The sequence below is a fragment of the Xiphias gladius genome, chromosome 14 (genome assembly GCF_016859285.1).
Source record: "Xiphias gladius isolate SHS-SW01 ecotype Sanya breed wild chromosome 14, ASM1685928v1, whole genome shotgun sequence".
Taxonomy (NCBI): domain Eukaryota; kingdom Metazoa; phylum Chordata; class Actinopteri; order Istiophoriformes; family Xiphiidae; genus Xiphias; species Xiphias gladius.
The window spans coordinates 22,478,420-22,531,624 of record NC_053413.1 but is presented as its reverse complement, the minus strand read 5'-3'; the positions used below and the strand labels follow the sequence as shown (position 1 = coordinate 22,531,624).

General features: G+C 42.2%; 1 protein-coding gene across 2 annotated transcripts; it reads left to right on the top strand.

The window, feature by feature from the left end:
• Positions 1 to 5,184: 5,184 nt before the first annotated feature.
• On the top strand, positions 5,185 to 52,058 carry st6galnac5a (ST6 (alpha-N-acetyl-neuraminyl-2,3-beta-galactosyl-1,3)-N-acetylgalactosaminide alpha-2,6-sialyltransferase 5a). 2 transcript variants are annotated; one of them, XM_040144128.1, is made up of 5 exons: positions 5,185 to 5,599; positions 6,515 to 6,724; positions 35,023 to 35,435; positions 44,482 to 44,589; positions 50,648 to 52,058. In XM_040144128.1, exons 1-5 carry the CDS (start codon positions 5,585 to 5,587, stop codon positions 50,904 to 50,906), a joined length of 1,005 nt encoding a protein of 334 aa, XP_040000062.1. In that variant the 5' UTR covers positions 5,185 to 5,584; the 3' UTR covers positions 50,907 to 52,058. The 2 variants fall into 2 exon arrangements, with proteins under 2 accessions (XP_040000062.1, XP_040000061.1); XM_040144127.1 differs by lacking the exon at positions 5,185 to 5,599 and adding an exon at positions 5,831 to 6,305.
• Positions 52,059 to 53,205: the final 1,147 nt, after the last annotated feature.

Here is a 53,205-nt window from a genome sequence, read left to right as displayed (position 1 = left end):
TACTCTAAAGGGTAAAAATTCTGCAGCACCAGTGCAAAACAGCCACAGAGTAAATGCATAAATACATGAAGATTTATGCGGTGGCCACCTCTGAGGATGCCCGTTATTGCCTATTTGTCAAATTGCCCACTTTTTCCCTAAAATAAGGCTCGGAGATCCAAATTCCCTTTCATTGCCCTTCACCAAGTGTACACTTCAAAGACTTCCTTTCTTTGAAACTGCTTTCTGAGGTGCTGCTGTTGATGTTTCGATGTTATTGCCGAGCCTTCCATCCTTACGCTGTGTTATGGCGCATTATTCCCCAGTGACTGATGGCCACGGTGATGTGGATTATCATTTCTGGGAAGTCTCTTTTGCTTCTCCCATGGGGACCTGTTCTTTTTTTTTTTTTTTTCATAAGCAGATTATACACAATTACTGGCAAATGGGGGTGAAACATGCAGCAGCTCCACTTCAGATGTCATGCATTGTTATATGTAGTTTAGCTCTCCATTGTGCTGTGGATTGTGAATACAAGCTCTTGTCGTGGGGACCAGAGTTGATACCTGAAAATGATGTCAAACTTGACAAACTCTTTAAAACATAAGTCTGCGGATATTCTATATTTTTCTAAAAGTCAACCAAACCCATGAAAAGAGAAAAACCGTTAGCTGATCCGACTAACAAGTGTTGCCTGTGTAGCCAAAGCCTCATGCTGTAATGTAAATACATTACATATTTACATCAGTCGTTTCAGCAAAATGTTTTTGCTGAAACGACTGATGCAAATATGAAATGTATTTACAGTACCAGCACGGCGTACGTGGGATTGCCTCAATAAAAACTAAAGTGCTAGTCAGAATTCATGGTAATGAAGAGACATGTCTCCCAGAGCAGCAGTGTGGTTGACTGACTTGTATTTAATAGTTTCTGGACAACAGTGGAGGTCAGTGGAGGTCTATGGCCCTTTCAGGTGGGAAGGCCCTCAAATGGCCAAAGGAATTAAAGCTTTGTCCATCGAAAGCAAAAGAGGAGGTGGGTGTGATAATGTGTCAGAGCCACAAAGTCTGCAGAGAGACGAGGTCGGGCCGGTTGAATGGGTTGACAAAACTTTATGACAACAAAGGTCCCCTAACCTTAACATAGCAGTAATTTTAACCCAAGCCACGATGCTTCTCCTAAACCCAACTTGGTCATAAACCCTAGCTTTGATTCAACATAAGACGATTTTGTTGTGGTCTGTAACCGTTTTGGAAGGCAAAGACAAATTGATGTCCTCATGCTGACAGGGGCGTCAGATCAGAAAACGCTGCTACGCCCTGATGGACAAACAACTTATTTTGTAGATCCGTTTAAAAACACACCAAGCTGTTGCACTTAAGTCTTTACAATGAACATGGGCAGGGTAGTTTATTTTGAGTCAGTCCAACATACAGTACAGCGCCATGCTGCTGGAAATACCAGCCCTGTCAGCGAACGGGAACGTAAGAATTGAACAATTCTACAAAACCCTGAATCAGGGTCTGTGTCACCATTTTTAACATTCTCATTGTCCACGATATCTCTGCATGACAACTATGGTATTGTTAAAATTAGGGAAAGATGGTGGTTGTGGCACATAAATTATGATTAGAGTTAGGAAACTGAAACATTTGGTTAAAGTCAGGGAGAGTTTGTGTTTTATTAGATGGTGATGATGATGTGATGAGGATGAAGGAGACGCCGCTGACACCGTCTTGATTGCATATAAAAGGTTTATTACAAAGAAGCACAGCGTCAAGTCGAGCATCTGCAGATCTGCTTGTGAGAGGGTGTGAAGCCGAAGAACCACTCTGAAAATCAGCCTTGACCACCGAGTCTCAAATAAGGCAGTTGTTTTTTTTTCCTGAAAAACGTCGCTAACCTATGGCTTTACGTCCCAAGCATTTCCTCCTATTCAAACTGCAAGGCACCCTCTGAGGACCTTTGACCTATGGCCTCTATGTAAAAACATAAATTCAGTTCTACATATGTAAACATACACCTCAAGATCTTAGGTGGCAAAAAAGGAAATGTTGACTGCGCGTCCGTGATGGGACGCCTCAAATTTATGCATTTGCTTCGAAAGTGGGCAAGTGGGCACTGGTTGCCAATTTAGAGGTGCAGAAGTGTCCAATCTGAACATAATTTGTAGGGATACTGGGCTGGTAAATACTCACTACAGAACCAAATCCGTGTCTGACAACAGTCTCCAACAACTGCAGTGTTTACATTGTTTTAATTATTGGTTGCAAAAAATATGCAGTGTCTGGGAAAATTACTCTGGGAAATTACTGAAACTATATATCTGTATATAATTGTACACTTATGTCTTCAGTAGCAACAAATGGGCCCGGGGCTGAGAGCTACAGATAAAGGTAGGGAGGTTTGAAAGTAATGAGAGACAGACTTGAGACATTGTCGGTTTTCTGGTCTTTTCATGGTTGACAATACAAAAAGAAATTAGAAAATTCCAAGCATTATCCCTTAATTGGGACTTTCATAGTTAACTTTGCCGTGTCAAGCATAGTGACACATGTTTTCCATTTCTGCCGCTCAAATTTGAAGTTCTCATCTCATAATCTTTTCAACGACTGCTGAGCTGGTTTAAGGTGACACATGCTTAAAAAAAAAGCAGTTAAAAACACAGTTCTTTTTAAATCTCTGTACAGAAGAACTGTAACGCTCCATACTTCTGTCCGAGTCAGAATTCCCTCTCTACAGTTAGTACAGACTGCAGCAACAGGAATTCGAGCACAATCTACAGGACGTGACTGTATTATCTTTGATTTACGCCTCACCACACTGGTCAAACGTTGATCACTTGAAAGGTGATCAGCGTTTCATTGATCACCTTTCAAGTCTTGGCCAAGCGTCTAGCAAACATCTCTGAACTGTTAATAATCCACGAGTCAAATCCCTGAAAGAGCGCTTCGGGCAGTACGGTTCGCTTCTAGTTAATCCACAACTGGAGGCAGCTGACTTTCTCTGTGAGGCCACAACACCAGCTGCATGGATGAAAATGCCAGAATAGCTCCGTCACTGCCTCGTCTTAAATCATTCTTTTAAAAAACTTGGTGCTCTTCTTCTTCTCTCCTTTTCCTACTGTTTATTTTTTGTTTATATAATTAGTGCATTTGGCATTATTTCTTATCAACATGGGGATCTTCCTATATGGTTAAAAAGTTATATGTACTGTATATGTTAATGTTTATGTATACTGTATGTGTCTGTGCGTGTTTATGTCCACATACACTCACCAAGCACTTTATTAGGAACGCCATACTAAAACTCGGCAGGGCCTCCCTTTGCTTCAGTTCTTAGTGGCATCGATCCCACAACATGCTGGAAACAGTCCCTCAAGATTCTGGTCCGTTCTGGTCTCATCACGTCCTTTCTTCAGATGCGCCGGCCGCACATCCATGCTGCCAGTCCCCCTGTCCTACCACATCCCCACGGTGTTCTGCCGGATTCAGATCTGAGGACCGGGGAGGCCTCTGAAGTTCACTGAAGCCACTGCCATGTTCAGGAAACCAGTTTCAGACGACTTCCGGTTCAAACGTTATCATGCTGGCAGTAGCCACCAGAAGGTGGTAAATTGAGGTGCATAAAGTGATGCACGTGGTGTCAGCAACAATTACTCAGACAGGCTGCGGTATTCAGACCGTGACTGATTGGTATTAAGGGGCAGAAAGTGTGCCAACAAAACATTCTCCACACCATTACACCACCACCAGCAGCAGCAGCCTGGACGGTTGACGCAAGGCAGGTTGGATGCATGGATTCATGGGCGATGATGCCAAAATCTGACCCCAACCATCTGCTGCCTCCGCAGAAAGCCGGGTTCAATCACACCAAGCCGTGTTTTTCCAGTCTCCAACTGTACAGTTTTCGGTGCAGCCCGTGCCCACGGCGGCCTCAGATTTCTGTTCTTGGCTGACGGGTGCGGAACCCGGCGTGGTCTTCCGCTGTTGCGGTGCATCCGCCCTAAGGTTGGACGTGTTGAGCCTTCTGAGATGCTCTTCTGCTCGCCACAGTTGTACAGAGTGGTTATCGGTTTTAATACACAGACACCATAGGCTACAGCACGCACACCCACACTGTGGCATGGACATACATGTCTAGGAAAACTACCAGGAAGCCGACAGAGAAACAGGTGTGGCAGGGATAGAGCACAAGCTGCATGTTGTTTTAATGCTGAAACCCATAATGTTTGTTCAGTTAGTTTACTGTCTAGTTTCAGATTCAAGCTAATGGGGGGAATTGTTAAAAAAAAAAGAAGAAAAGAAAAAAAAGAAAACATATCAGCAGAGTATATCTCAGTGTTTTTTATGTTGGGTTGGCAAGCGAAACCCTATTTATATAGCACTTTTCAGTATATGAATCAAAAACGAGAAAACTGAATGTACAACCCATTTAAAACGAGAGAAACCCGGACATAATCAAGAGGAAGTGGATCAAAATCAGTCAAACCTGTGCTACACCCGTGCTCTGATGCGGAAACAGCAGCGGCAGAGGAAGCTTTCGAATATTTTACCGAAGTAAAAGCAGGAACCGCGATGTCAATGACTCCATTACAAGTGGAAGAAATACAGGGCAAACGTTACCTCGGTGAAAATACAAATAGAAATGACAAGCATTGGTTCCAGCAAAATGTACTTAAAGTGTGGAAAGTAAAAGTACTGGACACTGTCACATACTTGGACTAATACTACCGGTGCGGTACTGTCGAGCTGTAGAGAGCCGAGGTGGCGCCAATACCAACTGCAGCAAACATCGCGGCCCGTCTCGCTGTGTAGCGTGGTTTGATGCCCAACACTGCATCGCGTCTCGTAGACCCCATCGCGTTTTGCATTGGTACGATTTCAGTTTCCGAAGTAGCTGGTGGCCGCGGCCGCGGTGGGGTGAGAGGTGGAGCGAGGTCTCGCCTCTGAACTTGCGGTGGAGTGGAAGGGCCAAGTGGCCTGAGGTGGACAATACTCCGGCAAATTGCACGGATACCTTTAAATTGGTACTCAAACGGGGGGGGGGGGTTGAGTAAACGTACTTGGTTAACGAGAGGCCCGGTGTTGATGTCGGGTAGTCACACAGGTGACGGTCGCTGCCGTCCAACAGCCCCGCGCCCTCGCGGTCGACCGCACATTTTATGCGGCAGGCGCCAGAGGATGACACGGCGTGGGCCCACCGTCCTCCGGAGTCACCCGGGCGGAGATTTTCCGCCAAATATACAACTCGGCGGGACATTACCATTAAACAAAACGGCCTTATCGCCCTCTTGCAGGTGGTGTCTTTAATTAACGGCGCCGCACCTCCGCTCGTCACACCCCCCCTCCCCCCTCCCCCTCTCAAACTCGGGGGGCTTTAAGACCCAGCAGAGGTCCGATAGTGAACATCTGTCGCCTCGTCTTCCACTGTAATGAATTGCGCCTGGGCTCCGGTCTGAAGACACACAAGCAGCGGCAGGCGGGCCCCGGCACAGTGCGGACGGAGCGGAGTGGACCCGGGACGTGAGCAGAGGACGCCGGACCATGAGAGAAAAGTGGAGTCCGACGCACTGAGCCGCAGCGTTAAGACAGCGCGCCGAAAGATGAAGACACCTATGGTAAAGGTTTCCGCCGCGTAGCCCCGTAGGCAACTGTTTGTGCCCGCTTTGAGAAAATCCGGCATTGTGCCGAGAAGTGCGCTCCAATCGCCGTAACGCCGCCGGATCAAAAGATTAGGATCTGAACAATGGGCGTCCAGCTGTGCGCTCTGCTTGGCACTAAAGCTCCGGCTCGTCTTGTGATAAACACCACAGCATGGACCCCGGCGCGCTGGATGTCAGTTCAGTGGACGGAGATGCGTAGAATTTTTGAAAATGCACGGAATTTGATTGCTTTGATATTACTCGTGTCCCTGCACGTTGCCCAGTTTACGCAGCTGTGAAGTGATGATTTAAAAAAAAAAAAAAATCCACGCATCCAGCAATCCTTGTCAGGCACGGTGCCACGAAACAAATCAAAAGTGTCAGGAGCCGCTTATCTTAAGCATCTGTAATTTAACTCGGATCTCCAGCGTGGAAGCTCAGACCGATACCCCTCTCGACTCACAAGGTCGGGATATCGATCTGAACTTTCACTTCCCGGCTCCCTGCGTCCCTCTGAGGTGTGGCACCCGCTGTAAATTACCCCGCGGACGTGGCCCCATGAACGCACCTGAGCATTGAAGTGCACGCACGCAAACTAAGTGGAGGTGATCGTTAACAGCCCGGCATCTCGTCAATGTCATCAATGTGCCTGCGCCCTGAATCTAGATCGATAAGAGCTGGGGTTTGTTTGTTTTTTTCAAAGTTTTGGTCGCACGCGACATGAATTAGGGGAAGTTCTTGGTGTTTTCCGTGACAAACCCAGCCGAGGAGGCTGATGATGATGATGATGATGCCTCTTCATCTGTTGTCGAGCCTGCAGGTGCAGCCCTGAACTCCGTTCGGTGCAGCCGGACTAATGCGCCGGCGTCTGCTTTGTGTCTTTTGTGACAGCGCCATGGGGTAGCCGTGCTTCTCGTGCTTCTCCTCTGCGCCAGCTTGTTCCTCGTGTACAACGGCAGCTTCCACATCGCTTCCAGGGACGCGAACGACACGCACATCCGACGGCATGAGCAGCTGCGGCGGCCCACCGAAGCCCCCGCCCGCGTGGCCGAGCCTCACCCCCCGGTGCTCCAGGGATACAGCGGCATCATCGACCATAAGGTAAGCAGATGTGGCCGGCTGCCCGCCTCTCCCGCGACGCCGGCGAAGACTTTGAAAGTGAAACTAGTTTTACTTTCTGCCATTAGGAGCCCATTTCCGCACCACCTCTTGGCGTTCTCCACCTGACACGCCACGCGCGCGCTCATGAACGCACACCTGTCCCTCGGCCTGATGACCAGCAGTCCTCTACCTGCACAGCTCTTTCAGAGACACAGTGAGAGAGAGAGAGAGAGAGAGAGAGAGAGAGAGAGCCAGAGAGAGAGAGCGAGCCCCCCTCTGTCATTTATCACAGTTTTCTCCAGTACACACTCAGTGCCCACCTGTCGTTACTAATAACAGCTTAGGCTGGGAATGAAATCCTTAGCTGCATTCCTACCCGCTAATTGATAAGCCCGGGAGACCCGCAGCTGGGTGAAGCCTTGCGTCACCGTAGAGGTGCATTGACTTCCATCCATTTACCAAGCCAGGAGAAAACAATCGATGCGAGTACTGGGGAGCGAAAGCGCTTGCAACTAAAGCAGACCTAATCACCTTGTAAAGGTTTTTTGTTTTCTTCTTCTTCTAGGGCAACATACAACGACACCGTTCTTCTCTGCAAGCAGTCCGGTTGATGGGCTGCTGGGACGGTTTGTGCAGCGGTCCGCACCGCTGACGCGAACAATGGACGCAACAGTTCTCCGACAAATTGGGTTTAAGATGTGTAAAAAATTTTCGAGAGACGGAAATTGCGGAAGAACTCGCGGACGGATTATGAGACAATGCCCCCCCCCCGGGGGCAAAGACAGAGAGACACAGAGTGACTGCAAATAATGCCGCCGCGGTTGCAGTTGTTTTGTGTGCCTCTGTTGTCAATTTGCGACTCTTCGTAATGGTTCTCGTGTCTCTTTGTAGTCATTTTCCATCTCCCCCTCTAGTCGTTTTCCATATCTCTGTAGTTGCTTTGTGTCTCTGGAGTCGCTTTGCACCTCTTTGTAGTTGTTTTGTCTCTCTCTGCGGTCACTTTGCTTCTCTTCGTAGAAGCAGGCACCTCTTTGTAGCCATTTGATTGAATTTTGAACAAGAGAGAAGCCGCTCTTCAAACAGTGCCTCTAGCCCAGCGGCCCCCCCCTGACCCCACTAGCCATGGGTTCTCTTCGAGCCATGCATCCACGGCGGGACTGACGGCACTTTGACTGGCAGGTCCAGTCGATACTGCCATCTCTTTTTCAAGGAAAAGTATCTGTTGGCTGCCGGAAAACATGCTTTAAATCTTCAGATTATGTCGTCGTTTGACAGCTCCCCCTCCTGCTGTTGCTCTGCGGATGAGACAAAATAAGCTGCACCAACATGTATCGGCTGGAAAGATTGGGAAGTCAACGCATTCTTCTCGAACGTCTGAAAAAGTAGCCTGGTTGGTAAATGATCCTTTTCCTAAATGAAACACCAGGGGCTCTGAGGAGTAACTTAATCTTGTGACAAAGTAACGCTGGTTGGCTACAGAAGGTGGAGCCATTATTCATTAAAAGAAATCTCGCGGGTGCAGAAACCAACGAGTGTGGAGGCCTGTAATGTCTTCTGCTGATGACTGTGAAAAGTTCAGCTGGCAGAGTTCTCCCGGGAGAAGTGCTGCTTGTTTGTCCACTTAAGTTTCCCTTTTGAGCCCCTCGGCCCCTAGATGTTGCAATCCACGTTGGTGACCTTTTGTGTGTGTGTGTGTGCAGTGAATTCACATTGCTCTTCACAAACGACATACTATACTTACCTGGTGCACGTAGTCATGGTGACTTCATGTGTATGTGGGCAGAGTGATTCTTTGAACGATTCTTTTTTTTTTCTTGCATTTAATTGGTCTTATTTTCATAGTTTCTGCCCTTATTCGGTATCGTTATAGGTTACAATAGCATGTTACCCACCAGGATAATGTTGAAGCTCAATTTAGGGATTTGGTGATGTCACTAAAACAGAGTGCAGGAGACAATTAAACACATTGTGGCCAAATCCACAGCTTCCCTATGTTATCCAAATGATGATTCATTCATTAGCTTTTGCAGAACTACTTCCTGATTCAATATTTACATATACTGCACCCACTGCTCGTGTTCTTTTATCTAACTCTTTTATCTAAGACTTCGAGCTTGAAGTGAGGACAGTTTTGGATATGGAGGGTTTTTTTTTTTTTGAAATTTGTTTTCAGTATTTTTGGGACATTTTATCCCACACAAAGACAGTAGAGCGGTGTCAGGAAATGAGAGGAGATAAAGGCGACATGCAGCACAAGGCCCCAGCTGGACAAAACCAGGGATTTTTGCAGTTCATGGTGGGCTACCAGGGCGCCCCAGAAAGAGAAGACATTTTGCTCAGTCCTCGGTTCTGCAAAGTGCTGTTGGAAGGTTAAGACTTGTGTTTTAGGTTTAGGCCTGGAATTGGGTTTTGGTTTACAGCGTAAGATTTGGGTTCGGCATGCAGTTGTAATGGTTAAGATTAGGACTAAGCGTAAAAGATGCTTTCCACGTCTCCCTGGCTGCGAGCATTTCCTTGACCGTATGCGCGCCTCCAAAAATGAATGACTGTGCCGACGGTATATGTGCTGACAACCATGTGTGAACATGCCTCCTTTAGCAGACACCCAGTGCAGCATAAACAGTACGTGAGCATCGACTGTCTATGTCTGCATCCGCTGTGGAGAATATCCAGTCCTCTAGGCTCCTGTTGAAACGCATTATGTCAGCGAGGGTCCACACAAGTATACTGCGGAAGAACCACTACACACATTTGTGGAAACAAGCGTCTTTCAGTGCAATGGACAATTATAAAAAGCATTCACATTGAATTCAACCTTGCTTTAGCTTCCAGTTAATTTGGTTTGGATAATTGGTTTAAGATGGAGATTCTCGCAGCATGTTTGTCTCTCGGGTTGCGTTAATGCAGTAATTTAGTAATGAATAAGATTTTTAATTTTACAATTGGAAATCACGCCCCAAAAATGACATGAATTAAAAAATAAATAAATAAAAAGATTTCCCTTGAAGTGTCAAAAACGTCGAATGGTGTGAATTTGTTTGTAGCAGCGTGGGATGTGGATTATGGACCTGGTGTGGAACAGAAAAAGATCCAGTTAATATTTGTCTGTGGTCAATATGCCAGCGGCTGCTGAGGTTCTAGTCTCTGAATCTAAATTATTGCACGGCGAAGTCACACAGTTCCCTCAGAAGTCGTGTGGAGCTAAGGACGCACAAGGAACTGTGAAATGAGTCAGTCATGTTTTAAGACAGCCGATGGGGCACGCAGCAGCATCTTTTTTTCTCACTGCCTGAAATGCCAATATTCAGTGACCGTGTACGTTTTGATTTGATGAGGATTTGTCAGTAATGCGTCAGTAAACCCAGCTATGGATGAGAATTGATTTTTTTTTTTTTTTCTCCTACTGACGGGAGCAGCCAAGCATCACAAGTAAACCGGCAATTTATTTTTTCCCTTGGCAATAAACTTATTGACATTTTGGTGACAGGGGACATCAATTAGGGCCTTGGCTTCACTAAGCATCATTTATGCTTCTTCAAACCTGCTATTATGTCACCCTTCACATGCCGCCTCCGCAAGCTGCAATCAATACTTTATTATTTGAATGCACTTTGCCACTACAGCATGTGGTAGTGCATAATGCAGTACTATCTTCAGATACTTTGCCTGCAGTTTTCTGAGCCATTGTGTCCCTGCCTGCGGTTTGACAACATGGATGAGTCTTCTCTGCACATATCGAGTATAAAAGTTTTTGGCCTTGCCGTGCATTTTTTTTGTCCCGCAGTGCTGAATGATCGGTGTTTGGAAGAAATACTCTGACATGAACATTTGTCTTCTTCATCTTTGCTTGCTGACCTCTCTGCCATATTGATCTTTCTAAGATATCAGCTAGCTGGCACGCAGGGTGCACTGCCAGTCAGCCTTTGACCGCTTCGCTTTATCTTCTACCAGAATATCAAACTCACCACAACCCAGAAAATATTTTGAAGCCTATAAGTTTTCTGCAGACTTTTGGCCAAGATGCTAAAGCTTTTTTTTTTTTTTTTTTAATGTTTGAACAAAAAAAATGTTTTTTTTTTAAGGGTTATGAACTACATTCTTCAGATATTTTTTGCATGTTACAGACTATGTTTACGTATCTGGAATCCATTAAATTGAGTTAAACTGGGTATTTTCAATGCGGCATGTTTGATTTAGGTCAGAATAAAGGCTAATTCACTTCTATCTGTGTAGCAGCATTGGCTGGCTTGGACTTGTGCTGTGAAGACTGTAGAGGAGAGGGATGAGATAAGGAAGCAAAGAAAGAAACTTTGGACAGAGATGAAAAGGGAAAGAAACTATTGTAGAGTAAGGGCAAAGAAAATGAGAGAAGAGGACAAAACTAGGAAAGGGTAAGGATGGGGAGAATGATAAAAGAGAATATAGGACCCAGGAACGGTTCGGCCTGAGAGAATGAGACAAGAGAGGGAAGGAGGAGGCAGAAACAGACACAAGAGTGAAAGATAGAGATTGAAATCCCATTGGGTTTACTTTCTTCTAGAATTATCCTGCTTTTCATTTTCTCTGTGAGTAGGAGGAGGAGGAGAGGAAACCACTCATCGCCCGTCTTTCTGTGGAGGATGAGGCAGCGTAACCGTCTTCCTCTGATTGCCTCTCTGACACCAGAATCATGCAGATTTCTAACTGATATCCTGCAACTTAGATGGAGAGGAAGTAATGGAGGAGATTTCGGCGCAAACGAGAGCGAGGAGCCTTATCAAACGCGAGGGCACCCTGATGTCATGCTGGAGAAGAATGAATTCGGCTGACTTTTCACGTCTAACAAGGCACCATATGTTTTTTCATATGAACAAAAGTCAAACAACAAGAGTCTACAGCGATGCTAGTGGTTCTGTAGGACTGTACTTTAAGGAGTATTCTACCAATTTAGCATTGCAGTCCTATTGACTAAGGGTCAAAATAAATGCAGCAGAACAAGCCATACTGTGTTCAATTATGATGCCTACGTTACCAACAATGCAACTTGCTCACTGACAGCTCAGTCAGAGATTGGGGTGTGTTCATGCTGGTAGTGTCTAATGTAGCCTCGGGCAGCTGGCCTCCAGCTGAAACTAGGAGTGAGCTACAGAGGTCTGGTAAGTTCGCTCCTTTCTAACTGCACAGCCCCAGATTTTTTTGGGTTTTCATACTTCTCAACCGATCAGACTTGGTGCAGCTCCCTCTGGAACCACAAGAGGCTTTATACAACTTTTTTCACATATGCTGTGGTAAATAAACTTTGATGGGTAAAATCAGTGGAGCTCCCTTGTGGAGTGGTTCTTTGAGGCAATATAGGTGCCAGCATGCAATGACAATGTTAACATGCTAAAGTAAGCATGTAATGTATAATGTTTACTATAATTGCTATTAGTTTAATGTGTGTGCCAGCTAACGTTTGCCAATTAGCAGTACAGTTGAGGCCAATTGGAATGTAGTTTCTAGCTGTGTCAAATGTATCTGACAGATTCTGTAAGTGCTATGCGAAGGCAACTGGACTTGCTTGAAGTTCCTAGAGATTCGCCTCTCATCCGAAGGGCTTCTTCAGTTCTAACTGACTAGTGCGGAGTTCCGGGTATTTATCGTCTGGTGAGATGAGGTCACATGAGTCGTTGAGCCTCCCCGTCATCGTGTGGATCACACAGGTCAAGGTGTGGATGGGTGTTAAGACCTTGACACCTCAGCCAACAAAAGCACTTTGGTTAAAGTTAGGAGAAGATCATGGTTTTACTTAAATGTAAATAAAGACATTGTCTGACTGTGATCTTTTTCTGTATAAAACCAGATCACAATCTTTTCCTAACCTTAACCGAGAAATGTGCCTAAACATAAACAAGACCAGGTAAAAACCTAGTATGTGGCTGGAGCACGTATGATTAATGCACGAAATTGAGGACATAGTTGAAAACTGTTGAGGAACGGCTGTAAGCAATTTCTGTCAATGGAAAATAGCAGAAGCCTGCTGGAAAAGTCGCCGGCTGTCTCCAGATGACGTAATACACACATTAGCATGTCCGTGATGTCATTGCGTCATATTTGCATTCTGCCTAGCGTCAGCTGGTTTCAGCCTTTTATCTGTTTGCTTCTCACCTTACTCTCTGTGCTCACATACAGTATTTTAATGCAGCTGAATTCCAGTCGGTAACTCTAGCAACACTCGGCCTGCTGACCAAGGGTGTAAATTCAGCACCCAGTCATGCGGACACATCAGTGATACATTCAGTATCAGCATATTTGCCAAGTACATAAATTAATAACATATAGTCATTACGGTCCTAGAAGATTTAATCCGGTCACAATGACGTTTCCTGCAATTTTTATTTGTTGTCGTCCATGAGTTGTATATAATCGTAATTTGTAGGAGACAAGGTTGCCGGTAGTTGTGACCAAAGTGGCGGATCAACTGACTGTCAAGTCGATGGTACAATGTCGCCATCCCAAGGGATGTTATCATAGCTTTAAAAAAAAAAACTGTTGTTTAGCTGCAGACAGTCCCACTGAGATGGCACAAGAAATTTACAAAGCAGACTCTTCTGCACAAAGTCTGGATAGGGTCGGTTTTAGACATATCTGGGATGGAAAATACTGTCTGACTAGGTACACTTTGCTTGAAGGCATGAGCCGAGAAGATCGAAGCCATCTGTGCCAAGGAGACATGACAAGGCATCCTTCTCCCAGCCACAGCTTTAGTGACAGCTGGAGAAGTGAGATGTTTAATATTTCATCTCAGACAGCCACATCTTTCTATGGTTTTCTCCAAGCAACAAAGCCATTTTTAACTGTTCATTAGGATTTTGCTATGCAGACAGCCAGCTGGATAGCGAGACAGAAAACTCCCCAATTAGGCCGTTATGGCCAAGGATCCTGTAGTCATTTTATGTGAACTAACAGTGTTTGTGAAGTCTGCAGGGCTATGGGTGTGTGTGCTTAAATCTGTGCGTGTGTGTGTGAGGTCTGCCTTTGTGTTTTGTACCATTAGGAGTTTTGAAATCACAACGAGAACTGCACAAAACATTAACAACAGATAACCACTATTTTTATGCAGAGACCTTGTTAGAATGTTAAAAATGCTTGGTTTTGACTGAGGAGAAGAGAATAGTGGTTTTGTTATGCCACAGTGGTCCCAATTGGGGCATAGTCTTGGATTTCAAGTTATCTCCAGTGCATTCTGCTCCCGCCAAACATAACACAGCTTCAGGCTCTTTCCAAGGCAGGCCTGGAAAGCAATTATGGATGAAGGAGGAAGAGAGGGGACGCTGCCTCTCGATAAGCATTCCCTCGACGGAGTAATCTCACACTTGGTGCCTTTTGGCATATTGTGGTTAGGGAATCACTGGTGAAGTCATACTTTTTCAACATAAAGGAAGTGGAGGGAAATTTCTTGAGGCACATGTCATGAGGTGAATGGTGATTTCATGCTTCTCTGTCTTTTAACCTTTGGTGCTTGGTAAGCTGTAACCTGGTTGGGTGCTCTCCTTATTTGGTCCCTGAGAGACCTGTAAAGGATCTGAAAAGGTTAAACTATGAGAAATGGATGATACCTTTTGGCACAACATCAGGAGATAGATGATGGGCTGCCGCTGCCTTCTACATCACTGAGAGCGAATACAAAGAGACGGCTGGCAGGAAGCACTGCAATAAAACCCAATTGCTTTGCTTTCCTGTCCTCTGGCTCCTCAGACACACAAGGCCGGCTACATTACTCAGCTCTTTAGGCGTGATTAATGAGCATGTCCTCCATGGTGGGAGAGAGGAATGATCAAAATGTTATTTGTATTTTGGCGTAATCTCTTTCTGTATGCCGTGAGCACCCCCCCCCCCCTCAGATTAGAAACATATTGGATGCCAAGGTTATTAATTATAGAGACCTGAGGCTTGCCAAAACAGTGCACTTCTTTGCCAGTAATGGAGCAAAGGAGTAGAGTTGTATCAAAGTTGGCGAAGTTTTTCTGTAAAAGAAAAAGGGACAAACCAAAAGTTGCAGAGGAAACCTGAGCACCAGAGAGCCATGAAGTAAGAAACAGCCTTCTGTAGCCTTGTAGTGTTTTGCTGATGTGACATTAATTCGTTGCCTGTACCACGTTGCTTCAGTCGAAACACTCCCAGTTACAGGGCCGACTTTGATGTATATCCCATCGTTTCCCCATTGAGAACGCAGTGTCATGGTTATTCGTCAAAGGTTCTTTGGTCTCCTGCTCTCACTGATGAGCCTACTGATTACACTTCCAGAGGAGTAAGCATTTTTTCTGTGTGCACACAGAGCTGCTCCCGCCTCATTTTCCTCCTTCTCCGCTGGGGACTCCACATTTATTCAGGTTATATTAACAGCAGGGTCTGTCATGGGAACCCATGTCCTGGTCTGTAAAACAGACACTGTAGATAGTCCAGACTCTCTGAGACTAATTTCCGATGACGTGTCGTCCACCATGTTGAAGCCAAGCCCAGTTGTTCATACAGACAGGTGACAAATTGAAGGTAAAACCTGAATAAATGAGTGGTGAAACAAATGCAGACACTTCCATACAGGAGACAAGGTCGATTAACAGTTTAATGAGTATAGCCACAAGATCTCAACCTAACTCAACACCAAAGGGAGATTTTGGACCAACGTGTTAGACAGCAACTTTCCACCCCCATCATCAAAACACCACTTGGAGAATCTGTGCTAATCTATGCTAAGGAGCATTGAAGCTGTTTCTTAAGGCTCAAGGTAGACCATCACCATACTAATACGCCATTTACATTTGGGGTTGGTTTATGCTTTATCAGAACTAGTTCTTTCGGCATGTTGTCCGACCACGTTTGAAATCAAAAGTGTTTGTGATTGTTCTAAAAAGCCACACTGGAGGACGGAGTGAAAAGGCACACATTTTCAAACAGTCTGTCCTGGAGGACATTCTTGGTGTTGCACCCAGTTGTTCACATGAAAAGTGACAGAAACAGTTGTATCAAGAGTCAGAGAGAGTCACAGAGAGAAGTTTGGACGCCGGCTCCTTTCTCGCCTCTGCACAGCTGACCAATCATGGCGGGAAGTGGGCGTGAATGTCAGTTTCGGGAAGAAACACAGAAATGGTCGGACACAGCCTCCCTCTAATCTTGCCCATCCTACAAGCACTCCTGAAGACACATACTGGCTGCTTTATGATGCATCTGGGGTGGTTAGGGTACCTATCAGATCTCCAAAAAGCTAAATGTTAATTCAGCCGGAAGCCGTTTCAGACAGACCGAGATCTGATTACTTAAACCACCTTGGGAGGTGGTGCAAACTCTAGCCAGATTTTGAAAAGGTGTGAGTGCATTCGTCTCTTCAAGATGCTCACTAAATTCTTTAGTCCTCCCAAGATTAACTTTATCAGTGAGCAGTCTGTGAAAGTAGCCTGTAAGAGGGACTGTCCCCTGTGGTAATGGCTTTATATAATGTTTTTGCATGGTTATACAGAAGGTGTACTAAGCTATCATAGTGTTAATTTTATCCCTGATCTGAGCAACCATTGAATGATCTGTGTGAGAGAAAGAACAGTATGAGTGAGAGCCCTGTAAAGACAAGCGAAGCATTTTTCTCACTCATAAGGTGTTCATGCAAGTTATCCGTGTGTGTGTGTGTGTGTGTGTGTGTGTGTGTGTGTGTTAATTTTCTGGATATTTGTTAATTTGCTAAACCGTTATCGTTGTAACTAAACTGCTAAATTCCACAAGTTAATTTTTCCGTCAAACAGCTTCAGGTGCATTACCACGACCCTCTGGACTGGAGTAGGGCACACCCCGGTTTGTATGTAGTCTCAGGAAAAGCAAGAGACAAATGCATGTGGCTCCATATCCACTCCATTGCCAGTTTACGAGGTACACCAAGCTAAAACAAATGCAGTCTGATACAACAGTCCTGCAATAAATCCGGCCTTCGTGAAGGTTATAATGTTCAGTTTTTCGACTGCATTAGTTTTAGCCAAGTGTACTTAATAAACTGACAACTGTCTGTATGTTGACGCGGATTAATGCACAGGCTTATCTAGGCTGCAGCCTTGGGGCCCCACGTGTGCAAGGGCCCCGGATTGGCCCGGACTATTTTTAATTATTTAAATTTACTTCAGAGAAAAGTAAACCTTGACCCCTATTGGCCCATAAGAAACATTAAAAAAATTAAATAGCCGATTGGATACATGTGGACCGCCTCTACTTACTCAATCAGCACTGGTTTTCAAATAACGCGTCATTGTTACTGCACAGCATAGTGTCAAAATTCCAGAAAGAAAGTTTGAGATCAGAGCACAAAAATGAAAAGCACAACGGCAGAGAGAACAGCGCGATCGACTATCTACCAAAGAAAACCCCTACATCCCTAAATTATTATAATCCTGTCATCTAGTCGACAGCTACATAATGAAGATCCACAGCAGGAAGACTGCCAGGTAAGGGCTAACACTGGCACGGTTGAAACAAGTGCCACGGGATCCTCAGCGGCAGCCGCAGGTAGCTCCAGCCATGGCAAAGACACCAGCCAAGCCGACTGCAACCATGCCCCGCAACCACTTCACTCAGAATTTATTAAAGAAAACGATGACCCCTCAAGCAAGGTCACTGCTAAAACTTAGAAGAGGAAGGAAACGACAGTCAGTGTTTACAAATGTTGATGTAGCGCTCCGACTATGATGACTTTGCCCGAAACCAATGACATCGGGTAATGCTCTTTTTCAGAACTGGGACAAGTTAAAAACAGACTGAGATCCACAATGGGCCAGAAGAGACTGAATTATCTGTTTCTGATGTCCATTGAAAGTGAGATTCTGCGCAAATTGGATTTTACCAGCCTCATTAAAGACTTCTCTGTCAAAAAAAAAAAAAAAAATCAAGGAAGAAAAACTTCTAAAAGGTAGGAATATGTATTTGTGATTGTGCTGCTGTTGCATTATTGCTGTTATTATGTGCTGCCGCTGTGTTTATTGTATTTTTATGACTTTTTTTTATTCGAGCATTGAACAGCGGTTCAATTTGTGTCTCTGTACGGATGTTGTGATTTTGCCTCAGTAAAATAGGGTGTTTTGTACTGCTGCAGATGTTGCACCTGTTGGTTTAGATAACTAAAAGCTGTAACCGGCTTGCAGATGCACTGTGAATACACTTTTCTGTTGCATTGCCGTTTATAGTAAAGGCTGTCTCAATATGTGTGTGGAGTATGTCTTTGTGTGTGTGTGTGGACTGTGTAATATTCCTGGCATGCTTTTACACATGGCAATGAATCACTTCTATTCTGGTAAAGCATGATGAGTAAGGGAGGGGGGGCGGGGTCACAAAGAATCGCCTATGGGCCCATGACCATCGTAATCCGCCATTGGGTGGATGTGTAAATGAAAGGGCACTGAACCGCATCTGTATTTTATATCAGGATATGGGACACTTTAATTGGACAGTGAAAATGGGGTCTAATGCCACATTCATGTCATCTGAGATGGATGGCAGAGACTGAAAAGATTCCCATGTTATCGATTTGTGAGCACTCGTGTCATGAGGACGATTGTATGATTACAGAATTTGACACGTGATTAAAACAATCTGCATTGACAATTGAAAACCATATGCATTTAATTTGGGTTTACTTACACTGATTTTTTTTTTTTTTTAGGCTAATGTGAGGTGTTCTTATTTGTTTGGTTTTCGGGCATGTCCAAATTAGTAAGATACACAATACATTGGAATTGAGAAACTCAAGTTTCCCAGTCTTGGTCACCACATGGGTCTTGACATGAGCCCTATTTACAAGTCAGAGCCTCGTAATTACGAACATTCTGATATGACATGAAGGCGGCATATGACACTATGTTTGTTATTCATTTACTTTGTCGCCCATGTTTTCCTTTTTTCCGTTATGAGGACCAAAATTCTGGTCCAAAGTATTCGCTGGTGTAAGAGATTAATAAACAGGCTCCAGAATAAAAAAAACCTCATTCAGCACACATGCAGAGCCATCTCCTTTCGTGTGTTGATGACCAGTGGTTCCACTGTGGTTCAAAAACACGGCGTGGAGGTCAGCGAAGGGCCAGTCAGTTGGCAGTAATTATTCCTGGTTGTTCTGTCACCCCTCTGATAGCACAAAGTCTCTGCCGAAGCAGAGGTGTCAGCGCGGCTCCGCAGTGAACATGGGCGGTAGAGTAGGCAGTAATTTGAGGAGTGTGACGGAAATTGTCCTCACACACCTCTCTGTTTTCACAGCTTTTGCACACCTTGTCAGTCACTGTGAAAATCGGGCGGGGTTACTGGTAATATAGCTCTCACCCCCACCATCCTAGAGAAATAATGGTTTTAAACGCTGTACCTTAGATTTTAACTCTTTTTTTTTTGAGATCTTGGACAAGCCTCGGTAGCAGCAAGTGGGTCACGTTACATGTAGGTCAACACAGGAAGTTTCCACAATCGTCGGTACGACTAAACTGACTTTAGGCAGGGAGGCACAGGATGTAGTCGATGTGGTCTAACACTCGCTGCCTCAACATAATCTCATCAAAAAACAGCTCTCCGACTCAATTTCCTACAGTTAAAAATGGAATATTATTGTAAACTGTATATTTAATTGTGTTGAAATTTCAGCACTGTTTAACTGTAGCAAAGTTTAATTACAACCACAAAGTATTCAAAGCTCTCAACGTCCGGATTGCATTTAAAAAAATAAAAAAAAGAAACCCCACCACAACCTTTCCCACTTTTTTCCCCAATGTGTAATAAAAACCTTATGACATTAAAATGTACACACTGTCAGGGAACACATACAGTAAACAAACCCCCAAAATGTATTTGAGTCTTCGGCTGCTGACGAGCTTCAGCAGATAACCCAGGGTTGCACAAAAAGTTGTATCACCTAAGAAAAAGTATTGCTGCTGAGTCCTTGTTCCGTGCTTCGTTGTACTGTTGGGCTAATGCACAACAAAATGATCCTTTGCTGAACAAATAACAGACTGAATTATAGCCTGACAGCTTCTTTGTAGAATCAATGGATGTTTGTGCTTTGAGATAATAAGATAAAAATCAAGTGGGATTTGTGTTCATTATGAGCCAGCAGGCTGGTTACTTTTAAAAAGCTGCTCAAATTTTTTTTAATGAAATAAATTAAATGCATTGTTTGCCAGCGACAAAAAAACAGTCAAAATTATTTCCTTAATAAACATTTGGAACAGCGCTTGTGTATCTTTCTGATCATGCCAGCGGGGATTAACTATTTGTTTCGAAAGCAACTCGACTGGTTTAAAGATTGTTTTGAATCAGGCAATCTTTTGAAACTCCTGCTTCCTCTCAAACAGCACTTATTATTTCTGTCAAGATAAACAAATGGAACTATGAGTGAAGGTGCTTTAATATGGTTAAGAGAGTCTCGAAGTCCCCAAATATCCAGATTACCTGTCGATGCCTTGAAACTCAACAAAATTAAGTTTTCTGGTATGTGAAGTGGACAGTGTCACCGCCACCAGCTGGGAAATGCTGCATCGGTAGTAACAATCTAATCAATTGTCACAGGGGCAATTTCCTTTTATACTTCAAAGTACATTTTGGTGATAAGGCTTTTGTATCTTCACTTCAGTAAAGCTTTGAATGCGGCATTTTCGCTTGTACTTAAGTGTTTTTCCGTCGTTTTACTTAGTAAAGGCTCTGAATACTTCCTCCACCACTGTGTGACGGCCCCCCTCCGTTCAGCATGAGGTAACATGAACAAGGCTGATCAAGATTCATTAGGGGATAAAACAGTGTGGGAGCCGCTCCCTGACAGAAAGTTGTTAGCATGCATGCGCGCATTGTTTGTGTCTTTATGAATTCCTGCTAGCGAGAATACACTCAGGATTAGACTAATGAGCCCTGTGTTTGTGGGGGAGGCCCATCACCTCGGTGCAGAGCTGGAAGAAAGGGGAGGGGGAAAAAAACAAAACAAAAAACTCCAAACAATCACTTACTGATGTGAGTCGGATCCAGAGCTGCTGGCCAGGAAGGATTTCTTTCACTGTGAAGAGCTCAACCTGCGTGAGTGTTGCTCTCACTCACATGTTCCTAATCACCAGTTTGGCTATTATCGCATCTCAGGTGCATATCCATTAGGTAAATGAATAGGCATTACCTTGGCACTAAACATTAACGCCGTGATTCACTTCATCAGCGTTTTCCTAATAAAAGTCTGTGTCTCTGGGAATGCAGCGGGGGAGGGGGGGGGGGGAGCATAAACAAGCTCTCCTCCTCCCCCTAAGTTCTACCTGGTTGCACTGGGAATTTAAGATTTGTCGTGCAGATGAGCTTATCATCATGATTATTAATATGAGTCTTCTGAGTTTGCACACTCAGTGGTGAAAGAAATACTCAAATCCGTTATTTAGGTAGAAGTATCAATACATCAATGTAAAAATACTCCATTACAAGTAAAAGTTCTACATTCAGAATTCTACAAGGGAAAGTACGTGACATTTATCAAACGTAAAGTGTCCTGCAGAAAAATGGCCCATGCGACTGATATATTATTCTAATGACCTCATTAAATTGTTAATGCTGATGCATCAGTGTGTGAGCAGCATTTGACTGTTGCAGTTGGTTAAAGTGTTGCTAGTTTTGTCTACTTCGCATACAGTTAGTTGGTCAGTTTTTCCCAGCTTACTCGGGCCCTGAGGGTGGGGCCCCTCAAAAGATAAATAAGATCATTCTGAAGGGTTGGGAGATGATTAATGGGAGAGGAGAGAGGAAAAAACAAAGCGCTGCTGCACAAATCTGCATTCATTTTTTTTGGATCTTTGCTTTTCACGAAATATCCGCTACTTCGACACTCCCTTGAAGTTCTGATTCGTGCGGCCGTCTGAAAAAGTTTAGAGGGGAAAATCACTCTTTGGTGGAACAGCTAACGACTCATTTGTCAAGTTTCCATCTAAATGTGGTGCCAAGAGCCTGTTTCCATCCACTACTGTTATGCAAATATTAGGAGGTGGGAACATGGAGGTAAACGGCTGGAGGATATAATTTTTCAGCCGGGTGCCATTGAACCACTGCAAAAAAAAAAGAAAAAAAAAAGATGGCGCATAGAGATGATGTAATTAGAGGGGTGCCAATCAAACCTCAAACAATGTAAAACCTTTTGTCGCAGTTTCTTTCTCTATCAATAGAATAACTTTTTTGCGCTATTTCAGCTTTTTATTTCCGGATTCCTGGTGTTTGCGCCCAAGTGCAGCCCGTTAGAAGTATAAGGTAGCATAAAGTACAGGTACCTCCTAACGAACTCTGGCACAGTATTTGAGTAAATGTAATTAGTTAATTTCAGCCGTTTACATAGATACATTCGTGCGCAGAAAACACGCACACGAGCACAGAGAGATTGAAAGCCACACACGCGTCCTGCTTGCCAATGTGAAATCTGTTGCGTCCCAGGAGACTCTTCCTGCTTGAGTGTTGTCACTGGCAGCTGGTGTTTTATGCACTCTCAGAGACACACACACACACACACACACAAATGCACACCCTTTTTGGTAACTGTCTCTCATTATCCTCTGTTCCAGCACATAATGGAAACACTCCAGCTAGAATATTTACTATTGAAAATGTTTTCAGAGGAAGGAACCGCTTTCCCCCCACATAGAGACTGTAGTATTGGCAATGTATTATTGATGTCTTCTTTTTGTTTTTCTTGGGCTTGTTGTTATATTGTGAGAACACAACAGTAATTGCTCCTTTGGGATTTAGTTTGACGGGATTTATTACACTCGCACTCGAAGATTTAACAGCCAGTCTCTAGTCTGGAAGAAGAAGTTTTTGCATTGGTGTGAAAATTGCCTGTTTGCCCTTGTTCACAACAAACTTGTCATGTCGGGTTTGTTCGGTTAACAGTTCGTCTGAGTGCCGTATTCAGATTTCCTCCCGCCGTCCCTACCCATGCATATATTCGGCTGCACGCTAGGATTATGCCGCACCTTTTATCTTTCAGTTTCATTTTCCACACGCTGTATCTTGTGTGGAAAAAAGGGACTTTTGCGGTGCATCGGCGGACGTGATGCGAAGATGAAATAGCGGCACATACCTTGCGCTCAGGCGTCTCCTCCAAGTCATTACTCTCACCACACTTTTCTTAACAAGATCATCTTCTGGTTATCGATTCAGTCCATTGTTTATCACGCTGCGCGGGGTGGTAACCACGCCTATCGCCCCCAGCAGCTGATCTGAGAGGATTATGGGAACATATCAGCCTATCACATCGATAAACAGTGTGCTGATGAGCTGCCATGAGCTCACTTGTAAATGTGAAATCTCCTGGAACACAGAAAACGACTTCAGGTATTTCGACGCACTCAGGAAGAGGAAATCCTGCAGACGTTTTAATGATGTTCGCAAGGCTGCCGCTTTGAGCTCGCATAATGACCTTATCAGATATCATAACTGCTGCGCAGCTGTGAAATAGAAGAGTGTGCGATTCTGAGTTTTCCTCATCAAAGGATGCCCCTGAAATCCCTCCGTGTCTCTCTGAAGGTCCTGCCCTACATTTCTTGGTCTCTAAAGTGCTTCTATCTCTGATAGCTACTCCTTTTTTGTGCTCCTCTTTTTCATCTATATCAGATTGCCTTTCATTTTATCCCCCCCCGCCTACCTCTCTCTCACCCCTTCCATTCCCGTCCCTCCCTCCCTCCCTCCCATCTTTCTCCCTCGCTCTCTCCTCCTAATGTCCCCCTGTCATTTCCTCCTGTTTTTTTTTTTCGTCTTCCTCTATCTTCTCTGCTTGCCACCTACTGCTACAATTTCAGAGCTAAAAGGGGGGGAGAAGGAGAGATTCTTTGACCTGGTAAATTGCACCTCATCTTTTGTATTCATGCCAAGGCAACCTTTCCTACAGGTATGTGTCTGTGTGGTCCTCACAGCAGTAGCTCTCTCCTTTTCTATCTGGGTGGAGGTTACAGGGACAAGCAATGGCTGTATCCTTGTACAGTCCCCACCAGCAGCTAGCAGGCTGATATGGAGCTAATTAAGGCAAAGGAGTGTGTGTGTGTGTGTGTGTGTGTGTGTGTGTGTGTGTGTGTGTGTGTGTGTCGTAACAATTTGCAACCCGATGGTCTCCTCGCTCGCACTGGCTGGACACGTTGGGCTGCCTGGGTCCGGTCTTTCCAGCCGCACATACTAATAGAAACTCACGGCGAGAGGAGCTGTTTGTTTTCTTCTCCAGGTCACCCACACTGGAAGAGGTGAGGAGGAAGGGGAGGTGGGAGGTTCACTTTTTATCTGGGAGAAAAGCGAGAGAAAGGAACATGCTGCAGCAGTATTCTCCTCACCTCTTTGTGCAGCTGGTGAGGAGAGTTAAGCTTTAATGACACGGAGTCTTGCCCTCAGGGCAGAGTCGGGCTGCACATGAGCTGAAGAGGTGTTTGGGACACGAGGGTATTTTTTGATTGGGGAGGCAGTGCAGGGAGACGGGTGTGAGACAGAAATCCAGCCGGGGATTCAGTGTGGGTGGACACAATACCAGCAACGTCTGTAGAATAAAAGGCAGTCCAGTAAAGTACTGTAGTACTCTGTTCAATGTTTGGTGAGAAAATGGGACAGAGATGATGCTACATCTTTGTGGTCAATTATGAGGCCATTTCCCTGGTGTTGTCTGCTTTTATCATCTTCTACAGGTGTTTTTGTGTCAAAGTGACTGCGTATATATATATATAGACAGAGAGAGCTTTGCGAGCACCTTGAGACGGATGGAGCCTAAATAAAATCTGAACGACTCTACATAATTAAATGACAAAATACTGTCGGGAGCCTTCAAAAATGACTCAATTCTGCTCTGTGGTTAAGATCTATTAGTTATTTTAAGGCAACTTCTTGGTTGAGGGTTAAGGACAGATTGTCTCCACGTTTAAAAGAAACCAATGTGGACTATTAGTTGGAGACAGGGCATGAACTCTGGACATGACACGGTCACCTCCTCTTAGACCTCCGCCATAACGCTGTGTCTGTTGAGCCGAAATAAGCGCTGCATGTAAAAACATAGTCCCTGATTCATTTCTAAGAAGGCTCTTGCAAAAAAACAAAACAAAACAAAACAAAGAAAGGGTTATTCAACAAAAAAAACTTCAGCTCTGCTCAACTTTTGCCGCATCACAATGCATCCTCATCCAGTAACATACTACTTTGGCCGATCAAATTACCTGCAAGTGCACATTCCAGGTAGAAACGTGAAGAGGTAGATTCTACTCTTGTGCTGTCTTCGTGAGCTGTAAAATCCTTCCTCGTTGTATCAGAAACCACTTTGCAGTGTTCTGAAACTAATCGATCTATTTCTCAAATGTATTTCTCTTCCCGGATTATATTTCGTTGTTTCACTGGTAATCCAGTATTGTTTTAAGTTTTACCCGTAAAAACTTTTTGCAGTGAATAAAATCTCCACACTACTTATGCCTTTACTTCTTTCCATAAAAGATTTTTTTAAAAATTACCACGGCTTAGCACATACAGGGCTGTTTTTATTAGCTCATGAAAAGTTTATGTTTTGGGGATACATGTCTTTCACAGGACATTGACGGTGTGTTTTATTTTAAGTATTAAGATGTGTTGTAAGTAGCCTGACGCTTGCGTCCAGGGGCAATAACTGTTCAATGACTTGAACGAATGACCAGTGCTGTTGTTTAGTCATCATCCGCATGACCCCGAGAGTTGTTTTAAGTACTTTAACACACAACAAATGGTTCAGTTTAGTGTACCACACTCACAGAGCTCTACTGTACTGTGAGGGGGATATCACGGTCTACTGGATACTCTTTTCTTCTCCATTTTCTACTGATACCTTGTTTCCCCGTTAGTCTCACTGTGTTAGACGGCTAACTTCGGCTGCAAACTGTCCAACAATGTGGCCCACGACCTACGTCGTAGACTTTTCAAAATTCAAAAAATGTTTTGTCATCGTTCACTCCAAGATCTTTTTTTTTTTTTTTTTTTTAAACCGCTGTGGTTCTTCTTTAGTCGATTTAAGACACGCCGCCGATGTGTCTGTGGGAACTCTCTCTGGACACCTCACTGTGAATAGAACAGTTTCTCCTAACATGCAGCTTTGGACATTGATCTGTTTATTTGAGAGCCCCAGGTAACCATCAATTTGTCAACCAAGTTTTTATGAGCTGTATTGAAAGCGTTTTTGTTTTACACATCGTTTTATGCTACGTTTAGACTAATCAATGTTTTTATTACTCACTCAGGCTGAAACAGTTCTGTATTATCGGTTCTTTTATAAATCAACTAAAACAGCGTGTAGTTCTGGTTCACACTTGCCAGGCCACTGAATAATTAGTGTCTTTGTCTGAATTTGTCTGGTAGTGACGTTGATTGTAGGATGCAGTTGTTGTTCAAAAATGGCAGATGTACAGTATTTAACTGTGGTGCGTTTTTGTCCTATGAGTGTATGTGCGTGTGTGTGTGTGTTTGTGTGTGTGTGAGAGAGAAAGAGGATGACTCAATTTGATGTCCAATGAACTGTTGTGTACCTCTTCAATGGCTGTACACTTTTACTTTGATCACAGACGTGCACACATTAAATCATTAAATCTTCTCTCTGTGGCACTGTCTTTGTTGAAACTCTCTCTCCATCCCACACACACACACACACACACACACACACACACACACACACACACACACACACACACACACACACACACACACACACACAGTGAAGAGCCCTCTTGACACTCCTGCCTGCTTTGAACATCAGAGCTCCACCGCCAGTCTCTCCTCTTCTTCAAACGCTGTGTATGATAACAGCTTCATCAGCCATGTCACTTATCAAAAAAAACGCTCTCAACCTCTATCAGTGAGTTTTCATTGATGTCTTTTGGGGTCAGATGCTGTTTTTTTTTTTTTTTCTGAACTAGATTATTACCCTCAATCAAAGATGTCGTCTTCTCAAGGTGCTCACAGAAAACTCTGCCCTAATTAAGACCAGAGCGTCAGAGAAGCAGGACCTGTCAACCCGGAGTATGACTGCTGACTGCTGTGATCCCTCATTGCCCCTGTTTCGATATCCACTCCCTCCCTCTCCTTGCTCCTCCCTCTCCTTGTTTTCATTAGTCCTCAGCAGCGCTTGTTTCCCACCTCAGCTCTCTCTAATGACCGGTCAGACATGCACGCCGGACAAACAGCTCCAAATAAGTCCTCTTCCACTGACTGTGCCCTGCAGCACTCAACCTGCCAGAGTGTGAGTGTGAGTGTGAGTGTGAGTGTGAGTGTGTGCCTGTGTGTGTGCCAACGCTCATCAGCACAATAGAAGCAGGTTTAATTCTCCACTAAATAGAGCGCCTTTACTGCTATAACTGAAGTCACTTTATTCTCCCTGCTGTTGCCTCCAGCTATTGAGATTTTACTCTAGACACTAACTGTACGCGTCCAGCCCCTCCCTCCCGTTCTTCATGTGCTGCTATCGACTCTAATTGGTGTTTTGTTTCTTCATTCATTAATTCTCTGTTCGTTGGCTCTTTAACTCTCTATATCCCCGTCCATTTCATTTCTTTATCCTTGCGCCCCCCCCTCTCCTTTTAATCATCTCATATCATACACTGCATAGTTTGGTTCTCACAGAAGGGAGCAGCTTAAGAAATTAACTTATTTTACTGGACATTTCTGTCCCTTTATCTAATTTTAGAGTTTTTTTTTTGAAATGGTGTTTTTCCAAGGCAATTAGACTGAATGATGAAATAGTACATTATCTCTGCAAATATACCCTCAATTCCTCCCAGTGAGATATGTTTTAGTTTTACCCCGCTGTTAGAAACAGCTGGCTTTACAGAAGATTGCGGTGCCATTTAATCCATCCAGTCTGTCCACCACTCTGTATTTTTGTTTATTTTTTGTTTTGTTTGAGGATTTCTTTAATAATGTAGTTTGTTTTATTTGTTTGGTATTGTCGCCATGCAAGGGTCATGGCTCTAGGGATCGCAATGTCTGTCAGTCGGCTGGTCGACCGTTTTGGTCCATACTGGAATATCGCAACAGCAGCAGGGCAAAGTTTTCACTTATTTTGTCAAATTATCTCAACATCTACTAGATGTATTGCCATGAAAATTTTGCATTGACATTCAAGGTTCCCAGAGGATACTTAATGACAATGATGATGATCCAATGACTTTTCCTCTCGCGCCACCATGAGGTCGACATTTATGCTTCTTAGTGAAATATCACAACAGGTATTTGGATGGACTGCCGTGACATTTGGTTGACACATTCATGTTCCCCTCAGGGTCCCCACTCTCCAGCACAGTGAATCAAACAGCATAAATGCGGTGACGGCACATAAAAATCTCACGTTCACTAATGAACCCGGGCAGACCTGTCCACCATTGCTCAAATCACATTATGAATTGAATAATGTAACCACAGTTACAACAGGGAATATATTTAAAGCACAATACGACTGGATCACATACAATATAGCCGTCTAATTGTGCAATGGTGCAATCAAAACTGTAAATCAAAACCTATGCCACTTGCTTGAAGTATAAATCTGGCTTTAGTCTCGTTTCTACTGTCGGCTTTGTGGTGTTAACATTTTATACTGCTATAGGCTGTGTCTTTGGTATTTGCAAATCAAAACTTGCTTTGTTTCTCACACCCATCTGACACTAGAAAATATGACCCACCAGTCACCAATGGGCCTGGAGGGCAAAAGCTGCATTCACAAGACAATGAGCAAGACACGAGTAGGGTGAAATACAATAAAAGATACTTCTATGTATATTTAGGTCAGAATTTCTGCTTCTCTTGTTTTTAAAGACCTTTCAAGAGCATATTTGCTTCAAGCCACTGTTAATTTCTTGACCGCGACTAGAAGTCTTCTCTCTGAGGAGGCTATACAGTAGAAAACAAAGCCGTCTTTGACAAGCCTAAAGGTCAGCCTGGAGGAGGTTGAAAAGGCTCTGTTCTGTTGCGGCATCTCCGGGTGATACTAAACAGCCAGACAACATTGTGTTGGGCGGCACGATTGCCACCTCTCAATGCTCACATCTACTGGCCATATCCTCCATATCGCATCCTTGAAGACCCAGTATCCTCACTAAGCCCTCTCTCGATCCCTCTTCCCACTGCCTTCGCCCACACAAAATCAATAACAACACTCAAATGCTATTTCTTCGCTCGGGGCGGGTATGGCATACGTCAAGTGTAATGATTCACTGCAGTGCATGTAGTGTAAGTATGTCTTTTCCTCAAGGGACCGAGCCGATTGGGGAAGAGAGGGGGGAAAATCGGTTGAGGAATTAAAGCTGATTTCACACCCCCTTAAGACCCGTGTGAGTTTTAACCACCAATTATTGTCAGTTGTTACCCATGGGCAGAGAAGGGCTCTGAGTGCTGACCACGAAGCCAGTCAGGCCATCCAAACCACACTCTGTCCCCATTACAATCACATAAAAATAATGGTCGATTATATGAGTCCTCTATGGCTTTGATTGGTCTCTGTTGTTTAATAACAGTATTGTAAACAGTCTCCAAATGCCACTCAATAATACCAGCCTTCTGACTCACACATGCTGTCTGAAACAACCTTAATAACACTGGAAAAAACATTTTAAATGGCAAACACCATGTTTATTCTGTACTTGAATCAACACCAGAACCCTGTCTAGTAACAGAACATCTCTCTTGGGTCACCAAACACCAAACCCTCCCCATCTCCCTCCGCTCTCAAGAATGCCTCCTCCCCAGGTGGTCTGGGACCCGAGCTCCCTCTCCCTTTCATCCCCCTCCACCATCTCACAAGGTTAATCCCCATTGCTCTGTGAGGCTCGGGTCACGAAGTCAGGCAGAACGAGCGGCGGGCAGGCAGTGATTGTTGATACAGCCCGGTGAAGGACAGGCTCACTGGAGGCAGAGTTGTGACAGGCTGTTTTCCGTCTGCATGTTGGTGTTTGTGCACTTTTACTAGGCCACTGTGAATGGATGGATGGGCTTAATCAAACCAGGGCAGGCTCCTGGTGTGTGCCACAGGTGGGGCGAGGTCACCATTCATCCCATGTGTAACGTTACAAGGCGAAAACGTCAAAAGAAATATTTTTGCCTTATATTTCAAAATCCCCCAATACACTTCTAGCGGTGTCTTCATGGTAAATATAAACAAGAATCTAGAACTGAAGCAATTAGGGAATTAATCGATTAGTTGATTGACAGAAAATTAGTCTGCGACAACGTTGATGATTGATTAATCGTTTGAGTAATTTTTCAAGTAAAATGTGAGTCTCAAAGCTTCTCAGACTTTTTTCTGAGAAACTGTGAAGGGCATTTTTCACAATTTTCTTATATTGTATATAACAAATGATTAATAGATTGATTGACTGAGAAAGAAATTGCTAGTGGCGGCCCTATGCTGCCCTTCCCCCACGTTAATGTCTCACATCAGAAACACACAAATACACACTACGCTGTACATACAGTTGACAAAAGGCCATATACAGCATACAGTCATGCCTCTACATGCATAGGCGCTGAATTAATCATTTCCGTTTTTTTAAAAGCTCTAGTTTTTAATGGACAGGACGTGTTATACTGGTTGCAACAGCATCAGTTTCAACATTATTATGCGCGTGTTAAAGCAAGTTATGTCAGACGGCAGCTATTCACTAGGTGATGTAAAATACATGTACATTTATAACACTGGACTGTATGAAAGTGATCAAGATGAGAAAAATAAAGTTTAATATAGGAATGGATGCAGGGTTTAACTCATTGTTAAAACTTTGCTTTGCCTGTTCTGTGCTATTCCCTCTTCTCCTGATACGGGCAGACCTTACTTCAGTAAAAGTACAGAAGTATTATCAGCCAAATTAACTTACTGTATCAAAAATAAAAGTACTTTTTCTCCAGAAAAATGTCCCTGTGACTGACATTTTTATATTTGACATTATTAGATTGGTAATATTAATGCATCACAGAGTAAACCAGTATTTTACTGTTGTAGCTGGTTGAGGTGGAGCTGGTTTTAACTGCATTATATCCAGTACAGTTAAGGTAGTTTAGTCCAGTGGTCCCAAACCTGGGGGTTAGGCCCCTTTGAAGGGTCGCAAGAGAAATCCGAGGGTTCATGAGATGAATAGTGGGAAAGGAAAGAAAAAAAATAGTTCTACTGCACAAATTTGTATTAATGCTTTGGACTTTTCTCCAATATTTCCCTTTTTTTTTTGAAATATTGGTTCATTTTACCTTTTCGGACCTGAAATAGTTATTTGAATATAACCACCTGAGAAGTTCAGAGGAGAAATCTCTCTTTGGTGAAACTGCTAACAACACACAGACATCTGAACCATGACAAAGGGCCCCAATCAGACAATTTTGTAATGGGTCACAAGCCAGAAAGGTTGGAAACCACTGATGTAATCTTTACTAATGTGTTGTATTTCATAACCTTATCGTACTTTCTAATGTAAAATCCTACTCTGAAAAGTAACTAGTAACTATAGCTGTCTGATGAATGTAATAGAGAAAAAATATTTACCTCTGAAATGTAGTGGAGTAGAAGTATCAAATACTGAAAAAAAAAAAAAGGTTTGTCCTTAAGTACAGTGCGTTAGTAAATGTACTTAGTTACTTTCCACCACTGATGTACACACGCGCCAACATCTATTTACTTAAGTGTGGTATCTTATTTAAGGCTACCATGAATGGACACAACTGCAAAGTAGGCATACCATGGATAAAACTACCTTTAGCTCCCTGAAGAATCACACGATCACACCACCAGCTATTTCTGAATGATTCCTCCCTGCCTCTGTATCCATTTCCAACCAGACATCACTCCATTTGTAAAAGAAACATGGGCTCGTTGCATAATTGTGAAGTGTAATTTTTCCATTTTTACACCTCCACTTAGACAAAAAAGCCCAACGGTTATCGCAATATATTATTTTGTTTGAGAAATCAATGTGGTTGCATAACTGATCACAGCTTTGATCAGGTGTTGTAACCAGACACAGATAGAAAACACTCACAGTTTAGACGTTTTAAATCTTTTAATTATGATCAAAGGTGTTTTTCTTTTTCAGTTTGGAAGAACAGAGCCAGTGATTTCAAATACATAAATGATAGATGTGTCTTGAATTATGAACCATGTATTGCATGATTCATTGAGCAGAGCACAATCTTTACTGGAGTTTTGTCGAGGATAAATTTACAGTGTTTAGGAGTCAAGAAACTCCCACAGCCAGTTTCGGAGGTACACTACAGTTACTTTGACTCCGTTGCCTCATCCCAAGCCACCGTAATGGATGGGTGACATAATTTTGGCTGAAATGGAGAGCCTTGTCCAGACCATCCAGCCTCTTTCTCTGTGACAGTCTGGCCGAGCTCCCTGAAGAGGCCAATTCTGGCCACCAAGGCCCACTTAAATTCTCTGTGAGACAGAGGGAGAGAGAATAGGGTCTGCGGAGCCACTTAAAAGCGCCTGGGTGAAAATGGGATTTCTGACCTGCTCCACTGGTGCCGTAGCTCTACAGCCAGATTGGCTGTCAAGGCGCTGCCAGGTGGGAGAGGGAGGGGTAGGGGGAGATGAGAGGAATGGATGGATGCCGCTGCTGCTGCTGCTGCTGCTGCTGCTGCTGGTGATGCTGTATACTGCCAGGACCTCATTAGCTAAACATTTCATCAAACACTTTGGCACCAGGGTGGCTCACTGCCTCCATATGTCTCTTTTGCCCATCTTTTCTTTTTCCTTGTTTGTATTGCTTATCACTCACTCCTCTTTTCTTCTTTCTGTCTCATTTTCTTTCCCATCTCTTTTCCATCTCTCTAGTCTCGCTTTCTTCCTGCTCCTTGAAGTCTCATTAACCAGATGAGCCTGTTCTGCTGGTAATCTGCCACTAAGTCAAAGTCAGTAGATGAGGATGATAATGACACATCTCCCCACCCCACCCTCACACGCATCCAGCTATAATCATTTGTTCTTGTTAATGCCGTGAAAATGTAAATTTGTTATGGCTATAAGAATGTAAATAACCACTATATTTCTGCTGGGGAGATATTTCAGGGCACATTAGAAGGCTCTGCACTCCTGGTATGCATGCCGTCGATTTTCAGTGGAAGGGTCTGTGTGGAAGCAAGGAAAATCCCAGGCACCCCCACATGCATGCATGCAAACTGTACATGTGCAGCAGCCTCACACTCACCACCAACATGTACAGCAGCTTAACATACACAAATAATGTTTGTTTTAAATGTTTTATGTGCACGCACAGCCTAAATGAGCATGTTGTAGAGAAAAAGAGCCCACACCCTCAATGAAATAGAGCATACATGTACAAATGTGGGACCTCCAGTGCAGTCTCAAGTAGGTGCTAAATCTCAGCAATAGCCACAAATGTCATTTATAATCAGCAAAACACCATAAAAGCCCATGTTGCATTTGGTGGAACAGGCCAAGGATACATGAGCACTGAAATTCTTGATGCAAATACGACTCCACTGCTAGAACTGAAACTAACTGTTATCTTCCTCGTTGATGAATCTGTAGAATGCCAGAAGGTACAGAAGCATGTCCTTCACAATTTCTTCAGAGTCCAAGTTGACATATTCAAATAGTTGGTTTTTCTAACCAACGGTCCAAAACGCAAAGATATTCAATTTACTATCATAGAACACTAAAAAAAAAACATGCAAATATTTAAAAATATGAGGGTGAAACCAGAAGATTTTGTAGCATTATTGCTTCAAAATTGACATAAACAATTAATCAACTATCAAAATTGTTTGCTGATTAATTTTAAGTCATTCAACCAATAGTTTCAGATCCGCCTTTCATTTGTTAGACAAGGGTTTTTTTCTCATTCATCTTTGTGGCTGTGGCAATTTTATATTTGATTGGACACATTGATGATTTGTTTTCAATCACCAGTATAATAACAAGTTTAGTCTACTGGTTAAGAAAAGAAATCACATTTTTTGATGAAGAAGTGAGAGGATTTGTTTGGGTATTTAATCACCAAGCACTTTATTAGGAACGCCTGTACACCCGTTTATTTATGGAACTATCTAATTAGCCAATCACGTGGCAGCAGTGCAGTGCATAAAATCATGCAGATATAGGTCAGGAGCTTCACTTAATGTTCACATCAAACATCAGAATGGGGGGAAAAAAATGTGATCTTGGTGATTGTTGGTGTCAGAAGGGCTGGTTTAAGTGTTTCTTAAACTGCTCATCTCTTGGGATTCTAACACACACAACAGCCTCCAGAGTTTTTACTCAGAATTTTGCCAAAAACAAAAAAACATCCAGTGAGGATTAGCTCTGTGGACGGAAACGCCCTGTTGATGAGAGACGTCAGGGGAGAACGGGCAGACTGGTTGGGGCTGACAGAAAGGCTACGGTAACTCAGATAACCACTCTTTACAACTGTGGTGGGCAGAAGAGCATCTCAGCATTAACACCACATCAAACCTTGGGGTGTCACAAAGCAAAAGACGTCTTAAACTGGTTTCATGAACACGACAGTGAGTTCAGCGAACTTCAGTGGCCTCCCCAGTCAACAGATCTGAATCCAACAGAACAAATGTGGGATGTGGTAGAACAGGAGATTGGCAGCGTGAATGTGCAGCTGACAAATGTGCCTAAATTATGTGATTCCATCAGGTCAACATGGACCAGAATCTCAAAGACTGTTTCCAACATCTTTTGGAATTCATGCCACGAAGAACCGAGTTGCGTGTTGAGAGCAAAGGGAGGCCCCATCCGGTATTAGTATGGCGTTCCTAATAAAGTGCTTGGTATATTCTATGCGGAATACTTTATATGTTCATATTTAATAAGCACTCCACATGAATTTTATGCATCAGAACGGTAGTTTTGGAGGTAAACACACATTCCCCTGTTGTGTGCAAGTGGGAGCAAGATTTAAGGTGAATCCTTTTTAAGACCCCAGGGGTTCTACCAATCGCAAAGCAATATGACCAGCTACACTTACCCAGGAGGCTCTGTCGCTACCCATTTGTCAACAAAGCAGTTTCTGCCTCAAACGCATAGCAAAGATTCCCTTAGGTCTGCATTTTTTGTCTGTTTTGCATATTCTGTATAAACCAGGGCTAAACAGAACTTTCAGAATATTTTTTTCTTTTGAAAAAAAGTTTGTAGACTTTAATATAAATATTGTGCACAAGTAATGTAAAAATTCTGCTGGCAGTACTGCCAGTGCCTCCACAAGGGATGAAGAGGCCAAATATTTGGATGCACAGTGGCTATTTGTATGAGAAAGTAATTTTTTTCCCTCTGTTTCCTTTATACCTGTTTTTCCTTTCCTGCCTCCATCAATCAGCCTCTCAGGATGCACTGCCAGACCTGCGCCCTGGTGACCAGCTCGGGTCATCTCGTCGGAGGCGGTCGGGGCGAAGAGATCGACCGGGCCGAGTGCGTCATCCGCATGAACGATGCCCCGACCGCCAGGGGTTACGCCCGCGACGTTGGCCGCCGCACCTCCCTGCGTGTCATTGCTCACTCCAGCATGCAGAGGGTCCTGCGGAGTCGCCATGAGTTGCTCAACGCCAGCCAAGACACGGTGTTCATCTTCTGGGGCCCCAGCAGCTACATGAGGCGCGATGGGAAGGGCCTGGTGTACAACAACCTGAGGCTGATGAACCAGGTGCTGCCCAAACTCAAAGTCTACATCATCTCTTGGCAGAAGATGCTGCAGTTTGATGAGCTCTTCAAGAAGGAGACTGGCAAGGACAGGTGAGGGTGTTACTGCATCTATCACAATGAATGTGCAGGAATTCTGTAAGGAAGAAGTAATTCTGGTATGAGGTGCACAGAAGACAGCATATTTATCCAAATGTAGTTACAGTAGTGCAGAAACAATTCATTCATTAATTGATCAGTCAATAGAGAGAAAATTATCAACACTTTCAAGATTTAAGATAAAGAAAAAGATTAAGGTTTATCAAGGAAATACTTCAAACAATTGTTGGTTCACCAAATTTGCATTTTCTACTGGAGGTCTGACAAAATATGCACAATTATATCCACACCTGACCAATTAGTTTGTGGTTCATCAGTTCTTATCTATATATTTCATTTTTATAAACAGTCCACATTACTGCTGATGTGTTTTCTTCTTTACACCTTATCTACTATTAGGAGTAATCTATCATTCACTCCCGTGCACGTGTAGTGGCCATTCAGCCACCTCACCCCATATGCCAGTATATGAGCATCACGTACTCACGTACATCGATGTGTCGTTTTTGCCGCTGTAACCCATCCGCCTCAAGGTTGGTTGCAAGTCGTCGCGGGGTCCTCTCGACTGGTGCTTCGACTCATCAACTTTTAGGGAACAGCACTATTGTGGTCATGCTTTGTTAGGTTAAAAGATCATACCAGTGTGCTAAACCTGCATATTCAAATTTCAGTTACCTCTGCTTGAATTGAGCCATTACTCAACATATTGAATACTGGCTTGGTAGATTTATTTCTTACTGAGTCCCCTTACTTGCTATTCAGTACTGTTGCTTTCTCATGAATGTGGGTAGACACTGTGTGGTTATTGAAAGGACTGGGGAAAATAGGCACCTGGCCTTGCTCAAACAAGCTGCAAGAGGAGGCAAAAAGTTGGTTTCTCTTGGTAGTAATAGGTTGCTCCTTGGAGTGCAAAAGTCATCCGTCTTAAAGTGGTCTTAACAGAACATTTTTTGATTTTTGGATGACTCAAACACTCTCTCTTCAGTCTCTGTTGTTTAACATGAATGTAGTTACTTTTCCTGGTTCCAAGAAGGAGAAACACACAACATACATCCCTTAATGTCAGAGGGTTGAAATCAGTCGCACATGGTGCCCAGGTAGTCGTCCCCATGTCCTCCCCCTCTCTCTCTCCCCCTGTCTTTCCTGTCACTCTCTACTGTCTCTATCAAATAAAGCAGATATTTTGAAAAAAATTATGACGAATAATGAAAAAGTGGTACAAATAGAAACAGCTCCATTAAGTCATTACGTGACAAAACAGCATCATCTGACTTTAAGGGCATCCAGTCACTCATTTTCTTCAACTTACACACCACAACAGACAGTTGAGTGGTATTTCAGCCGCATTTAGCAAACCACAGTTATTAGTATTTTGTAATATGATCTATTAATTTGTACCCTCAAATTAATCATTTTTATGCATGATTTGTCTCCCAAATGGTGTAGAGTGCTACATGCATGCTACACAATCTGCTGGTTCAGAGAACTTTCGCCTTTCCTCTGTCTGTAACAATAAGACACATATTTTACATAATATATACCACATGCTTTTAGATTGATCTCTCTTCTTCCAGGCAGGTGTTTCTTTTATTAAAATGCCTTATGAAATCACCTTCCAGAAACAAACTCCACCAACTTCAATCTGTAGTTGTGAATGTTTTTTTTTTTTTTGGGTCAAAGGTGATTACACATACAGTTCATACAGTGCTTGTAGGAAGCCCCAAAGATATGAGAGTTGGCTGTCAATCATCATGACTTTGCATTCACAAGCTGCGTTGTTTTTGAAAACCAAGCTGGAAAGACAGCAGCAAGTAAACGTGAGTGTGATGTGAATCTGTTTGTTTCTTGGATAAGGAAGGCTCTCAAGGTCAATGTTTGACGTGAAATAGTAATGTAACAAAACAAAAAGCAAAACTCCCCTTTGCTTGCCTGTGAAGTGAAAATAGCTTAGCAAACATTGCTCTGAGTTTTTGTTTCTGCAACACCTTCTCTCAAGCCGAATCGTGTTAAAGGACTCCAATTTAATGAGTCCAAGCCGAGTTCTTAGTCCTGTGGCCATTAATGCCTAATGAAAACACCGCCATACACACAAACACACACACACACACACACACACACACACACACACACACACACACACACACACACACACTCTGTATCTCCCACTCTATGTCTGAGCCTTTGTCTGTGGTGTCAGTGGAGATTGAATCTGACTGCAGCTTAAGATAGATGTCGGGGGGGGAAATTGCAGAGTAGAGGATTCGGTGAATAGCTCAGACATCCATCGTTCAGAATCTGTGCCTACAGTCATGATAAATGTTTACAGTGAGCAGGCGGCTTCCTGTTCATGTTCGTATTTACTGTTTCTCATCCTTGGTAGCATTAGGCATTAACATCAGTGAGGCTTGTGTGAGGTCATTCCTGTTCTGTGGAGCGTGGGAGGAGAAAGGAACAAAGCCTAAATGTATTAGTTCTGTATCTTTGTAATGTTTGAGCAAAGTTCAAAGGAAGCTATCGGTATGCAAAATGTGCTGTACGTTTATGAAATAACAATATTTTACCTATATGAATCCTACTGTCTTTAAGGACTTTGATCCTGTGAGAGAGCAGCATTAATAGCAGAGTTTCTGGGTAATCAACTGTGCGATCAGCAGCCCTGCAAGCCTGCACTTGTAATTATGGGCTATACCATTTCAGTAAAGGTAATTAAGATGGTGTGGGATGATGCCACATCCACCCATTTTAATCACACTGGCAGAGGAGCAATGAAAAACAGGTGTCCCTCTGCTTCCACTGTGTTAAATTGTCAAGCCGGAATGAGCCTCAACTGGTGATTAAAGGCAAATTAGCTTTTGAAATAACCTTTTTTTTTTTTTCCTGTTCAGTGTTTTATGTTCCCGTAATGCTTTATTTTAATCGCGGCTCCACTATAACAGCTCCACTGTGGTGCACTGTGGTGTAGTTTGCTGGAATAAAATATGGTGGTTGCTGGCTTGGTGGTTAGACTGCATGATGTTGAATAGAATTTAAAAAATGCAATCTCAAGCCTTGGCAGTCCCAGAAAAAAAAAAAAATTCTGTGGTGAATTATCAGAAGAGGTCAAAAAGAAGAAAAGAGAAGCCTCAGCAGGCCAACTGTGCAACAGAGAACAATGCAGCAGATGCAGCAGAAGAACAAGTGGACAAAACAGGAACATCACAGGCTGAAATGGCTCTAGAGAGACTAGAGAGACTATGGATCTAGAACCAGATCTCGTCTTAGAATACTGGAACTAAATGTCTCCAATACCTGGGCCTATAGTAATCAAAGTTACAATAATTCATTGAGGAATACCATAAAGAATCAATACATAAAGTGAAAACAGCTCCTTCACTTTTCACTTACCAAGAAATTCACTCCCTCTTACAACACAGTGTAAAACCCCCGCACTCTTTTTCAGTTATCCCGGCCGATAAGACCTCTGCTCAGGTGCAATTTGCCGCATCCTGTCAGGTGCAACAAAGCCAACGCTAGAGTCAGCGAAATGTCTAACAAACACGAACTGTGTTTCCGTCCATCTGTTAATATGAGCATTTTCTGTTTGGGCATTTAAAAAAAAAGTAAAACTCGAAAAAAAATTTGAAAAAATCATTAACAAAACATTTTTCACACTTGGCTGAGGTGGAAAAGTTGGTGTGTCGATAAAAACAAATGCAGGAGAGTGTAATGGAAACAGACTAAATCACGACGCACACGAAGCATGTGACTCATTTGTCACTTAAGCCTCCACTGAAGGGACGGAAAATGGTGACAGACAAAAACATGAGATCTGTGTGGACCAATGAGGAGACGGTGTTGTTCCTCACATTAACACATGACAAACATAAATGTAATATTTCCATTTCCCACGTTTTCCATTGTGTGAGGTTTGACTGCCGCTTCTTTTAATCAAATCACCTAATTGCGTCTTCTTCCTCAGTGGTTTAATTGTACTGGACTGGAGAAGTGACACCACCAACTGTTTAGCTCGATGAACCAACTTATAATATACACATAGCAGTAGTGGATGGAAATGCACATTAATTCAAATTTTCTTTTGCCAGTTTTCTGGAAATTCAATTCAAATTTGTACTAGATTTGGATAGAAACTTGACTACATCTGTTTATGCCCACGCAGACCTGAAAACAGGTCTAATCAGCCAAATTAAGTGGGAAGATTTGTGTAGGTAGACCATGGAATAGCTAATCAGACACAAGGATTTAATGTATTTCTTATCCACTTTTTATTTCCTCTTAAAAAAAATGTTTTGACCGATAAAATGTAGAGGCAAAGGCCTGTATGTTTTCCTTTTTTAAACTGAGATACCAAATCTCAAATCTAGAGGATCTCCTGTAACAATTAATGGGAAGAAATGAAAAAGTAGCCTACAACCATGTTAAGACAGAGGAAACTTTTTGAAAACTGGACAAACTGGAAACAAAATGAAAACCAGACTCAAGCAGGAGTGAAAGTCTGCTGCTGGTGGAGAGGAAACACCAGAGAAGACATAAAATAAGGGGAATCTAATAGAAAAAATATGCATGGAAAAAGATTGGAAACAAGCGAAAAGGCAGCTTCATTCTTTCCATTTTCACCTTTGAGGAATGAAAAAAAAAGAAAAAAAAAGTGATGCAACAGGAACGGGAGCTGAGATCAGACTGAAAGTGCCCTGGTAGTCAAGCAGATACAGCTGGCCTTGGAAAAAGGCAAGTGCCTTAAATTAGTAATCAAAACCTAATGACCTCTTGTCATTATAGTCCCTCAGGTTAAACATGTCAGGTATAAACCTTCCGCTGTATGAGCCCGCCAGTGTTTCTAGTGCAGGGAGCAAAACACTTCAAATGAAAAAATGATACACAACAAAAAAAAAACAAATATGTTTTCCACACTAATGAGCATCAGCTCCATGTCCTCAACAGAGTACACTGATAATGATGTTCAACAGGTGCTTCAGCTTAACTAATTACACCTAATCACACCTTCATGTGACCTTCACTTCTCAGCAGTTGCATAACAACCATTATAATAAGCTCAATGACAATACACCTGCTCTTTAGAAATGAATAGGGTGCACCAAAAAAAAAAAAAACAGCAGCACAACCCCCCTTTTCTAAACAGCTCATGTTTTTCTAATTAAAGCTATATACTTAAAAAAGAAAAAAAAAGGCCTTGACTAATTTTATCATGTCATGAAGGTGTTAAATTATTTCTCCAAAAGGAAATAGTGCACTCTGCCTTCAGGGGAAAATGCTTTTTTTCAGACCAACTTCTTTGTATCAAGTGCTGCTATCTTGAAGCCAGTCATTGCCTTTATTAAGTACAAGCGCTGTTTGAAAATATTCTCACTTTTTAATAGAAATAAGATTTTAAGACTCAAGGATCACAACACAATTAAACTACTCATTAAATGGGCACTCTACAGAGCCAAACTGTGCAAACATGAGGAACAACACTTTTCCTTCACAGGGATAAATCTTCCTGTCTTCCTACTCACAGTTTGCTTCCAGTCCTTTTACAAGGCAGCCATTGAAGCTAAGAACTTGACATTTCACACCACATTATTCATCAGCATGTTCATAAACAAGGAAATGAGGAAGACTTCTTAAGTTAGATTAACTTCATGCCTCCTGACTAAGACCTCCACGCATCCTCCACAGATTGCTTGATGACAAAACGTTGTGCTTTGAACTTTGAAAGTTTTCCAATTTGCAAAAGGAGTTTGTGGGTTTGTGTTTGAGAGATGGTGCTGCTGTCATATTAAAGCCCACTGGCTGTGTTTGCATATCACATCAAATCAACATGCTCCAGACAACCTGTCTTAATTAAATGAAAATGAGAAGTCTGTGCTTCAACTGCGATAGCATCACTTTGGGTTATCGCTGTTGTTTGTTGCATGAACAGAGTCTGATAAAGATTAAAGTCGCACAAAAGTGCGTTGTCACTATTCATTACACTGTCACTCAACCAGAGTGTAGACTGATTGTTTCGGGAGGTTTGGCAACACAGTAAAACAGCAGGAACCGACCATTTGTAGACACATTTCTTCAGCAAACACAATGTTGTTGCATTAAAGATCGGATTGAGGAGGAATAAAAGAGGGATGGAGGAGGAGAGTTGTTGTTTGCTTAATTGCTTAAAGAGAACAAAATTAAGCCTGTGTCTGAAATCACTCCGTATTTAATATATACAGTATATACTGCACTATATTTAGCATCTGCCATGTTATTGAGTGTCTAAACTCAAGTGTGAAATTTATGCTCTATATAATTCCCTAAAAAATCCCCACAATTGACGGGGAAAAAAAAAAAAATCAATGGCATGCACACTATTTTCACACATTATAACAACCCCACATTTTTGCATTTTACAGATGTAACAATTACAGTTTTGCAATTAAAAGTAACGGAGCAAATTGACAATGAATCAAATGTGAGAAATATCTTACTGCTCATTGTAAAGTAAGCTATTGAGAGTCTATCACAGTATATAAGGGTGACGTGAATAAGTGAAAGAGTGAGTGACTTTAACCACAACGTAAATCTGCAGCCACACCAACAACTTGGTGGTATGCTAGCACTGGCATGGTAGCTAACTGGAGCCATGTTAACGGGCATGTTAACAACAACTATTTTATTTCATAGATAGGCTATTCATGCTTTGGACACATAAAAAACAGAATTTTTATTTATGTGTTAGCCTTTTCGCTATGTGTTCTGTTTTGCTGCATTGCATAAACAAACTTAAGAAAACTTAGTTTTTGATTTAAAAAAAAAACCCAAAAAACAAGTTCTTCTCCTTCCTGCTGAGGTGTTAAACATTTTTTTTCACTGTTTCTGTGTGAATAACTGACATTTATTCTCACGTGCAACAACATGTTAGCTTTATATAATTAGTATGTTACATAGCATGTTATATTGATAATATTAGCATGTTAAAGTGCACAGAGTTAGCATGTTAAGACGTCAATCTTTAGAATGTAACATTTATCATGCTAATGTTAGCATATTAACCCGTAGGTTATGTATATTAACCGGTTATGTGTGCTAATACATTCTAATATTTACCATGTATTGTTAGCATACCGTTTGCCTGGTAACATTAAAGTTACAAATGAGAACAGATAAGGCTAACCAGAATGTAGCCCTAAATTTTTAGTTGAACCTTTCACATAGCCTGATAATGAGACTAAACTGCCAGCAGCTGCCATTTTGTCCCAGCCCATATTCAGCCATGTTCAACGTGACTTCACACAAAAAAAAAGGTAATATGTTTGTCGAATTAACAATAACTTATCTAAATTAATGTAGCAGTGTTTTACTGGTGTTAGAAAACTGCCAGTGCCACTACTACATCTTTAATTATTGAATCAAGAAGTGAATTTAATGTAATTGCTGTGCATTAAGTAGAACTGATTCCTCCTTCACTGTTATTTTTTTTTCCATAAATCTTTCCATGTAGTGAGCAGTTTGTTGTTGGCAAACTGCAACCTTACAATCGTACCTATTAAAATTACCCCGTTAATTCTATTAAAGGTTGCAGGGGTTACCTGTATTCATCTTGTAACTTCACCATCCTATTTAATATTTCCAAAAGGGGCCATCTCAAAATGCACCTGGTAACCGATGCATGAATACATCTACTGGTCACCAGTCACAATCCTAGTCAGGATGAGGTTCAGCTATGCAGCAGAGGGAGCATAACAAGATGTGCCTGATTCAGCTGAACAAGTCACATCTATCCCTGCTGAATTTTGCATTGTAGACCTGTTACATCAGCTGTTATTTGAATATTTTCACACTGTGTGCATGGAAACAAGAACAGTTGCGATGCATTTCTGTCACAGAAACCAATTTATGAATTGATTTGATGAATACTGATTGTCCCAAAAGTGCTTTGGAACACAACAGCTAAACCCCCTGCATGACAATGCTTATAGATGTAGCTACAGCCCAACAACCCAGAGATCAGCATCATGAAGTATTCTGTCACTAGTGGATTGTGAAAACGAGTCTAAGCGTCTACAGCCACACTAGCATCTCTGTGAGGCTGTTAGGCACAGCAGTTCTTTGAGTTTAATGCTAATCCTAAAAACATGTTGGCATAGCAAAAATGTAAGGTAGTTAATTAAAAAAGTCTTCCAAAAGTTACTTCATATACTGCACTCTGAATGGAAGAAGCTGTTCTTATAAATATGTCATGCTATGATGAGAATATTTCACAATGTTCTCATCAGATCATTTTTCAGTTAACTTTCAATAGGACATATTTATTTTGCTGTCAAAAACCTCAGAACCAAAGTTTTAGTTATTTTAGTTTCATTTTAATTAAAGATATTTTCACTTTAAACTGGGGGTTTTCATGGCCCCTTAGAAACTGTGCAAGTTTCATGACTCTGGAGCCCATTAAATCTGTTCAAAACCAACAAGGAATTCATTAAAAATGCATGGTAGTCAGACTGGAGTGTTTTTTCATCTGACAGGAACCCTGTGAGACAGACCACTCTGATGGGCATTTAGATTTAGAGATTTTCTAATGGAATGTAAATACTATTTCATATTTATTCCATTACAGCATATTTTAGAAAACTATGTTTAGTGCCTATTTCTTTGCCAAAAAAAAAAAAACTGCAGTCTGAAAGTGGGCAGAATGTTCTGCAGTTTAAGCTATGTCATTTCAACTATCTTCACTACAAGCAGACCAAGGCTACTTTCTGATTAAGGGTTTGACTATTTGACAGGGTTCATTTATATCAGTCGATGGGTAGGATGGATCTGTATTTTAATGAAGCTGTGAAGGGACTTGAGTGATCTGGCAGTCAGGAAAATCGACTTCTGGATTTAGATAAATCTTTATTCTGCCATAATACACCAACGTGAGATATTCTGATTATCTATCCCAGTTAATCGCATTCAGAAAATCAAATATGGCACAGTTTTCATCCTTGTGGTTTCCCACACATGAAATCCATCTAACTGTCTTTTCTCTCTCATTCTCTGCCCCCTCCCTCCTCTCCCCCTGCAGGAGGATATCAAATTCCTGGCTGAGCACCGGCTGGTTCACCATGACCATCGCCCTGGAGCTGTGTGATAGGATCAATGTCTATGGCATGGTTGCCCCTGACTTCTGCAGGTGAGACAGTGGAGCTGAAAGTAAAACATCATCATCAGCTCATCAACAAACACCATCACCAAGAGTTTTTAAAGCAGAGCTGTTTATGCAGTTACATCAAGTGTATACAAATTCATAGGGGCACGGCACAGCTGCCTGATAAGAAAGATTAAAACTGTAAATATATTCAGGCAGCTGATAAATAAAATGTCAGTGTGGCTGCAGATGTTTTTGGAATGCTTAAATTGCCTTACTATTAGTAAAAAAATAAGTCAGTAAACAGTATACAAGTCAGTTAAATATCTAGATATACGGCAAGTGTTCTAGATGTTGAAATTTCCCACTAATTTTAATTTCGATGTGCATTTGGCATATTCAGTCTGATCTTCTCTATTGGTTATGATTTTAAACCTATTTATTGTCTTAACTTATTTCTGCTTTGTTGGATTCTGTGATGTTGATGCATTGTTGCTTGTTTAACTGTCTCTTGTAAGGTGTCCTTGAGTGCTTTGAAAAGCGCCCATAAATAAAATGCATTGTTATTTATTATTGTTATAATGTGAGGCATGAGAGGGAGAATAAGCAAAGGTCTCACTCTGCTCTTTTTTCTGGCAAAAACAACTTTGTCTATTAGTTGACAGATTTTCCTCCATAGTGTGTTTTTACAAGAGCCAAAGGCTAACCTTGTCTACTTCCCTGATACACTACTTAAGCTAGTGGCATTCAAACTGTCTCCCTTTGTTTCCTCTTGCTTTGTCCACTGTTTCGCTTTGGTTTTGGTTCTTGATTTTACTGCTGTGTAAGCACAGCATTTTTCACTTTCATTCGGTGCACGTGCCACAGATGTGGTATCAATAAAAACACGCCATCAACTGACTGATACACAATGGATTATCTGGAGCTGAGGGCTGCAAAGGGCACACAAGTTGTGTTCCCTGAAATTCAGGCAAAAGAAAGCTACATTTCTTTGCTGCATTTGAAACAAGATGGTCCTTTTTGACCCTCCGTGTCCTTTTGTTATGATATATTCTGGATTATTCAATAAGGAAGTGCAGACTTTGGAGGATCCACTCTATGAACTGGAACACACTTAAATGAGGGATAATGTGTAGCCCAACGGCAGGTCAGTTTTTACTTAAGCGGTTCCTGTTTCAAAATGGTTTCTCAAAATGTTTTTGGTCAGGTTAACATGTCCACTCTGATGCTGATTCGTCTTAGATATTAATAGGCCAACTTTCTCTGACGTCCAGCTGACTCTGTGATTGCTCATTCTTTCAGGTCAGTGCACTGAATACACACAGTATCTTACCCTTTAACAGATTAACACTTATCAAAAAGTGAAAAGATGATGGCTAAATGTACAATTTGGTCATATGACCATGGTGATGCATCATCTTAAATTTCAGTAAAACTCAGCATAATTCACATAAATTGTGGCTATATTTGCCTGCGATTAAAGACATTTTTGCAGAAAATGCCTGCAAAAATTTGGAGTAGCATTAATTATTCAGCATTAGTACATTGTCCTTTGAAAATTCGTGTCAGCAAATGTCAGCTTTCATGAGATAACTGCCTTTTTTTCAAGGTGTATTCCACTGATTTAGTATTTCCCATCTAATTTGTGTAAAATTGGTGGAGTGCCCGATTAAGCTTTGACAATGGAGCTTTTAGTTAATTGAATAGGGTGTATTCGGCTTAGAAGTAAATTTTTTTTCAACCCATGAGGGAGGATTTGATCCTACATTGTAATTTTCAAAAAATTGAATTCCAACGAATTTAGAGAGATACGTAGTTTTCAGTGGGTAGCGACAACCATGATGCTGGTCCAATGTAGCAGAAATGCAGAGAACCATGGGAAACATATGCGGTTCTGCCTCCATCTTGCTCCTAGCAACCAACTCATCCTGCCTCATTAGTAGAGTTTAATGGTTTGAATTACAGCTCACATCTCATCCATCTCAGCCAACATTTTAATTGGGGGATTTTATTAGACAAGGAACACATCTAATTAGATTTCTCATAAAAAGAACAAACTATAAAGTGCTCAGTCGTTGTTTTATCTTCATACCTGGCTCTGATGATTCAAATTTTTTTTTTTTTTTTTTGGGGGTTTCGACACGAATCCATTCTTGATGATTATTAACAAGGGGAATTGCAGTACTTTTCCCTTAGCAATTGTTGGCTTAAGCTTATACTTGGTAATTCTTTTAGTTCTCATAACAGATGAAGTCTGTAGATTTTACTAGATGTGATCGAACTGAGAATTCAAAAGCCCATCTCTCTAATATGTCAAACATGCTCTATTGACAGAAAGGGCTGATATCTCTGAAGCCAAAACATTATTAAATAACCAATAAACATAAATGATGAATGCATGAGTTGTTGTATTAGATATTAGATATCTGGACAAGCTCACAGGGCCTGTGGAGGCTGCAGTTGTAATGAAAATGCTACTTGTTATCTCATTCAGAAATATTCCAGTACTGTGCCTCTCCTACCACTTCAAACCACATTAATTGTGCATTATTGCCACTAGGTTTCGGCCGGTTGTTGCGAGTTTCAGGGCAGTGTGAACGTGCTTCTGGTGCTCACTGGGACTTGGATCAAACCAGAATACACTGCTACCTCAACTGGACTCTCCATTAACCAAACGTTCTCCCGAACCTCTCGTCAGTCCAGGCAAGGAGGTTGGACTGGCCTCCTTAATCTCCAACAATTGGAAATTCACGCAACTGGTGCCTCCAAACAAATAGACCTCTTTGGAGTACTGTGCTGTTATGGTGACTGCTCTGGTAAAAGTCTCTGTGGTTTACCGTTTACTGTCCACCGGGCCAGATGGGTGTCACCCCGCTGCTCACTGACCTCCGCTGGCTACCCATGGCCACCCGAATCAAATGCAAGTCACTAATGTTTGCCTACAGATTGACTACTGGGTCTGCACCCATCTACTTGAACTCAATCATACAGGCTGATTCTCGTAATCTTTCCTCCAAGGAAAGTCATCTGGCATTGCCATCCCTGCACACAAGGCATTCACAGCCCGTACTGTTCTCGTCTGTGGTTCCCTGAGGGTGGAACGAACTACCAAATGTTTTCAGAGCAGGGCCGTCCCTCTCTATCTTCAAGAGTCTCTTGTAGACTCATCTCTTCTGAGAGCACCTCCTCTCCTAACACCCCTAACACCCCGACATGCCTAACTAGCACTTAGTGTGCACTTTCAGTGCATTTCTTTACCAGATCTCCTTGCACTTCGTACTTATTTCAAGGTCTCCTACTGTTCTGTAGCTTTAGTACTGTCCCTCACTTGTAAGTCGCATTGGAGTAAATGTAAATATAATTTTGATGCCCTCCTCCTCGTCATTTCTTTTTCTTTTATCCACTTCCTCTTTTCTCGCTTAGCTGCAGTAGAACTGTTTTCTATGCTGTTAAGCTACTGCTCTATGTTGCTGTTGCTTAAATCCTTTTATTTTGTTTAAAGAAAAGCACACTTGAAAAAGAGACTTGCATTAATGAAACAATTTTCTTAGACTATCAAGTCACTTTTTTTTGTCTGTAATTTTTGTTTAGTGGCCCAGTATCTCAAGCCTCAATTACTGCAGTTTTGAAAATGCTGGGACACACAGTGGCGAGGTGCATATTTTCTCACGCTGAAGCTTATTTTTGTTTCACTGTGACTATGTGCAGAGAGACTCGAGGATTACATGAAACTATCCCTGTCAGATTTTCATGACAATGTGTTCAGTATGAACCTTATACCACTGAACAATTCCACCAACTGAAAGTTTTACCAGAGGTTTAACCAAAATCAGGTTTTTTTTGTGCTTGAGATATGGACAAACAAACAATCAAAAGGAACGTCCTCCCATATGAGCCATTACTGACACTCAGCGTTCCAAAATCTTCAAGAAAATATGATTTGAAATCTCTGGAGAACAGAATAAACAATCGGGACCAGCATCTGTAGTTGAAAGAAAACCATGCATTGAGAGACCGCCACGTGTCCCCTCTTTTCACGCACTCATTTATTCACTTGCTATCGAAGCATTTTGAGAGAAGCGGACATACATTATTATTCTCTTGATAGCTAGATAAATTTGTTTTTGCAACAAGATAATATTGAAAACTTAATGGAGTCTGAAATGCATTCAGTCCAATGGCATGTGGACTGGCCACACTCCCAGAACTAGCTGCAGGATAATTTTAATGGAGATGTATGTGAAAACTTTGTACAGATATGGGAAAGTAAAATATATAACAGTATGGTTATTGATACAGTATATGAAAATGTATATACGATGTATGTGTTGACTGGTGCAGTTGAAAATGCTGAAATGCAGAGAATGAAATGCCTCATTAATATTACAGTGGCATCTGATATCATCTGATATCACTTTTGACAGATAGATCATTTAACAATGTGTCTGCTAGTATGAAAAATCTAGGAGGGAAAATTAACTGCATTAAGATGAACAAAATTCAAGGATCCTAAATTTTTTGAAATACGAAGGTGCAGTTTTATCACCGTACATTTTTTTTTTAGCTGTTAAACCAAGGAGCATCATCATAGGGTTGCCTTTTCCAATTTAAGAAACACATATGGCCAAAAGTATGGGACACCCCTATGGGAAATCTTAATTGCTACAGCATGCAGTGATATTTTTCAGAAAGTAGTGTAATTCCAACTTTGTGGCAACAGTTTTGGTTCCCTTTCATGTTTCAACATGACACTTCAAATGCTCACGAACTTTTGGCCCTGTAGTGTATATTCTTACATATTTGCATCTTTGCTTCGTTTTACTGTTTTATTATCCTGTAAAGGGACTTGAAACACTTCATGAGCAATTTCCTCTTCTGCTAATAGTTTAAATGTCAGCCAGGACACTCGTCAACGCTTTAACCATTTATTGAAACAATATACATTGTACTTTGGCAGTGTGTCTCTGCTCATTGTGATGCTCTGGAACAAATATGATATGCTTGACACAGTGACTATCCCTGAGCTCATACTAATACCCAGCAGAGACAAAATTCAAAGATATGGCACATTTGGATCTAAATCCTTTCAATGTGTGGGGGTTAAAATCTACAAAACAGCTTACCAGATGATATGGGTGTTAAATACAGGTGTAAAAATTTTGCTTAATCTAACGGAAAGAGGAGAGACGGGTGAATGTATTTAGTATTTTAGTAAGATTTGTATAACACCTATTACTGTATCTGCTATAATAGTATATGCACGTCACAACTTTGAGCCAGTGTTGTGGCAGAGGCACAGCAGTCTTTATCATGATTTTGAACAGCCAGGACAACTATGGAAATGAGTTATTTTAACTTCTAGCTTTTCGTCCTGTGTCATGCTTCAATTTTACACATAACACTTTGTTTATACACTCTTTATAGTTTATAGTATTTAGTTTTATTTGGGTTGTTTTGTGTTTCTGCATTTCTGTCTGTTATGTAGTTGAATCTGTGTGCTTTGTGTGGTTAGCTTGATTTCCTTGTTATTTTTTGTTTGTTTTTAATATATGGAAAACTTATGTGGAGGATGTTTTATGACAGAATAAAGCCGCACATAAAAAATTAACAAGGATTAGATGTTAATACAGGAGGAGGATAGGGAAGTGGAGGGAGTTAAACTTCTTAAGGGAGGCAGCAGCGTAACAGAGAGGATGCAGAGCTCAGCGTTGTTTTATGCAGACTAAATGACCGTCCAGTGTTTGTATCGACTGCCTATTGTAAGAGAGATTGTTGTGGATATGACTGAAGGGTGTGCTGTGTGGGACATGTGACTATAAAATGGCTTCCCTGCCTACTACCCCAAAGGTCCATTGTTAGAATTTTCATCACTTTTGACTTTATTTATTTGGCTTTTTTTCATTCAGTGATAAGCTGTGGGTAGCACGTAACAGTTATTAAAACTAGCTAACTTAGACTGCATACACCCTGCAAAGAAACAAATTAATTCAGATCACCCCCCCCACCACAAAATGAAAACACTCTGTGGTGTCACATGAAACTCAAGTGACGCATAGCATTTTTAAATGTCAACTGTCTCTTATCTCCCTCTCCACCGCTGCAGGGAGCCTCAGCACAACTCCGTCCCCTACCACTACTACGAGCCTCGTGGTCCGGATGAGTGCGCCATGTATATTTCCCACGAGCGTGGGCGGCGGGGCAGCCACCACCGCTTCATCACAGAGAAGCGGGTCTTCGCCAACTGGGCACGGACTTTTGACATCCACTTCTACCAGCCGGACTGGAGCCCCCCGCCTCTCCCAGCCAACCGGACGCTGGAGGGAACGGTCACAGTAGCACACCTGGTGCCCCACAAGACGTGACCGGTGTTGGGGTGAAGAAAAGGCATTAGAGATTCATGTCAGAATGACTGAGGATGGGGTACTGGACCCTTAATAATACATGAAATAGGCAAGAAAAATAGTTACCACAGATGAACATTTGTCCTGTTGGACATGTGTTATGAACATTTCTCCAGCTCCACCACTGAAACTCCAGCAGTGTGTTTTGTTTACTGAGGTGAACCAGTTCAAAGTTTTACGTCCCTTTTTGAAATACATGAGGGCAACATCCTCACAAACTTCACTCTCAACGCATGCAGTGTCTTACTGTGGATCCTCCTGGTCTTTGTGTGTGTCCTGTGTGTGTTGTGTGCGTGTGTGTGTGTGTGCGCATATGCATATGCTTACCAGAGGGCTCACAGAAGATACGAGCTGAGTTGGGCTCTCCACATAGCCTCTGTTGGATGAAGGCTCTATGCAGGATTCACTGCTTACAGCTCATTGAAGGAAAGATACCATTACAATACTCATAAGCTAACAATGTAGTGCTGGAGAATGTGTGTTGAATAGTAATATTAGTGTAGCCTGGTTTACATTTGGCTATTTGAAAGTATGAATTATCACTCTTCAGATGTTATATTCCTCTGCGGTTTTCAAAGATTCAAGAGGTCAAGTAGATGAGATTCTTTAGACTCCTGTGTCATGCAACAAGGCTCACACTCCTTCAAAGGAGGCATATAAATCACTTCCCTGACTTTCATTTACACTGCCTCTCAGATGTGTGCATTGTAGGCTCACTAAAGTGTCACCCAAGTCAAACTTTGCACTGCAGCATTTCCTGGCTGAAAGACAAGTGTGCAACATACACTGAGGTTTTATCTTGTGCGTGTGCACCTCATCTGGCCCCATACGTGTGTGTCATAACGCTTTGTCAGCTCCTGTCACCAGTTAATAGTGCGATTTATATAGCTACAAGCTGGATTTCCATGTAAATGCACAGCCATGTCACACAAGACAAGTGGGAGATTAAGATCAAGAGTAGGGATGTCGCATCAGCATCCATCCTACTATATTCATCTGCTGCCGCTTCTGTGAGCCTGGATCGCCTCGCAGGAGAATTACACCGTTTGGAAGAATACTGGGTTTTCTTTTTTTGTTAAACTAATGAGTATGTGATCTGTCACACTCTCCTCTCTCGCTCGCGATTGTGTTTTATGTGCACTCTCATCTCATTTGATGGAGTATATGCTACATGTAGACTACCCCTCCCTCCCTCTCACCCCCTCTTCCCCTCCCCCGACCCCCCCTGTCTCTCTCTCTCTCTCTCTGAGATCCTTGATTTTCCTCCTTCTCCATGAATAAGAATCAGGTGTCAGTCAAAGTGATGAGACGTGTGGTTGTGATACATCCTGGTTTTAAGTCCCTATTGATTTGTCCCTCATCTCTGTAAAGTGAGTAATGAGAGGACAGATGCTGTGGGTCAGATACATAGGTGCTCTGACCATTAAAACGTGTCTCAATTCATGTTTTATATCATGGAGCTGAGGACACGATTGCTTTTCATACATCGACATCTGCAGGAGTGGTGGTACTGTATGTCGCCGGGCTCTGAGTGTTGCTGACTTTGTACCGTCGCACAGACCAAAATACATTGTGTTTGTTTTCCAGAGATGTTGAATCATCTGTGAATGACTGTGCAACTATGTATGTATTAGCAAGGTTATACGCAAAGTTTCTGCCTAATTAACTCCATACTAAATGAAAGTATGTTATTTAGGGCTCCATTTGCTTATTGTTTTCATTGTCATTTATTAGTTTGGTCTATAAAATGTCAGAAAATTGTGAAAAAAATGCCTATCACAAGTTCGCAGAGCCCAAGGTGACATTTTCAAATTACTTGTTTTGTGAAAACAGCCCAGAACCCAAAACTATTCAATTTACAGTGATACAAAAACAGAGAAAATCAACAAATCATAACGTTTCACAAGATGAAACCAGAAAAATATTTGGTATGTTTGCTTGATAAATAACTTAAAGGAATTGCTGGACATTTTGGGAAATACAGTCTTTCATGTCTGTACAATAAATATGTAGATGGAGCTAGTTAGCTTAGCTTCGTATAAAGCAAAAACCAAATCGTAAAAATGACAGTTGTTGTTTTCCTGGACATAAACCCCCGTAGAACGGCAAATTGTTGTTTTTTTACACCTCGGTTTCTGTACAGATGAAACAAACCAGATATAACATGTTAATTAGTGAGATTATAAAGGTGCTGGTAGATGGATTTAGCTGCCCTCCGACAGAGTGGCACTAGCGGTTTTTCCCTGTTTCCAGTCTTTAT

Bases quoted from the DNA above. Each gene is read 5' to 3' on its own strand.
- st6galnac5a (XM_040144127.1), top strand. From the start codon at position 6,258: ATGTCATCAATGTGCCTGCGCCCTGAATCTAGATCGATAAGAGCTGGG. The intron at 6,306-6,514 runs GTTTGTTTGTTT...CTTTTGTGACAG, and splicing joins CTAGATCGATAAGAGCTGGG to CGCCATGGGGTAGCCGTGCT. The intron at 44,590-50,647 runs GTGAGACAGTGG...CCACCGCTGCAG, and splicing joins GTTGCCCCTGACTTCTGCAG to GGAGCCTCAGCACAACTCCG.